Below are 72,089 nucleotides of genomic sequence, written 5' to 3'. Positions count from 1 at the left end.
GAGTGTATGTTTGGGGAGAAGACTCATGAATTAATGCTTTTCCCAATAGACAAGTTCACAGAAACTTTGAACTGTTTATTAAAGAGTTGATAATGAGGAGAAAACTTTTTGAAAATCATATTAAAAAGTACCTCCCAAACTGCTTCAATAATTTAACCTTGGAATCACAAGACTCTGCTGGAATAGAAAGAACACATTTTTCTCTCCCCCCACTGTCCCTGGTGTATCACATGCGTGCGGATAGCAATGATGGCCTCCCTCTAGGAGTTGGTGGGGAAATGATACTCTTTTTGTGACCAATTGAATAATTACTAAAGTTGCCACTTGCAGTCTTGATATCTAATATTTCATAATGACATCAATTTAAAGTTAATACTGCTCTTATCTTTTGACAAAAATAAGGTTTAATATGGCTTTTCTCCTATAGGGGGTGAAATCAGGAAAGACTTTATTATACAAGATAATTAAAATTCTTCCTGAGGTTAAAAGTGATTTAAAAAGAATCACAACATGAGATAATTAGGCTTTATTAGACACTTTATCTGCTTCACTGAAGTCACTTCTTCCAGGATGATAAAATGTGCCTTTGTCTTTTTTTAGAAAGCTGGATACCAAATTTGGGGAAAAAATGATCTTTCCTCCTTCTCTTAGACTCAGACATGATTGTGTGAATGGATTTGGGGAAATAATTTAATGACAGGGTTACAGTTTCCAAAAGCTAGACCTGTGTAGAATGTGATGGTTTCCAAGTACTTATTCATTTTTCTAGTGGAATTACATTTCACTATTTTTAGTTGGTTAATAGAAAATGATATGAATTTGTGTTTCCTGATTTGTTTTTTCTTCTGACAAGCAGAATAATAGCAGATTAGTTTTGGGATGTTTAACACAATCCTTTTGCTACTTGACAGACTTGTTTATGCTTTCTTTTGCCATAACAGGTGAGGCAAAGAATGTCAGTGTTTGTGTTTTTAATGTGTTATGAACATATAATGTAGGTTATTACAATAACCATGCAATAGTGGATGGTATTTTTTACATTAAAAATGGCTCAGACATTTAAAACACAAGATGTTTTTGTAAAGAGGAAGCAGGTACCCTGGGAGCGTGGGAGTTTTGCCAGTTCTAAACTATATCCCTACGTGAGGTCTCATATTACCTTTCTAGTCCACGTTTAGTCCCAATGACAAGGATGCTATGACTGTCAGTCACCCTTTGCCAAGAATTCTTTGGGCTTCCAGTGGATTATAACAATGTTCTATGCATGGGTCAAATAGTGCTTGTTTGTGCCCATAAATTTATATCCAACTTATTTTTATCTATTGATCAGTAGTTGAAACAAAATTGTTCTCTTTGTCTTTAAGAAAACATTTCAGTTCTATTGACAATGACTTGCCATATAGATTTATCAAATCATTCTTTCCTTCTAAGTGACCCCTTCCTCCAGGGAACAGCAAAGGTATATATAGATCAGTGTATCAAGGGCCAAATAAAATATACATATCTTTATGACTGAAAGCTAGGTAAGCAAATGTCTATTTTAAGGTAAAATATCTGGAAGGGAAGTAGTGAGCTTTGGTGGATAAATGGCTTCTTTGCAGGGTCTATTGTAAATGATGTGGAGGAAAGTTTTGCTTTAAAGAGACACTTAAACTGTAAAATAAAAATAGAATTAAGCCAAACTGGGAGCCTCGAAAGTATCCATTAAATAAAATTTTAAATGTTTTCATATAAGTGCACTGCTGCTTTTCAGGGTAAAAATGCTACGTACATTTTTTTGGTCTTTATCAAGTTGGTAAGTCCTATTAGGAGGAGAATGACACCTTTAAGGTCCTAATAACGAGTAAGGGTTAATAAAAAGGTGCACAAAGTGTGATCATACAGCTTAACCAATTAGTACAAAGCAAATTAGCAGGTAGCAGGTAAAGAAACAGAACACTGGCAGTACCGCTGATTTTTGTACATTGATTTCAAATCAGGTAAACTTGCTACACCTTTATTAATCCTAATTAGTGAATCTTTTGGATTTAGCTATACACATGTAGTCTGTGAATAATGAAAGTTTGGCTTCTTTCTAACCCTTTTGCTTTTTATTCTTCTTTTGCCTTTCTGCACTGGCTAAGACCTGCAGCCTAATGTGGAATAGAAATAACAATGACTTCCTTGTCTTTCCCCAATCCCAGAAAGAAATGTTTAATGTTTCACCATTAAATAGAATGCTTAATTTTTTTGGTCGTTTGCTAATATTTATCTTGACAGGTTGTTGAATTTTATTAGATGTCTTTTCTGCCTCTGTGTAAATCATCATAATATTCAGTAAACACATTGAATTACACTGATTTTCTAATGTTAAAATGGCTTTCAATTTCTGGGGCAAATCAAAGTTGGTCAAATTGTATTATTTCTATGTATAGCTGAATTCAGTTTGCTAATATTTTATTTAGAATATTTGAATCTCTGTTCAGAAGTGAGATTGGCCTGTAATTTTCTTTCTTGTGAGTTTTGGGACCAAGGTTATCTTGACCTCATAAAATTATTTGAAAAGCATATCTTCTTTATCTAAACTTCAGAAGATTTCTTGTAAGATTGTAGTTATTTCTTTCTTAAATATTTAGAACAATTTGCTGGTGAAGCCAGCTAGGCCTGGAGTTTCTTTATAAGAATGTTTCAAATTCTATTTATTTTTATGTCAGCTTCTTTTTCTATCTTACTAACCTGAGAGCTTAGCTCACTAAATTTCAGACTTTTCTAATATATACATCTTACCGTTTGTATTTTCTTCCAAATCCTAATTTTTCTGAGGTCCATGAGTTTGGACACATACTAGTTTTGTTATCCAACATGTCAAAAATTTTCTAATTCTCTATATGATTTTTTCTTTGACCCATTGGTTAGTTGGAAGTATATATCTTATATTAAACCACCTGGGGATTTTTAGAGACTCTTGAGCTTACCAATTTGTAGCATAATTACATTGTGATCAGAGTATATATTCTGAAATTTCAATGTTTTTAAAATTGTTAAGATGATCTTTATGGTTTAGTATATTGTTATCTCTGATGGTGTTTCACGTAGTTTTGAAAAGAAAGTGTGTTCTGCAGTTATTGAGTTTGTTTGTTCTATATTACTCATTGATTCTGGTTTGTTAATCATGTTCTTCAAATCTATTGTATCCGTACTGATTTTTGTCTGCTTCTTTCAAATACTGAGAGAAGATATTAAAATTCCCTAATATGATTATAAATTAATCAGCTTCTCTGTGCATTTCTGCTACTTTTATTTTGTGATTATGTTATGATTTAGAATTGTATTTTTTTTTTTTTTTGGTGAATTGAATGTTTTATCATTATGAAGGAGCTTCTTTATCTTTATTAGTGCCCTTTTGCTTAAGTTTTATTTTGTGTGATATTTACATGCTACAGCAGCTTTCTTTTGGTTAATGTTTGCAAGGTATAACTTGTTATACCCTTTTACCTTAAGCCTTCCTACATCCTTATGCTTTCGATGTCTCTTAAAAAGCATACATTTTATCTTTTCTTCACTAGGTTAACAGGCTTTGTCTTTCAGTTGAAGCTTTTTAATTCAGTTACATTTAATGCACTTATTTATATTTCAGTGTAAGTCTGTCATCTGCCTATCTGCTTTTTGGGTTCTACGTTCTCTGGTTGTATTCCTTTTCTTTCATTGTAACTGAGTATCTTTTAAAAACTCAAATTTTCATCTCTGACTTATTAATTTGGGAGTCTATACTTGTTCTTTATTCTTTTAATGATTACTCCTAGAAATTAACAAGCATTCTTGACTTATTAAAGTCTAATGTTAGTCAAAGTTTTACTCTTTTCCCAGATAATATAAGAATCTTAGATCAATTTTACTCTATTTACTGATGTGTAACTTTTGTCATTTTTTGGTATATTTTATTCTTTTTCAAAATATATGTTAAATTCCACATTATTATTTTACACAGTCAAAAATCAAATTTTCACATATATAATACAAGGTGTGATCACGAAATACAGTGAATGTTTAAATAAAAAAAATTATTACAGTGAGAGACACATTGCCATTAATCCTCCTCAAAATATTCCCCCTCGCTTCCGACACACGTATCCCATTGTTCTTGCCACTTTCTGAAGCAGTCCTGGAAGTCTTCTATCATGAGTGTCTTTAGATGTGCGGTCGTGACTACCTTGATGTCCTGAATCCATTCAAAACGTTTACCATTCAAAATGGTCATTTTGACTTTGGAGAGGAACCAGAAGTCTCACGGTACCAGATCTAGTGAATAAGGTGGATGAGGACACACCATAATGTTGTTGTTTGACAGAAATTGCTGTACCAGAAGCGATGTGTGACACAGAGCGTTCTCATGGTGGAGGATGAAACTGTTTGCCCATTTCATGTTAATGTGTTGTTTGTGATCCGTTATTTATGTCACACTTTAAAATACACCTTCTCTCAACCGTAGCTCCACCTGACTGATTACACCAAACAAGTTGAAAGTTGTCACACACTGTTACTAAGGTTCGACGCACTGCTACCCAGATTGAAAATCCCTGCCTTTCAGTTGGATGGCACTTGGCGGCAGCATTCACCATATTTGTTAATCACAATGGAAAGGCTCCATGTCACACATCACTTCTGGTATATGGAAATGTCTGTCAAATAAAAACATTACGGTGTGTCCTCACCCACCTTATTTACTGGATCTAGTACCATGAGACTTCTGGCTCCTCCCCAAAGTAAAAATGATTCAGGACATCGAGGTAGCCATGACAGTACAACGAAAGACACTCATAAAAGTGGACTTCCAGAACTGCTTCAGAAAATATAAAGAACTATGGAATTAGTGTGTTCAAAGTGAGGAGGAGTATTCTGAGGGGGATTAATGGTAATGTGTCTTTAACGATAACAAATTTTTAAAAATTTAAACATTAACTGTATGCTTGATCATACTTCATATATGATGAATATCTGGGCTTTAGATTTCACTTATCGAATTTGGACAGTTTTACCCACAATTTTGCATAGTAATTTTGAAAATAAAAGTATTTAAGATTTTAAAATATTAGATTGGCCTTTAACCCAGGGACAGTACCCAATTATTAACTCAGCCCCCAGGGGGCAAACTTTTTCTTAAAAGAACACGATGTAAATAGTCTTACTGCTGTACATTCTCTGTCACAAGCACTTAGATCTGCCATTGGAGCATAAAAGCAGCGTAAATAAAATAAACAAATGGGTGTGGCTATGTTCCAATAAAAATTATTTAGGACTCTGGCCTGTGGACTATAGTTTTTTTAACCCCTGAACTAAGGCATCTAAAATTAATATAAACTTCTCATTATTGAGGTTCATAAAGAAACTACATTCTAAGACCTCTTCAGCTAATGCCATCCTCCCACTTGATAATATGCTCATTGAAAATATGCTAGGGTACAGTGTGCATATGTTTTCCTATTTGTTCTCCTGGTATTGTAATGAATTAAAGCTGCTTCTGGATAAAATAGATGCATGCTATTTAGAGTAAAAAAGGTAAATATTCTTATTTATATCACTGGTATAAGTTTTCCGTCTCATGTTAGGTTACAGACAATTGATTTTGCTATCAAATTGTCTTAAAGGATGAATCTGCATTATTTAAATATTTCAAATTCCAAATGATCACTTTTGGCAGATGTCCACCAATATTTAATTGGCTTATATTCAATGACCTTTTATTAAATTATTCATTTTCACAGAGATGTAGTTTCAACCAATTTTTTAAAAGAGAGATCTAAGAAAAACATTGTTAAAAGTTAGACATTCTGTGAATGGTATATGAGAGGTTCTATGTTGTTTGAAAGGTTTCCAAAATAATGTCATTTAAGACCTGCCCTGTGATATAGAATTCTTGGGTCTTTATTAGTCTCTTGTTTTTGTATAAAGGACAGACTCAGAATTGTTTCCTTAGGAAACCACAACTTTACCCCTCAAGTGTTATCTTGGCTCATCTCCATTCAGAGATAGATAGTCTTATATTCAAGAACATATCCTGATTGAATTCTTTTCTTTTTTTGCTTCTAAAACATTATTTTTATTTTTCAGTATTTCTAATAATTTTAATTTTTCAATTACAGTTGACACACAATATTTTATTAGTTCCAGGTATACAACATAGTGATTAGATATTTATATAATTTATGAAGTGATCCCCCCAATGTGTCTAGTACCCATCTGACACCACACATAGCTATTATAATATTATTGACTATTGAATTCTTTTATTTTCTTAGGATCACAGGATAGGAGGATGAATTTCTATTCTCCACTTAATCACTAACATATGGATTCTGCCATTTCTCAATGTCAGATAATTTGAAATTGAAATTGAGCTGTGAAATTCTGAAAGTTAAAATGTGAAAAACATAACTCATGAAACATTTCTGGATTGATATCAAATATTATTTTCTCTGTATCAGTTTTAAAACTATTTTTCAGTGGTGAATGAAAGGTAGCAGAATATGATACCCTAATATATGTCTCTTTGGCATAAGGATGATTTGTGCTGATTATTTTTGAGAAACAGCAGACAATGGAGGAGCTCTGAAAATAGAGAAGAAATGATCATTTTATAAGGGACATTTTCTATTATAAAGGAAATCACCTGTAAACATGTCTCCCTCTCTGTACCAGGACAAAAAGGATGACTCTAAATCAGCAGAAATTCTTATCAATTGAGAAGACACCTATTTAAATCTGCTTAACAAAATTTACACTTGTTCTCTGTGCTTTTCCTAGTAAACTCCTAGAACTGGCCTCCACTCTCTCCCAACATCTCTTTTTGCCTTAATCTGAAGATAATATTTAAGGTGGTGACTTGGGGAATATTGGGGAGTTATTCGTTTTTCCTGGATGTCACTCTTGTATACATGAGGTATACACATTAACAAATGACTGTTTGTTTTTCTCTTGTTAACCTATCTATTATTATAGAGGATGTCAGCCAAGAACTCAGAAGGGTAGAGGGAAAATTATTTTTCTCCTGTACACAGGCCTGTTGTTCCATATGGACTGCCATGTTGGAGAGAGAGAAAATGGTGCAAAACAGATGTTGGTGAGTGGGCTGTCTGAGTCCTTCAGCCAAGAGTCAATCAGATTATCTCCGCATACAGTTTCACTTGAATGAAGTCTACTGTTAAAAAGTTGAGAACCGTTGCTCTAGAGACATTTTAATCCTTGGAATTTAGCTGTTAGAGAGCTGTGTAATAGACCACAATCCATTGGCCTTTCATAAAATTGCTCTTACAGAACTGTGTTCAGTGTCATTGACTTGGCTTTTCTGTTGAGCTTCATTAAAAGAAACAGCCAAATAAAACTTATTAGTACATTTTTGGTAAGGCTATCAGGTAGGACACTGCCTTCCATGCCTTTTAAAAATATGCATTAAAGAATTTCCCTCTTGAATCAGAAAACTGAATCTTAATCGGTACCAGAAAGATTAATGAGGCCCTCTTATACCTTTGATTTTCTTTAATTTCATAGATATTATGAATTTTACAACTATTAATTATTAGCCAGTAAGAAGGTCCTGAATTTGGACCTTTCCCCTGGAAACTAATTGCATGTAGTTTTGCATACTTGGTTTACATATGATTTTGTCTAAATTTCTATTATTTATTAATTGTGTGCCTCCATGTCTTTGTTTACATTTGGATGACTGCACGTATGTATTTCTCTGAATTTACTTAAATCCAATTTTGATGAAATTAGCTTGTCAGGCAGAATTCCCTATTACAAGGCATAAAAAAACCCTTTAAGCAAAAGGGAAGTTTATTCTATTATGTAACAACAACAACAACAAAATCCAGGGATAGAGTTGGTTTTAAATTTTGCTTGACCAAGAGTTCAAGTTAATGCCACAAGAATTTGGTTTTTCTCTCTCTATCTCTTAGTGCTGTTTTCTGCTGTGTTGGTTTTATTTTCAGAAAAATTATCACCTTGTTTGACAATAACTATATGTCTATAAATTGTCTAGCTTTGATGGTTGATGTATTAGTCAGGATTCTCCAGAGAAACAGTTCCAGTAGAAATATATATACAGAGGGTGCCCAAAACTATATATATACATTTTAAGATAACATTCCATATACTCATATGAATTAGCTGACATGATAAGAGGTAAGCGAGTCCCGAGGTCTGTAGGGTGTGTTGGTAAGCTGGAGAACCAAGAGAGCTGATGGTTTAGCTCCCATCCAAATGCCAGCAGGCTTTAGATTCAGGAAGAAGTGATATTTCAATTTGAGGCTGAAGACAGGAAAAAAAGACAATATCTCAGTTCAAAGGCAGTCAGACAGAAAAAATTCTTTCTTACTTTGGGCAGGTCAATAGTTTTGTTCTCTTCAGGTCTTCAACTGATTGGATGAGGCCCACCCACATGAGGTAGAGCAATATGCTTTACTCAGTCTACTGATTCAAATGTTCACGTCATCCAGAAATATCCTCACAGACACACTCAAATAATATATGACCAAATATCTGGGCACCTCATAGCCTGGTCAAGTTGGTATAATAAAATTAACCATCACAGTTGGATTTCCTGAAAGCATCTAGAATTAAATCTCATTTGGTCTGATTCACTTGATTTTGGTAGTGTGTCTGAAACTGCAGGCCAAATGAGTCCAGGGCTTATGCTGCCTGTGCCGCTCAGCCAATAGATCAACACAGGTGTTAGTTAGGTCATAGAATAAGTGTTTACGATCAGAGCACCGATGGTCTGAGAAGGCAGAGGGTCAACACCTCCAAACACTGCCTTAGCATTCTCAGACTAGCCTGGGATATTTAAGGGAAAATTTAGGCATTCCTCCAGAGGCCATGCGGTGGTTCCTGGGGTCTGCATGGAGCCTTCCCTTGGTGATGTGGCTTTCCAATGTGGTCATCAACCCAGGAATAGTGATGACAGTAATCTGGAAAGAATGTTAGGCCACAAAGATTGTGATCAGTAAGCAAGAGGTATTGTGAGCAGTAAGAAAGCATAAGTTTCAGGGTAATTATCTAAAGCAGTGAACTGGGACAGGAGATATTCCAAACTCAGAAACTGGGACAGAGGACATTTCTTTTTTTTTTTTTTTTTTTATTAAATTTATTGAGGTGACAATTGTTAGTAAAATTACATAGATTTCAGGTGTACAATTCTGTATTACATCATCTACAAATCCCGTTGTGTGTTCATCACCCAGAGTCAGTTCTCCTTCCATCACCATATATTCGATCCCCCTTACCCTCATCTCCCACCCCCACCCCCCACCCCCTTTAACCTCTGGCAACCACCAAACCATTGTCTGTGTCTATGAGTTTCTGATTCTCATTTGTTTGTCTTGTTCTTTTGTTGTTTTGGTTTATATACCACATATCAGTGAAATCACATGGTTCTCTGCTTTTTCTGTCTGACTTATTTCGCTCAGCATTACACTCTCAAGATCCATCCATGTTGTCACAAATGTTCCTATATCATCTTTTCTTACTGCCGAATAGTATTCCATTGTGTATATGTACCACAACTTCTTCATCCATTCATCTATCGAAGGACATTTTGGTTGTTTCCATGTCTTGGCCACTGTAAACAAAGCTGCAATGAACATTGGAGCACACGTGTCTTTATCTCTAAATGTTTTCAGATTTTTTGGGTAGATACCCAGGAGAGGGATTGCTGGTTCATATGGCAATTCTATTCATAATTTTTTGAGGAACCTCCACACCGCCTTCCATAATGGCTGTACCAGTCTGCATTCCCACCAACAGTGTATGAGGGTTCCTTTTTCTCCACAGCCTCTCCAACATTTGTTACTATTTGTCTTGTTGATGATAGCCATTCTGACTGGGGTGAGGTGATATCTCATTGTGGTTTTGATTTGCATTTCTCTGATGATTAGTGATGTTGAGCATTTTTTCATATGTCTATTTGCCATTTGTATGTCCTCTTTGGAGAAATGTCTCTTCAAGTCCACAGAGGACATTTCAAGCTCAGACTGCAGGGAGGAGGTTGATCAGTTGTTAAGCTCTAGGGCAGGGTGAGGTGAGGCCAGGGACATTGTAAGGCCTCTTCTGTGGGGGTCTCAACTGGACCCTGTTTCATGTCCATTCCTGGCCAATATTTGAGGCTGGGGAATGAAATGCACTTTTTCCTAGGCCCAGATCACATAATATATACCCTGGTCATGGGGATGGTGTCAGCAATACAAAAGGAGAAACAAAGGATGAGAATGCAGAGGGTTGGTTCTCTGAAATCCAAAGCAGAATACATCTAGCACAGGGAAATAAGTGATTGTTGGAATAAAACAAGGAAACAAATGTCCATTTATTAGGATATAACTAAAAAAATGTAATGACAATGAATTATTTTTTTAGTACTCTGATAAACAAAAGCATTCAATTATTCTGTATGGTCTCCAGAAACTCTGCTGGACAAGAGAGAATTTGCATGTTTATTGATTTACAAAAAGTTGTAAAATAGTTCAAAGAAAATGAATGGCTAGAATCTGATAACCCAGAAGGATGCACTGTATGTAGACATGCATAATTTCCATTTAAACACAATTTTTTTTTCCCATTATAGATCTGGAGTACTTAAAGTTTTGGCTAAAGCTTCCTCTCTGCTAGTTGGGGCATGTTGGGTACACTGCTCTGTTTATCACTTTAATCTATGCTTTCATGGCTGACCATCCCTCCTTTCATCTATACATTTTAAAAGTATGTTAATATTTTAAATCAGGTTTTCATTTTTTTCCAAATCAGGTTTTAATCAAGTCTTACAGGACTTATGAGCCATTTTCTCCGTTCATGTGGCTCTATAACTTTGGTCTCATCTCCTTTAGCATCCTAATATTTGGTTCTTGGCTTTGAATGGCAAGAGCTCAGATGGTGAGGTCAGATAGCTAGTCTGAACCTATTTCATTCTCAAATTCTAGATAGTGACTAGTGAGAATTTAGAGGGGAAGGGATACCAACTCGAACTCAAAAATTGTATCTCGATGTATTCAGATAGTACAAGTTTGGAAAGAGAGGGCTTAGCATGTTTACTTTACATCTTAATATCAAAGAACAACCTTATTTTCAAGTTCTTGTACCTTTCAAGTAGTATCAATAGGAGTTTCAGTTGATGGTCCATTGTTAATGGTGTGATTAAGATTTGGAATGGTTCTGAGGGTCATTGGCAGAGAAAGTTATGGAGCTTTGAGATAAAGGAGGTGGAATGACCCCAAGGGCTGGTGCAATATGGGACATGCTATCTGACTAGATGCTGAAAGGGACTGAATTGAAGCCCTCTTGGTGACTATGGCACACTAATGAGAAGACCGTGAAAACAGTGAATTGAGGATATTGGACCTGAGTCTTCAAGGACACGGGTGAAATGTAGGCATGAGTCCTACAGATCATGAGGGGAAAACATTGTTGTAATAATGAGAGGACTGCATTTCCTAGATGAGATTAGCGTTAGATGAGCCTTTGGGAAATGAAGAGAAGGGGACTGAATTGCTCTCTTGAGTTTGGGGGATTTAGAATCGTGAATTAGATCCCCCCAAACGAATGATCTTTAGTTTATGCTTTGGGAGAATTGGGTCCTTGGACTCTAGGAGTCTATTTTGAAGGAATAAGACTTTTTATATGCAAGAGCCATAGGTGGGGATCCAGCTCCTTCCATCTGCATGACATTGGTGAGGCCCAGTTTGCAGGACCCTGGGCCTGAGGGAGACTTGAGTTCCATTGGTCTTTGAAGAGCACAAGGCTTTTGTCAAGTTGAGCTTAATTTCATTGAACTTAATAACTTTGTATTGTTTCCAAAACACAATTCCATTTTCAAAGGTTCACGATTCTCAAAGTTCACTATCAAAGAGTGCATTTTGAGCATTATTACAATAAGGGCACAGCCTTAAAAGGTGATGACTTTGAAGTAGCTAAAAATCATACAGATTTGTAAAATTCAGCCACATTACTCTAATACTTTGTATTTTTTATGCATCCTTGTTTCTTTATATATGGCATACTGTGTTCTATTGATGATGGTCTGCTGTAAAAATGGATTAATACATCATTTTGTCATAAAAATCCTCTTTTGTCAAAAGGTTCTTTTTTATAAATAGCATCTATCTTATTTTAATGTAGTTTTAAAAGGTATTGTAACGAAAAGGAAACTTTCAAATCCCTCTTATCATTTTAAAACAAAGCTTGAAACATAAGCCATTGACCTGCTCTTGTAAAAATTGCCTTGGGGATTTGGGGTACCTGATTCATAGAATTGACTATAATAGCTTCTCCAATGCCATTGTATCCTGTCAGGCATATACTTCTTCAGGGACTTCTCAGAAAGCACATGACAGATTCAATTGTTTAAAAACAGGCTTAGTGAATTTCTCAGATGCCTTTGTTGGATTGGAGATTGCGCCGTACCCTGACATTAAATCCTGTGTAATATGTTATCAATTCCTACAATAATTTATCATGAAGTTGCATAGTATCCGGGGTACTCATGGTCTTGGGTGCCACAGGGTTCCCAAATCGGGGCTTTTAAGAACAATGCTTCATATAGTCTCTTGGCAGATTCATCTTATATAGTAAAATAATTTCTTTTGATATTTTTCAATTAAAATAAATATACTAAATTTACATTTTTTTTGTTCTTTCATTTTGTTTGTTTGTTTTGAGAATTATTCTATTAGAGTTTATTTGAACCAAACTAACAACATATGCCAAGAGCTCAAAGGCTCCAACATTTTTAATTCTTTAACAAAAAGTCTTGAGGTCTTGGTTTGGCAGTACAATGATGCCATCAAGATCCCAAGGTTTTTCTCTTCTTTTGATCTACTATTCTTACCCGTTGGCATAACTGTAGGCTATCACAACCTTATGTCAATATTCTAAGCAGTAAGGAAGGAACAGGGATATTTTGTCCTTATTAGGCTTTGTTATTTTATTCAGGTGTGGAAGCTTCCCTGCCAGTGACTTTCCTTTAAAGCTCATTAGCCAGAACTAGGTCAAGTGCGTACGTGTAGGCCATTGGCTGGTGTAGACCAATCATAGAGCAGAGGAGGGGATCCACGATGTGTACCATTCAGGCAACTGAGGAAGAGATGGGGCAAAACAAAGCAGAAGGAAGATTTGTTGTTAAAAAGTACAGGCGATACATATTTTAGAGAGATAATTTAGAGTTAGTGAGTAAAATTAGAGGGCAGTTAGGGAAAATTTAGGTTTATTAAAGCAAAGTAATGAATGTTTATATTAGGAAGTAATCCAGTGTTTTGAAGGAAGAAATGATAGCACCTCATGAGGAAATGAATAAAAGGATTGAGAAAAGATGACAAAGGAATGAAAGATTTCACTAAAATTCTTTCCCAGAGTACTAGACAAGTGGCGTCACTAAGATCTGTGGTAGGTGAGATGGGGAGCTGATTTGGAGGAAAGGAATAAATCCAGGCTTAAAACTCATAGAATAAGGAAGCTAGTTAATGGTATTGTAACAGTTATATAAGATGTCAGAGGGGTAGTAGCTTGGGGGAGGGTCGTTATCACTTTGTGAGGGGTGTAAGTGCCTAACTATTATGTTGCTTTGTACACCTGAAACGAATTAAAACAAAACGAAAGAAACTTATGGTGAATGTTTAAATAAAAAATTACAGTAAAAAACAAAACAAAACAATTCAACACAGCATCATTTACTGAGGACTTACCAGGTGAAAGCACCATGTCAGACAGATTCTCAGATATGAGAAAAAGAGTGAATAGATATGCTTTTCCCATTGGAGAAGAGATGAATCAATCAATGAATGACATTTAAGAAACTTTTTAGCATCTGATTGTGTACTAAGAAGGGCAGGCTTTAGGTGGGGGCAGTCTGTGACCATGTGGTCTTTTAATAGATGGGATTTTAGGGGATCTGTAAAGGACTTTTGAGGAAAGCAAAACAAAAAAATTCTAGTATTAAGGCTATATTCCTTGGTGATATATAACACCTATTTATGCCTATTTTAAAATGAAAATATACCATAGAGGGAGACTACTGAAATCTGAAGTAACTAACAACTTGGTATACCAACTTGGAGTCAGGGAAGGAGACAAAGAATTGGAAAGAGCCTGAACAGTAGGTAATAAGAACTTTCCAGCCATGCTGAGGGCAGCCCCACGTTCAGGCCCTATTATACTCTTCTGGCATCTCCCTTATGTGCTTCAACTATCTAAATTCAGCAAATTCACCAAATAGTTTGCAGATTTCCACTATCTGATTCAGATCCAGCTCAGGGAGAAGGTGCTTGGACAATTTAATAAAAAAACAAAAACAAAAACAAAAAACCTTGATGAGCACAGGTATTTCTAAAGACAGAGGAAAAAGCAAAACAAAACCCTCATGCTGTCATCATATTTAGCTAAATGAAACTGGAACCTCAGGAGAAAACTAGAGACAAGCCTGGGATAAAATAAAAAAATAGCATTTTTTTTTTTTGTGTGTGATAAATTTAGTAAACAGTCTCTCTGCATCATTGTGAGGAAAATTTACACTAAAAGAAATCTGTTTTGATTTTAGACACTTTTTAGAAGGTTATTTTAATTTAATTAATGAGAAATCATAGGTTAATTGCCTCCAGCATTAATGTGAGGGTATTATGCATGCAGGCATATTTTATTTATATCTCGACTGTTTGATGTACACAATCAATTCAAAAAGGGATAATGAAGAGGTGTTCTGTCCTGTGTGGAATAATAATTAGGGATTCTAGGACAGAATATTTTTTATTAATTGTGCAGCTCAGTAAACATGTTTGACATAAGACTAAGAAACACATTTGTCAAATTGTACCGATATTTTTCTCTGCTCATTTCTTTTGCTTTTCTCTAGCTTGTTTTCAGAATGGGTTTTATACTTACTCCATTTTCCTAAGCTAAAAGCTCCCCGTCCCCCCCCCCCCACACATACCTTCCAAACCCCTAACAGTTTGATTTAGACACTTAGACCACCTGCTAAGTTTGTTGTGTTATGAAATTCAGGAAATCATATTGGACATCTGGCTGCTGTTTCAACAAGATTCACCTATGTTGTTAGGGAAATGAGAGTCTGATTTTGCTTTCTCATAGACAAGCAGAGACCCCATCAGTCTATAATGCAAAATAAATGACATTAGTGAAATCTCTGTGGTCTTTTGATTATTGTATAATTTGCCAGGCAATTTTACATGTGAGCCCTATCACCCAAGACAATGTTATTTTTTTTAATTTATTATTTTATTCTATTTATTTATTTTTTAATGTTATTTTCTTTACTAAGGATTTGGGCTGATAGCAAAATCAGGTCCCTTTCTCCCTATGAAATACTACCCTGGATTTCTTCTTGTCCAAAGTACAAACTATGTTTTTGTTAACTAAGTTTTACTTTATAACTATTCTGCTGTGCTTGGGACATCAGCCAATTTAACAGAACATTTTGCTCAGCTTTGGGAAGTGATTTCAACTCTTGAATGTTCTCTCAACCTTCCCATGTATGTTTATTGAAAAAAGTTGTAGTTGCACTCCCCCCGCCCCCAGCAATAAACGTGCCTACAAATTTCTAGAATTGTTTTTCTTGAAAAATCTGTACCATCAGGAGCAAATTTTAAGGACTTGGGGCATGCGGCCCCAAATGTGCATGTCTCATCTCCTCTCACTGCTTTGGCACTTGCCTTTTCAGACAACGAGTTTTCACTGTTTTGCCAACCCCCAACTCCATCACCTCACTCAAAACACTTCCTGTAGCTAATTTTTCTGTTTCTCTTCTCCAAGCTTTCCATAAGGGCATCTCAGCAGGTATAATATATCTTGGTTAAGCCAATTGCTTCTAATTGGCACGTGATGCAGAATTGCTGCTGAACCGCCAATGCCCAAGGCTGATTCTTTGGCCCCACACAAGTCATACATGTGAGATTTATAGAGAACCATATTGTTCTAAAAATCAAATGTGAATTTTACAGCCTTTTCCTCCCAGTGTCCAGCTCCAATAGAGCTGAGGTGAAAGTGACTATAGTAATAACATTCAAATGTTGTCACCATCTGGTGCCTGTTTGGTGGCCTATGCTTTATGAACAGGTGGTCCTTGTGTATCTTTGAGTGGCCAGCTGTCCACGTCACAAAAGCCACTGTCACATTTCGTGTTAATTGGCATCTTGGTTGGAATGATCTGTGGAGAAGCCAAAGCTTGAATGGGCCTCAGTCTATTATTCCTCTTTGTCCTAAGAGCTCTGGGTCAAGGCTGACAAACATGTCTCTTTCTGTCCTTTTTTTCTGAATGTTCTGTATGAAAGTCTAAAAGGGTCCAGAATAAGCACTGTCTATCATTCAACTGACAGAAAATCAAATATATTAGGTTGGTGCAAAAGTAATTGCGGTTTTTGCAATGATTTTTAACCTTCTACACCACAATTACTTTTGTACCAACCTAATACATATTGTTCTGTTTAAGTTATTCCTCGCTGAGGTAAGAGATGCACAAAGCAACCTTCAAAGACACTTCATGGAATTTAGAAAAGGTCACTGGCCTATTTTGAATGCGCTGGAGATGATTTATTTACCACCAACTTTAAATATTAAGAGTTTCGAAATAAAAGTAGCCTTTCTTTTATCTGTTTAATATTTTGGGAGGAGGGGCAAGTCTGATCTATTGGTAGTGGCTACCAGGAGGACGAAGTTGGAGAAGAGTCTCGTAGTCTATGATAAATCATGTCAGATTGCTGATATTTTGACCAACACAACTGGTAGTTTCATATGATTTAACTTAATACTTCTGCTTCTCAGTCTTCAGAGTTGTCCAGAAATATCTATTTCCTTATGTGGGATATTTGTATATCATAAATTTTTGGCCACAGGACTAATCTTTAAAATAAGTGTACCCACACTCATTTGAGTGTTGACTTCTCCATTGCAATATGTCTGCTCTTAGGATACGATTAATGCATCTTAAAATAAACGGGCATGCCTCTGAGTTCAAGTTCCTTGCAGAGAATACAGAGTTTTACTTGTATGAATTTTAGTTAGAATGGTAGGCACTGTTCCCTGGCACACACTCACATAAATGTTGACATTTAGCGTCAACTTTCGAAAATAAACATTCATCTTTTTATCTAATACCCATCACACGGAAAGAAAGAAAACATACCCATGAAGTTAAATAATGTTCCAGATGCAGTGGAAAATTTGTGTTTCATAATCAATAAATTGGCTGGAAGTATTTGCATCAAAATAACCCATAGCTAAGCCTACAATCCCATCTCTGTTAACTAAGCCTCCCATGTATTCTCTAGCCTTTGTTTCTCTTTCTTTCTTCAGCTGTCTCTAAGTGACACACAGTTCTTCGGGCCATACAGTGTAGCCCTTGATTATTAACTGTTTTGAATATTTTTTGTTTCATATTCATATTTCTTGTGTCTCTATATTTTCAGATACTTGGAGTAAGGTAATAGTATTTTAATTGTTTTAATTCCTTCAAGCACCTAGCACTGTGCCTGATAAATAGATGGAAGCTATAAATACTAAACATTTAATAAATATTCACTGAGCAAAAGTAAAGAATCAGACAGGGAGTTCTGTAAACAAATTACATTTCCTAGGTCAGAGTTTTAAAAATGGAAATGAATAAAATAAGCCATCTGCACATTAAATGTCCTGAAGATATTGATCTCTGCATAAAAAGGTTAGGATTTGGCATAAATTGAACCATTCTAAGTGAAGTAAAAGTGAGACTGTCCATCTTTTATGCATTCCATTAATTCTAAGAATTTCATCGTTCTGAACCCAAACTAACTGCACTAACAAATTATGTAAGCTGAATTAGTCACATTACTCAAGTCCTGTTCTTTTTTTCTCTGCAGAATATTTGTCACACAGATATTTAAATGGAATCAAGGCTATACATAACTATGACACAATACTTTGTCAAACGGAAAAAAAAAGTTAATCAGGTTGGTGAGTAATAATGTACTTCCTTCTCTACCCCATCTTGCAGGCTCACAAGAAGTAGACCCTAGGACAGGTCATTAAGGAAATAGAATCAGAGCCTTATTTAACCTTCGTGAAATAGAGTGAAATCTTAGTCATTAGTTCATGTATGATATTTTACCTCCCTTGACAATGAGGCACTCTTTATTATAAAAAAAGAGGTTCTATTTAGTGTCTGTCATATCCTGGAAAGAAAAATAAAGTACAATATTTCAAGGTGAAACGGAATGAATCATAACTAGCATGAGTTAAATAAATTAAAATCAAGTTTTGAATTGCCTTATTTGAATCATCAGCTTAGGGAACGTCTTGAAAAGGCAGATTGCTACTCTGGAGGCATGCAAAAGAAGCGCATAGGCTGTGGAACTTTGACTTTTTCTCTTAGTCCTCTTCCTCAAGAAACCCAAGTTCTCATTAGGCTGAAGAGTGTTTTGTTGCAATTGTTGGAGACACAGTGCTTTCCCTCTAGTCACAGGACCTGCTAAGTAAGGTGGTGGGGATCCCACCCAGGACAGCCGCGAAGGGAAGTTCAGGAAGTGAATTTTGTTAACCAGCCTGGACTGAGGTACAAATTGCCACAGAAAATGGAAGGCTCTGGGAAGGAAGAGACAATGGAAAACTATGACTTGATATGACAGAGGAAAAATAAAAATATTAGGGAAAAATAATGAGGTCTTAACATTTGGCAAAAGTTAAATAAATAGCAGCAGGAAAATAAGAAACCTGTTAGGAACTCTAGAAATAATTAAAAGCTGTACAGAAAGTAAAATAAAAATCATAGAATACTATTTGGCTAGAGAGTAAACAATTTTATGATATGAGTAAACACTGCCTTAAAATTCCAATGTTGAGGATAAGCCTTTTAGGATAAAATATACACTACATATTTATGATTGAAAATAAAATGTGTTATCACTATGGCAATGTAAAATATAGATAACAATGTTTGGAGGACCAAAAGTGGAGAGAGAGGTAAAGGGAAGGGCAGAGGCAGGAATGTTCTTGTAATACAGAATGAGAGGCAAGAGATACTGATGGAATAAGAAATAAAGAAGAAAACATATTCTTTTGAGTTATGAGCACAACAAATGGAAAAACCTAAAAAAAAATAGTGATGAAACTATTTTAAGTGCATGGTGGGAGGAGGTGGGGAGTGATGTAGTGAGCTCAATCCTTGTCCATCACAGCAGGGAGTGGATGGTTAATGCATAAAATTCCTGAACCAGTAAATAGGTGTAGAAACATACTATTTGCAGTATAGACATAATCATGGGAAGAAAATATTAAAAATAGCTTCTGTGGATCCATCCTAGATGGATAGGCGGTGGGTAGGGTACCATTTCTTTTCATTATAAGTCCTTCTATATGAGGTGATTTTTAAATCATGTTTATGTATAATTGTAATAAGTATTTTGCAAAGATCTGTTGGAAAAATAGAAAACTCTCATTCACTGGTGATACAATCATTGTACACTTACTTCTGTGTGTAGACTGAAGATATTACAAACTGGTCAGGGTCAGTTCAGGTCTTTCCAGGAAAAGCTTTCTGTAGATTTAGACCTGTATAAATTCTCCTTCCTTTCCATTCAGTTTCAAGAAGTCATCAGTTTCACGGAGGGTAAACTTAAAAAAAATATTTAATAATAAATAATGTATTTATAGGACTCATTCAAAAGGCACAAAAGGAAATATAAGAGTTTATTTTTCATTTACTCAGTATTAATCTTTTTGATAATGTTTTAGAGTGCTTAACACACAATATACATGTGCATACACATATGAATACACATGTGTGAAAATCTGTTCGATTACAAATCTTTGGATACTTGGAGCTTACAATCCATTTTTTAAAGGAAAATATCACATATTCCCAGGCAATCAGAAACTTCAATTTGTTTCTCCAGTTGTTATATATTAATTCACCGAGGATGTCTGCATAACAAAACACCAAGAACCTAAATATATAACACTCAATGAACTCGTTAATGAGTGTATTTATATGCAGCATGCAGCGATAACAAAATCTGTTACTCGAAATATGGTCCACGGACCAGCAGTATTGACATCACCTGAGAACTTGTTAGTAAATGCCAGATATCCGACCCAAACCCACACCTAGTCAATCAGAATCTGCACTTTTCTAAGATCCTCGCTGATTTGTAGACACATTAAAGTTGGAGAAACACTGCTACGCAGGGTCAGTTATCAATCACATTTTCTTTTTATGAGATCACCTCTTTCAATTTGCTTTGTCACTTCAAACTTTTCTTCTTATGCATGGGCATTTCTATATCTCTCAGACTCCCCTATTTTCTCCTTTTCCACTTTTAGGAACTATTTTTACTTAAGATATGGGGACGATGATGACAGCGATGCAGAACTTGATTAGACAACATCCATAGAGACTCAGTTCTTTCTACCTGCAGAACACCTGACAAATGATCGAAGCTTACTCTGGTCTTGCCTGGAATCACGCATGTTTGTGGATTCATTGTCATGGTGTCCAAATTATATAGGGAATATTGAGTAAAAATTTTTGGCGGTCATTATAGTGACTCTTCTGAGACTGAGAGGTTAGATAGCAAAGAAAATCAGAGTTGCCCTCCCTCTGCTTTTTTTTTATTAAACAAATAGTACAATAACATACAGACTGTGCTATACTTTCATTTGCTCCCTTAGACATCATTACATAAAGAAACTACCTCAGTCTTCTTTTATGGCAGCCAAATACTCCATTGTGTGGTTAAGACATAATTTAATAAAATAGTCCCCTTTTGATGGATGTTTAGGTTATTTTCAATATTTCATTATTACAAACAATGCTGCATATATAATTTTGTATATACACCTTTTCATATACATGAAAATATGTCTGCTGAAGAGCAGAGGATGGCTAGATTAAACGACATGGTCACTTGTAATTTTGAAATTTTGATAACAATTGTTAACTTGTCCTCAATGTAATTTACACCCTACATGAGAAGAGCCTGGTTCTATACACATTGTTCAATAACAATGTGTTATCAAACTTTGGGATTTGGAGACTTTTGAACTATGAAAAGATATTTCAGTGTAGTCAATTTACTTTTTTGTTATTATAAAAAGTGTCTTTTCATATGTTTGTGAACTAGTTGCTATTCTTATCCTGCAAACTATCTATTCTAATCTTTTGCTCATTTTTCTATTGGATTGTTGGCCTTTTATTTTATTGATTGGTTGGAATCTTTTACATTAGGAAGACCAACTTTTTAAACATAATAAAAGTCAAATTTTTCCCCCCAGTTTATGTTTGACTTTACTTATCGTCTATCTATCTATCTATCTATCTATCTATCTATCTATCTATCTATCTATCTAGTTATCTCTTTAACGTCAATCATCTGTCTACCTATTTCAACAGTTTTATAAAAAGTGTTTACAATATTTTATATGGCTGAATCAATCAATCTTTTCTTTCATAGGTGCTAGCTGTTCCCACTCTGAATTGGTAAAAGAATTCTCATAGTTTCTTTCTTGTTCATTTGTGGTTTCATTTATTTATTTTTAGATTGTGATTCATTTCTCAGTTATCCCAATTTTATTTACTGAATGATCCATCTTTATATGAAGAACTTTTCAATAATACAAATTCCTAGAAGTCACAGCCAGTTATTATTATTTAGTAAATTTTGGTGGGACACCAAAAGAAAGTCCCAAGCCATTTGGATGTGCTGCCATATTTGTGAATTATAATAAAGTTCTGGCTGCGAATTCCAGTGTGTGGGTTTTTTCCCCCACATCCAAGCAATTCTGACACCAGCTGGGTGTCCTTGTCCTACAGTGCAACTCAATTCTGACACTATTTACCTGGAAAATAGCATCAGATTTCATAGGTTAAGGTCTCAGTCCCACAAGTCTCCCCCTCATCTCCTTCAGATGTTATTTCCAAGTCCAGGTTGTCACCTGGGCTTTTCACCACATGGTTATAGATCGGAGGTTCCAATGACTCCCTCCTTGAGTTTGATTAATTTGCCAGAGTGGCTCACAGATCTCACAGAAACATTTTATTTACTATATTACCAGTTTATTATAAAAGGACATAACGCAGGAATCGCCAGATGGAGTAGATGCACAGGGAAAAATATGGGGGAAAGGCATGGAGGTTTCATGCCCTTTCCAAGCACGCCACTCTCCCCAAATCTTCCTGCGTTCACCGACCCAGAGGAAGGAATATTTTTCCCCAAACACACTTTCCCATTGACCTGCTTTGGGGAAGCATACTTTTCTTTCCTTCTAGGTTCTTTGGCTGGTCTAATAAACAAATTGATATAAGACAGAGTAACAGGAGAGGAAAATAAATTAAATTTGTACATACAGGAACACCAAAGATTTGAGGCTCAAAGAAGTGACCAAAGCAGGCCACTTTTATACCTTTTAGACAAAGAAACAATACATGTATGAAGAATTGACCAGACAAATAATTTTGGGCTTGGGGTAGTAAATTAGTAAAGAAGTAATAAAGTTTGTTCATACAGTCTTCTCAGCCCTAATGCCCTGTCTCCTTTGATGAGGATATCTTCTACCCTTCCGGTACAGGGAGGGTAACTTTCACATGGGAAATTTATTTCCTGCTTTCAGGGGGACAAAGAAGGTCAGAATGTTCTTTTTGCACTGGCTGTTTTTGTTTTTTTCTAAAGTAACTTTAATTCAAAATAGTATGCCAAAGTGGCATATATTGGGGTGACATTTTCTGTTCCCCTTCACTGCCACGAAGTGCTAACATTCACCCTTGGACACCTTTCCTTGGACTGGTTAGCACCATACACTTATATTGATGGAAAGTAGGGGTTTTTGTACTTGCTTTCCAGTAGGAGTTTTAGCTGAGGGTGACCACTATCAATTAATGCCAGCTTAATTCTCCACCATAGCTGCACGTCAAAATACTTTGGAAGCTTTCAGAAATATTGATGCTTGGACCCCATCCATAGACTCACACCACTCAAATGCAGAACATCTGATTTTAAGTCTAAGCCCTCGCCTCTTGCTCTGTATCATCAGCTCCTTGAGGACAGCAGAGTGGGAAGAAAGAAACTGTAGGTATTAGGAGCTGGTCAGAGGGCACGAAGGTAGTAATACTAGAGACTTAGGGAGTTCCAAGAGATGGCAGAAGGGTGCTGAAGATAAACTTCCGACTGAAATATTCTTTCTTCTTTAGAAGGGCAAGTAGAACACTGCCACATGGAATGTGAGGGAGATAATTGCTCCTTCACCAGGGGACAAAGTGTAGACCATACATCAGACTGTTCAGAGGAAAGTGCCGATGTTCTCTGTGCGTTTTTCTTTGAAATGGTGTTCTGCCTCAAGGCCTTGACCTTTCTCCATGTGCAACCGCATAAATACTGAGAGGCGTTTTAATGCCGCAGTTGCAAGGACTTGTTTAGGTTTTCCACAGGGCCTGATGTCTCTTATTTTCTTGACAAAAAAATAATGAAATTTTGCTAATTCATAATTCACAGGCTAGACTATTTGCTAAGACTTTGGATGCTATAAACAAGGGCTTATCTTGGCTTCCCAGCTTATATTTATAAGGAAGTCTCTAAAGCATTTTGTCAACAGTACTTGGGCCTGAGAAGCAGTTTAAATCATGTCATTCATGGCAGGTCATTGCCTTGTCCTGAGGATAAACCCGATGGTGTGTGCTGAGTAAACATTTATATTACACAATTGTAAGCATTTAACAAGGCCAAAGTGCTTTCTGACTTTTAAAGATGGCTCCTCATTAGACCTATATGGCATTATAGACCCCCTCTGAGAAGCCTAATCAGACTGGAGGTTAAAACAGAGCTTCTGGACTAAGCCCTTAGCTGTGCTTCATGCAGAGCTGGGGAAGATCTCAGACAGCTCCTTATACTGTGCGCCAGTCACGGAGTGACTCACTGTGACCTGGCGAAGGCTGACGGGGTCTCTTTCTCCCAATCCTCTTCTTTATTCTGTTACAGTTGCACCCCCCTTCTCCCCAAGTCTTTCTTTCTTCTGTTCCCTCAGGTGTCCGAGTCAGTACCATGCAGCCTTGGAAATGCCTGTCTTCCACTGTGTGTGTGTCTTTTTGTTCGTGTTGTTCTATTGCCAATTACATGCCCTTGGTCTATCATAAGATTGAGGTACCCTAACAGTCCTTTGAAATGCTGGAAATGGGTGGGTCACAGTATCAGGGACCGATCACAACTGTGTGGGTCGGGCATGTTTTATTTTGCTCCAAGGTTAATGCCATTTATGGAACTGGAAAAATGCAGCCACTTAGAGAGTTGTGGATTAAATAACAGAGTAATAAACATGAGAAAAAATCCATTTAGAAACAAAAACATATTCACATTTCACATGAGACAATTGTTAGTACTCTCCTATTCATCTGATCCCTTTTTGCAGTTAGTGTATAAATTTTCCCCATTAGATAATGAAATATAAGGTCAAGGATTTCTTTCTTTCTTTCTTCCTTTTGGTATCTCCAGCCTCTAATATGCATTCCGACAGACAAAAAATTCTCAATAATTGTCTATTCAAAGAAAAAGTGAAAGACTGTCCTGGCATTTTTATTTTTTGAATGAGGAAGGCTGAATGCTAGAAGTTTCTTGATACTCCCTGTGGGATGGTTGAGAAAGTTAACAAAGTGCTGGGCTGGAGAAGCCAATCAATCCTAAAGATTCACATTATCAGCTTTTCTTGGGTACATACCACATGCAGGCATTTGGCCCAGGCACCTAATAGATGTTATTACGTCATGTCAATGGCCTTAGGAAGTGGGGCTTCTCCCTGTTTCACAGAAGGTAAAACTGAGACCTAAAGAGTGATCACCTAAAGGTCATATAATTGTTAAGGGGCAGGTCCAGGATTCCAACGTGCGAACCTAGAAGTTGCAAGAACTCATGCATAGTTTGACTTCTGCATCCTGAGTTTTCGAGAGCAGCCGAAAGCTTTTATCCCTGAAGGGCAGGGATAGGGGTGGGGAGGATGGGACGAGAGGGGTGAGGGGCTCCCAGTGACATCCACTGAATGGCAGTCCCCATGTTTAACAGTTGCGCCTCTCATTGTCTCTTCCTAGCTGGTAGTTTGTGGCTTTCAAGATATCACTTAAGGAGAACATTTGAGAAATTACTTGTGGGTGATAATCTATAGACTGTGATGTAATTATTGCTCACCGCAGGGCTGCCCTGAGGAGTGACAAGGGCCCGCATTAAAGCGGTTTGTGAAGAGGACTTACTTGAATGCTATACCAGCTGCACGTCCCTGGCGTCTTCCCAAGGGCTCCTGATGGGATATTCTCCAGGATTTCTAAGGCCACCTGGAGTTATTAGTCCCTTGAGGACCCCCATAAGACCCATTATTACCCTTTGCTTTGCTCCCCAGGTGCCTTAACTCAGATCCTTATTCATTATGAGACTGGAAAACATGCACGTGCAGCTCTTGTCTGAGGCAGCAATAAAATGCTATTACTCCTGATCTCTAAATGGAAATGACGTGGGGAAGCTCTTAGCTTAACGTCAGTAAATCTAGTGTCAGTGTAATCAAGAACCAGAAATTGGAACCCTCTACCTTTGGCTAACTTAAAGTCTTTATCGCAGTGGTAATTAGAACCTGGCTTTTCTGCTTTATCTTATTATAATAAATGCTGTTACTAGTGTAAAAGTAATGTAACTAGTTTTTCTTTTTGGGTTTGAGTTTTTGAGGCAAATTTAAAAGTTTGTCCCTGAGGACATGAGTTGGATTTAAAAGAAGAAATGAAGACTTTGAGTCACTGGCATTCTTTTCCATGTATCTTTCCCAACACTGGAGTGTTAGTAACATTTTTGAAAATGGTTTTGCCATAAAGGTCTAGTCCTTAAAAAAAAAAAAAAAAAGCACTGATGGGAAAGATTTTGAACTTATGTAGAGAGAATTTTAAAATAAATGTATGAAACTTTTCACTGAGGGAGCATAAATAATTGAGAATATGGTCATTTTTAGTAATATTATACTAACAATTTCTAACTTACTATTTCCATGTACACTTAAAATTTTTTATTAACATGAATTCAGTATAGGACAAATAACTGCACTTGAAAACCTCAAAACTGAATATGTATGTGTGTATATATACCAGTTCTCCTTCTTCTGTGGAAAATATGCTCCTGAATGTAATGAATAAACCCAGAGACGATTGTGCTTATTTTGGCTGAGTCTGTGGAGTGAGTGCCATTTTAAAGTTGCACTACTTCCTTGTAAGGGGTAAAGGCAAGAAAATCCCCTTTACATTTCTAACCCGGGGCTAGGGCAGGTACTTGGAGTGTTATGCATCTCCATCATCCCCAGAACCATCCTTTTGTGGGAGGTTTCTCACCTCTCAGATGGAAAGCTGGAATTCAGACCTGTCTGTTTGATACCAAGGCCCCTGTTTTTCCTGCTATCCCTCTATGTGTTCATGGATGCTTATCTAAAACATTTGAAGTAGAAAGGGGAGTAATAAGAATTCCAAATAAAAGGATCTATTAAGTTCAAAATAGTATAAATCAACTTGAATTTTAAAGTGGTGTTTGACAACAATTTGCATATCTATGTTTTATTAATAACTGAAAATTAAAGAAAACAGTGTGTACAAATATAATAATTGCCATCTAACACAAAATGTTGGCAAGCCCATAAAGATCAGGGTTTAAGTCTTGGCAAAAGAGAAACATTAGAAAATACCTGATTTAGGCATGACCTTGAATTCTGTCAGTGGTGTTTTGGTTTAAATGCAGGGGCTTTTAGTCCTCTTTGGGGTCTGATTTCAAATCTGATAAAAAGCCATGGAAATTTCCTCCAAAAAATATCCATTGATACATAATCATCCTTGGATAAGCATTAGTTTGTTTTTTTTTGGGGGGGGGCGGTGGTCACAGATTTCCTAACGTTCATCAATGACCACTTTCTTTCACCTTTTCCTAGAGTCCTTGGGTCAGCATGGAAGACTTCTTTAAGTGTTATCACAGATGTCATTCTTTAAAATATTGGCTGAACTTTGTTCCCTTGGAATTTTGTAAGGCCTGGAAATGGAAACCAACTTCCATTGACAGTCTAATGATAACACGGTCCACCTTTAGGGAAATGTACACCTGGGGAAATAGAAAGATATGGAAACGCGGGTTGGATCAGGGCTACGGAATTGTTCACATGTAGTGCTCAAAGATGGTTTCCATGTATTACAGGTTTTTTCTTACTAATCATCCCAACCTCACCAAGCAGGGAGGTTCTGAGGAGGTTAGTAAGCTCTCCATGACTTTACAGCTCAGGAAGGGAGGAAGCTGGGATTTGAAACCAAGGAGTCTGGCCCTAGAACCTATGTTGATTCTGACATCATAGACCTCTCTAGGATGGTTCAAAACACATTTTGATACACAAGTAATGAATGCATTTGCTAATTAATCTGCTATGCATAGTTGGAATTTGGCCCTTAGGTGCTGTTCCAGGAATGTTATAAGTGAAGAAAATGGAAAATTCAGTTATCTGAAATCTCAAACTATCTAGATGTCAGCTGCATATCTGATTAACTGACCTGATTATAAGATTTCTATGTGGGGTTGGGCTTTGAGTGGCACAGGTGACATTATGTAAAGGATATAGAATTCCCAGGCCAACCAATTTGTGGACCAGGTGGTATTCTCTTTCGTGTCTCCATATGCTCCCTTATCCTTGCATAATAAACACTAGAATGACATTATGAAATTTTAAAATGACAGATAATTTTAATAGGACATTAATACATTTTTAAAGTTAAGTTCAGAATTATGTCCTTTGGTAAAAAGTAATTATATTATAAGTATTTCTAGACTCATGGCTAGACCCTGAATGCAGTCTTCACTTTAGCCCAGGGGGGATATATGAAGCAGTTTTCCTACTGCACAACTCTCTGAGCTCATCACCAAAAATTTGTCTGCAAGGTCTTTCGAAGGGCAGGTTATTTGTAAACTCCTTTTGACTTAGCTGGCAACACATTAAAAAGTCCTTTTTCCATAGCTAAATGTCATTGGAGAAAAGAAAAAAATGTGGTGAAGCTAGATATATCTAATCGAAATAAAAATGACGTCCTTATTTCTGCATAAGCCAAATATACCACGTATAGGGGGAACAAACCAAATTTATGAATAGAAATAGAATCAGGTCACAGTGTATTTCCTTATTCCTCACTGGAAGTTGTTACTCAAGCACTGTGTTTTTCGCTCTTTTATAATACGTGTCATTCTTCCTCGTACTTTAGACAGCAGTTCATCAATGCCTGCTATATTCTTAGCTTCTTTGGGGGTGCTTATCATGTCTTTATTTATTTTTGAACATCCTTCCTGTGCCCTGCCCCTTTCCTACACCAATTTCTGCTCCACTTGGGATTTTTGCTCATAGGTGCACCATGTATATTTATGAGATTAAATTGTATGGTCCAATATCAATTCAGGAAATATTTGTACAAATTATGTAAAACATTCCCTTTCCCACGGAGGTAGCAGAGCCTCTACATTATTGCTCATGTGTTCCCTCTAAGCACATCAATTTCAGTATCAATGTCAATATCATGTTAATTTCTTCTAAACCAAAGCTGTTACCTCTTCATAATTGAGTGCCTGTCCTAGAGGACCACCATCACTGTGATCTCTCTCAACTTATTCCTGTTAACACACCCATTTTGGTGGCCTTTAATAACATCTCCTCTGTTGAGCTTCAAATTTTGCTTAAATAGGCATTAACCTAAATAAGAAAGTATTTATTCCTCTAGTGAGCACAGAAATTTGGAACTTTCTTGTCATGGCATATGATGATGAGCTGAGTCCTAAGGAGAATTTCCCAACTAGGTTGAGCTCCTTTCAAACCAACTCATCTCTCCATGCCATAGTGTTTTTGTATAGTTTGTTTTGTCTGCGTCCTTCCTTTCTCCCTTCTTTTTGCTCTTCCTCTTTTCCTTTCCTTTTCCTTCCCTCTTTCTCTCCCTTTCTTCTTTCCTTCATTTAGAAAACCATGCAGCAAATTCACCAAATAATTTGCAGTATTTTTTTCCAGAGTTTTTTTATTGACTTACATTTTGGAGAGCTAAGGGGTATATAAAATCTCTTTTTTAGTTATATTATTTTATTACTTTCATATAATTTTTATGTTAAATTAGTCCTAAATTGCTCCAAAATAGAATGAAACTTTCAAGAAATTTTCTTCTAAGGTGTCTTTGAACTACATATCCAGAAAGATTGGAGGCAGTAGATCCCCCCTCTCCTTTTTTTCCCCTATTGTTAGGGATAGTTCTGCAGCTTCTGTGAGAAACATTCAAAACCTCTCTGCTAAGACAAGCTTTTCTTTGCTATCTTACCATGTTTATCTTATGTCTTTCAGGCTCTCAGTGGAACCCCACAATTCCCTACTTAAATCCCAGCTGATCTGGGGGGGGAGATGGGGGTGAAGGAGGGTGGGCTGAGCATGTAGTACTGTGCTAGGCAGAAGTTGGGCTGTGCCGGACAGCCATTATAAGGGCTCCTGAGTCAATTTTAGCGTTTCTTTTCAACTCCTCCATTGATGCAAACAAATTGGTATCTTGAAGTTGACTATGGTGGGGTGCATTTACACCACAGAAATTGGCAACGGCTGCAAATCAGTCTTTTTTTTTTTCGTAGAACTAGTTGTTAAGTATGTACTAGCACACCCTGTATGGTTGATGCTTGGTCTAGGTGTCTTTCTTATGCTTTGTAGGTCACTGCTGCAGCGTCATCAACTATTATGCATTAATCTCTGAGGATAAGGGAAGCAATCAACCTTACCCCTGGTCTCACAAATGGCTTGGTTATTAATCAAGTGGCCGTTTGGCTTAGCTCTTTGTTCAGTCCGTGTTGGTAAGTATGGAAGGGTTAGCTCTGGACAGAACCATAGATAAGCTGTGAGTGATTAATGACTTATAAGACACAATTCTAGTTAGAAGCAACACTGGGCCAAGGATCCAGGGTTTCTGAATTCCAGGTAGGTTTTGTTGCTGTTATAAAATTCTGCCTCCCATAACTTAAAAAAAAATCCTAAATCATAAATGTTCTATTGTAATGAGCTTCAGAAAACATCGCAGGCTACAAAAAAAAAATATTAGGTCTAATAATATTAACTTTAATATTACTAATATTAATCTCCTTCTCATCTGAAGAAAAGGATACATCAAGAGAAATAGAAAATGTAAAATATTGGTAAAAATAACCCAAAGTTCTAGATAAATGAATATAAGGTAAGAGACACATACTTTTAAACAATTTAACCTCTTCATCTATCAACATTGAAAAGAATGTCTGACTCTTGCTCTTACGATTTTAAACCAAAATGACACAGTTTTCCTTGTGAGTTTACTGGTTTCTTTCGAATCACTTGTTAAAGGCAAGTGCAACATATTTAGCAAGACGAGGAAGATAGAGGGCAGTATGTGACCAGCGTGCTAGCTGCCCTTCCCTTCCAGAGACCAGGATGGCACAGCTTGCACATCAGAAGAGATAGCCAACAAGATTGAGAAAGGAGTAGGCGAAGCACCCATATCCCCTCCCCCGCCTCTCCAGAAAGAAACGTAGTGTCTCTTCCTCGTTGTTTAAGGAGAAGAGGGGAAACTTGGACACAAAGCCAATGAAGGATAAATGAGTGCTCTGCTAGTTCAAAGTCAACAAACGTGCAGATTGGACAGGGGAAGCATGCAAAGCTCTGAAGGTATTATTTTTAGAGGCTGCAAACAAGAGAACTTGCCTGGCAGAAAGCCTTTTTTTTTTTGTAGGCCCTTCCAGCTCCAGTAATTGGATAGGTTTGGCAGTCTGAAACAGGGCCTCGTGGTTCCTGATGAGTGCTCCACTTGCACGCGGGTGTGATTTAGCGTGTTGCTGAATAAACACAACACGGGGCCGGGAAGGTGAGAACCAGCAGCCTCAGCAGAAAGAGAGGGAGAGCCTGTAAATATGCCAGGGGGTCAATAGAAGTGATTTCATTCTGCCTTCACAGGACTGCTGATGAGGTCTGACTGGGCAGCTGTACTTCATTACTCCATCACAATGGTGACGAGAGCCTGAAGGGCAGAAGGAGCAGGGTGGCGGCGGCAGCAGCAGCAGCAGCAGCAGCAGCGGGCTGTCACCTAAGCTGCAGCTCCCAGGAAGCCCAGCCTAGAAGAAAGGCTACAATAGACCAAGGAGGACATCATAGTGTGTGGCTTCCTGCTTCCTCTTCCTGCACTGTTTCATTCTCTTTCTATACTTGGCCTTGTCTGTCTCTGTTCCCCCTCTTCTCCCTCCCTCTCCTTCCATCCCCTTGCTATTTCTAGAAAGACTCTTTTCTCTTGCTGACCGACCATTTATAACAAAGGAAAGATGGGAGACCTAGGTGCAGACGTGGAAAGTAGAGAGCTTTTCCCTGTAGGAGTGGTCGGATACGACCACTCACTGTTAAGATAGAAATGAGGAAATCCTAGGAGAGGAGCTATGCTGAGCTGTTCAGAGGGGGTAAAATCTTTCTAGGGGAATCACCCATAAAACAATTCAGGAGCTGAAATAAAGCTATTTTCCTGCAACTAGTTTTCTTGTTACTTCAGGAAATAACAAATGCATCTCCCCAGGCACCTCCGAGTTACCCCACTGTTTGTGGCTCTTTCCTCAGGTGCAGGCAGCTTTTCTTTCCTTTTTGCTCCCAGACATCCATCGGCCCCTTGAAATGATTTCCCCTTTTCCCAGGCTGGTGAACATAACTTGTGTGCACTCTTTTTCCCTGCTCCTTCAGTCTCTGGCCTTTTCTGGCTGAGTCAGACAAATGGAAGAGCAGCCCCACCACCCCGACTGTTCAGCCATCTTAACCCCAGGTTCTGATTGTCGCATGATTGATCTGCTTCTGTGCACCATCTAGAAAAATGAAAAGGCTGAATGACTGTGAAATAAATTTAGTACTCCTCCTTGGCACCTTTCTCTCTTTTTTTTTTTTTTTTGTACTCAGTTAGTGCAACACTACGGCTATTTATTTAGTTTTTGCAATTTTCAAGAAAGCGAGGAGGTCAAGAAGGGGTTGAAGGCAAGCTGTCCTATTTCCCCCTGGCATGGTCTGCCTTCCTAGCTACATCTATCTCAATACTATAAATCATGGTCACGTTTTTATGAACAAGTATTATAATATTTGTTAGAGACCATCATTCTTTCACAGTCATTTTATATATGGGAAAAGATAAGCAGATACACAGCTCGTATTACCTGGATTGCTTAAAGCAAGGTTTGTTTCCAGAATCAAAACCTTGGCTATAAGATATTCATTTTTCTTGGTCTGCTGCTTTATATGATTTTTTTCTAAGTTTCATAGGTTAATGTAGACATACTGAAAGTCTTTTTTTTTGTTGTTGTTTTGTGATATGCCATGCTTTTGGCGTGTCATTACAGAGTTTATATACAACAATGCCAGGTAAGGCTAAAACTTCAAAAATACCATTTGAAAATACATATACATTCGTGATTTCATGAGTCCAGGCCTGAATTCTGCCCCAGTTAATGTGGAGTTGATTTAGAGCAAGGATTTTGTAACTTGCAAATTTTTTTTTTGTACTTAAGCAATTCAGAAGAATACCCATTAACAAGGAAAGTACTGATCATTGTTTGACTTGGATTTGTTTAGCTTTGTCTTGTTTAACTGTTTTTAGGTGATGGACTTTCCGTGGGAAGAGTCAATGCCATTTGTCTTTTTAGCCTCTAATAGGCCTAGCTTGGTGTTTGGTCATAATAGGGTAGAATAATTGTTAGTTGAATAACATCTAAAGCGTATTTTAAGTATTTCATCTTCAGTAAAAACAGTATTTAGGTGTTGTAGAGCAGGAAGTAAAGACGGGAAGGGAAACTCCTAAAAGTGTGCTTAGCCCGATAATAAATTTAATTCCAAATTTTTACCAACAGCTTTTATTTATTACTTTTAGAAGAGAAAATATATGAATTCACAAAATAGACAAAATCAAGCTAGGACATTAAAAGACTCTTTAAGAAAAACAAATGAATAAGGGTCCTCATCAGGCAAATAATGACAGAAACAGCATTTTCAAGTGTATGAATGGCAAGTGCTGAAGGAGTGGCTGGAATTTCTACTTTACAAGTACAAAGAGGAGCAAAAGGAAAGATAGTCGATAAACTTCCTGGTCTTATAAGCTTTGGAAGGAACACATATCCCACTCCTTCAGCATTTAAAAAATTTTTTTAAACAAGAGAAAACCTAGTGACAAAAAGGAAGTAAAAAAAAAAATTACACACTGAAAAAAAAAATTCACACTGAACAAGACAATGATTGCAAAACTGAAAATTAAGGCCTGAGAGGCAGACTGAAGGATTTATATTTTCACGTCGCTATCTCCATATCATGAGACAGTGACATGAAAATATAAACTGTGGCCCCTGGTATGAGCTTCACGCTGAGTGTGGTTGGTAGAGCTCACTGCCCACAGAGGTCTGGTCTTGTTGACCTCAGCTTAGTGCATGTTGTATTAATATATTTTATTAAAGATTCTGTGGTAGCATCTCTGCCTGGTGCTTAGATAGTATTTTTCCTGCTTCCATCCCCTGATCTGTTCCTTGCCCATGCATGTCCGTGACATCTTTAAGATATGGATAAAGTCTGCCCATTGTGAATGGACCCACTTGAAAACTTGTTATATAATGAAGAGGAAATTCGGTAAATGCTTTGGGATTTTGGTTTTCTTATCTTCAGCAATTTGATTATGAAGTGCCTTGATGTAATTTTTTCCCCTGTTTCTTATGCTTGGGTTCCATTAAACTTCTTGAAACTATGGGTTTGTAATTTTCATGAAGTTTGGAAATATTTTGGCTAATAGTTCTTCAAATATTTTTTCTGCTCTCTTTCCTCCTGTCCCCTGCTCTCTTTCCTCTACTTTGAGAATTCCAGTTACACATATATTAGGCCACCAAAGCTCACTGGTGCTCAGTTCATATTTTTTTTCTCTCTGTGTTTTATTTTGGATTGTTTCTATTGCTATGTTTTCAAATTCGTTATTCTTTTTTCCTGCATTTTCAAATCCACTGTTAATCCCGTCCAGGATATTTTTCATCTCAGTCATAGTAGTTTTCATCTGTTAGAAGTTTGATTTGGATCTTTTTTATTTTTCCATGGCTCTATTTCTCTAGCATTTTAAACATGTGAAATATAATTATTGTAACTGATTTCATGCCCTTGTTTGTTAATTCTGTGTCAGTTCCGGGTCACTTTAGATTGTTGATTCTTCTTCTCCTTATGAGTTGTATTTTCTAGCTCTTTTGCACGCCTGGTAATTTTTGATGGGATGTGAATTTTGTCTTTTGGCCCCTGAGTAGTTTTTTATTCCTACACATCTTGAGTTTGGTGCTGAGATACCTTTAAGCTATTTAGACACAGTTTGATCCTTTCAATGTCTTAAAAACTGTTGGTTCATGTATTTTCTCCAGTATTTTTGGTATTTGGGGTGGAAGACATTTCTAGTAAATCCAGTTCTTGTTGCACCTGCTTGGTCAGAATCGCAAGTCCTTAACTTTCTTATCTTTAAAATAACACTTCAATTTTTGACTTTTCTTCAGAGTTGTTATGATAAAGTAAGATGTATTTTTAAAATGTATATACCTATCTTATTATTTATAACCCATCTCCTTTCAAAGATTTATAGAGATAAGACCACAAACATCAGAGAAGGAAATAATGTTGGAAGATAAGATGAAACCAAGGCTAAAATCCGAAGTTTATCTTAATATTTCATCCAACTAAAATTTGTTGAGTGCCAGCTTTGTGCCCAGCCTTGGGCAAGGTACTGAACAGAGCATGCCAATAACATTCTATACTGTTGACAGAAAGTATGCACAGTATGTCATGTCACCAAGATGACAGCCACCGATTGTTCAGGAGAGGCATGACTTTGCCTGATATTAAGATTGAAATCCATCCCAAGGATTCTCATAAAAGGGAACAATGTGATTCAGTGACTGGTTCTCTCTCCATCCCTTACTTCCCCATTTACACCCCTACTAGCAATTTGGCACTCCCTGAGCTGCTTTGTACTTTCCTCGGGTTCTGTACTTTCACTCTTCTGGTTTCTTCTGTCTGGGTTTTCTCCAGAAAGTCTCCCTGATCCCCTCATCAGGACTTGGTACCTGTCTTAAGAGATTCCAGGGTCCTCAGGACTTAACTCTGGCATAGCTCTTGTCACACTGGGTATAATGATTTGTTTATCTGTCTTCACTCCAAACTATAAGCTCTTTAAATCGAGGGATAATGACTTTAATTTTCTGTTTCCAGGGCCTTGGATACAATATCTGGCACATAATCATGCCAACAATGTTGAATAAATGCACGGAATCAATGAGTTAATCCTAAAAAAACAGAAGAGCCAGAGTCAAAGGCCTAGTTCTCATACGTTATCTCAATATTTGTTCACAGAATAATGTCAAAGCGCAATTCAGGTGAGGCATGTAACAGTTAAGGTACTCACTTAACTGTAGTCTGGCTAAAGATGATATATTTGAAATCTAAGACATTATTATTCTACTATTACCAATAATACTGAATTATCAGACTATTAATGATCAATAATATTAATTATTCATATGATAATTAATATTAATTAAAAATAGTAAAATACAATAATATTAAATAATAAATTGCTCAGGGCTGACTCTCTTAGTTTGTATGGTTCTTTTATTAAGTAATATTATTCGTAACTTATTTTATTAAGTAACCAATAATGCTCAGTATGGACTTAATGTTTGTCCCCCCCAAGTTCATATATTGAAGCCTAAATCCCCAATGTGATGGTATTTGAAAGTGAAGCCTTTAGGATGTAATTATATCACGAGGGTAGAGCCCTCGTGAATGGCATTAGCACACGTATAAAAAGAGACAGGAGAAATGATTTTTCTCTTTCTCCACCATCTGAGGATAAAATGAGAAGAGAACTGTCTGCAAACCAGGAAGAGAGTCCTCACCAGATACCAGGTCTGCCAGGGTCTTAATTTTGGAATTTCAGCTTTCAGAATCATGAAAAAGAAATTTCTATTGTTTAAGCCACCCAGTCTATGGTATTCTGTTATGGCAGCCCGAGCTCACTAAGACAACACTCATATATCTTCTATTAGTAATAATAATGATCTCATTAATAATAAGTTCCCTGAAATAGCTCCTCCCTCACCAGCACCCATTCTTTTTAGTATCTCACTATGATGCTGGTTATACAGAAGCCATTAAGTTGAATGAATACAAATTGTAAACCTTACAGAGACTTGTGATCTTGGCTTTGTCTTTCATTCTGCCACATATGTACGCTTATATTATCTGATATGATGATAATAAGCCTTCTGACGGGAAAATTTAGGGATTATTTTACTTGAATGACTAAGTTATTATTTTTTGGCATAGTGTTTAAAGAAAATACTTGTGGATGACAGAAAAAGACCAATTTTTCCTTAAAATAGAGATTAAAAGAATTTTGGTTTGCTACGAAGAGAGCTGGATGTTTTTCTCCTCATATAATTAGAAGTAGTGTGATGAAAGGGCAAGCACTCAGAACTGTTTTGGGATGTATAATTGTTTCCTCTCTAATTTAGAGAAAGGAACGAGGGACCTTCCCCTACACTGGGTGATGTAGGGAATTTGAGTCACTCTGGCATAGAATCCTGTGAGCTGGACCTGGCTAATATTTTGTTTCCTATTCTCTCTGAATCAAATTATGGCAATGTAGCTGACATTTGATAAACCTTGAACACAGGCCATGTGCCAAGGGCACTCAGATAATGAGACATGACCTCCAACTTTAAGGACAGGAAGGTAGAATGACTAGGTCTCTGAGATGGAGGCCTCCTTTATCTCATTTACTGTTTTGTCTCCACTGCCTCCAACAGTGCTGTATATAGGGTCCATATTTTACTAAATATTTATCAAATGAATGAATGAATGCTGTTACAACCTAGCAGTGCTATACTAGAAGCTTGACCAAATGAAGAAATTACAGAGCAACACTGATTAGTTTTGCCTGGGTTGAAATGTGCGCTGAGGACATTTCTGAGCAAGACTCCATGGAGGAGGGATATTTGAGTTGGGGCTTGAAGGCTGAGTAGAATTTTTTTCAGATTAAAAAAAAAAAAGTAGAAGAGGGCACTCAGTGGTTGTTGAGATTGCTGGTAAACGGATCTGCTAAGGGGCTAATCTAGTAACCAAGGCAAGAGAGTGTAAAGATCTGGCCGAGGAAAGTATCAGTGGGGTTGGACAGGAGAGGCGAGTGAGGACTTCTACGAGGAAATCAAAGCAATGGCAGTTTGATGCTGCCGGAGACTCACAGTGGAATTGTGGGGAAGCCAGGGAAGGCTTCAAGGAGGCTGTATGAAGAACCGAGGGCACTGCATCACCTCCCCACTCCCTTCTATTCCACCTGTGTTTCTTTCCCAGCTAGAACATAAGCTCCCAGAGAGGGACTTGTTTTTCTGTTTGTTTGTTTGCAGCTGTGTCTTCAGTGCCTAGGACAGTTCATGGCACATTCAATCTTTGTTGAATGAATGATTCAGATTTTGCAAATGTCATCTTCATAGATGACAGCATTCTCTGGACTCTACCTGCTTTGGTGAAATCTCACTGCTTTGTGTGTGGTCTATATCCCAGCAGAAATACTTCTATGTTCAAACTTGAATCGGTTCTCTCTACTTGTCCATTTTTGTGCTGGTGTTTTGCAGCAGTGTAGAGGCCAGGAAGATATTATAAGCCAGAGTGAGAGGTTGAAGAGGTGAGAGGTCTGATTAGACTTTCCCAGTGGGGCTTCCATATTGCATTGGAACAGTCGTATAATGTCAGGATGGAAGGGGCCTTTATAATAATGATTCCAAAAACTAATATTGAAAACCTAGTACATGTTAGGGACTCTGTTTAGCACATTGCATGGATTATTCATTTAATCTTCACAATAAATCTTTTTTTAAATCTTTACAACAACCAATTATTATTTTTATTTCTAATTTACAGATGAGAAAACTGATGCTCAGAGCTGTCATGCAACTTAAAAAGGTTGCACAGCTAGGAAATCACCTGCTGTTTTCTAATTACAACCAAGGATCTAGAACTAAGGCTGGACATGGCTGTAAAGACTTGATAGTCCAGCAGTCAGTCCAGAGATAATGACCTAAGGAAATCTTTTCATTTTCCGGCTCCTGGTTATACCTGCCTAGTTGCTTGCTGGACACACAGATAATAGCAGACCTCAATGCCTATTCACGTAATGAAATTCCTTGCCTGAGATGCTCTAAATTCATCAACGAAAAGGGAATTGTTTCAATAATTACTCTAAGTTAGGGGTAGGTGCTGCCTGATCAATCAGCCTGCTCATGTCCTTTGGCATGAAAAAGGCAACACCCAGTGACACTTTGGATTCTCAGGCATGAGCCCAAAATATTGGTGCCAGATAGCTGTGCTCCCAGCGGAGACCAAACTTGTGTTTCCAGAGATCAAAAGGTCAGAGCACTAAAATGAATGTATTAGAATTAAGCTGACTTCCTTCATAAAGCTTCATATAAATATTACACCCAGCTCTATAAGACACTCAATGTTTGGTTTCTGAACCTATTAATATATAATGAGGCGACGATGTAATTAATATCGTTTGTTTTGATTTTCCATTAAATCTGCGTTAGTAATAAGAATGCAAGGTAATTATTCAGAAAGCCTTTTCAACAAATGTCAGTTTTCATTGATTAAAAATCAAGTCAGTGCTTCATTTGAAATGATATTTACAAGCAAGCTTTAAGCTGAAATGAATAATTATCTGGTTATTGAACTGCAAGTTATCTGCAAAGAATTGTCTATTTTTTTTTCTTTTTTCACTGAGACTTGGTCTCAAATAATAATAGAGGACAAACCAAAGTATTTTGAGAAGAAATGTTATGATTTTGCTTTGAGAGATGTAATTTTCTTCAGGTAGTGTTGAAACCACAGTTTCCCTCCTCTATTGGTTGTGGAATCTCGAAACACTGAAGTTTTGGGGGGACAGAGCCAGACATTGCTTGGGAGGGACTTTTTGTTACACAAAGCTGTTTGTTACACAGTGATCTAAACTTCTATTTTTCTGGGGTCCTGCTGCAGTGAACAGTGGTTGTGCTGAGCTAACTCAGGCATTTCTTTTCACTCTAAAAGGGCTTTTTCTCTTGCATATTTCTCTTTCATTTTTTCATATAAAACAATGGGAAAGTAGTCTGTCATCTGATATTCAGAGTCATGCCGAAGGTAATGGGAATTCAGAGCCATTTGTTTTTTCAGGGACTAAAGAATGTGCACGAAAATAGCCCCAACAATTTAGACTCCAGTGTATTCATATTTACAAACAGACATGCACATATAAATCAAGTCACCCAAATTTTTCACTGCATGGATTTGAAAATAATGTTCTTTGTATGACTAACTTTTATTTGAAGTATTCCAACAAAATGACAAAATACATTAATATATGCTCTTTTCATTCGCTAACTCATTATCCTTTGTACCAGACACTCTCGTAGGCACTTGAGACATGACAACAAGAAAGCCGCCTAAAATCCCTCCATTATGGACCTCATGTTTGAGCCGGGGAGACTGACAATAATGGACAGACATGTGAAGCGTGGAGTGTGTGAAATGGTGATAGATGCCATGCAAGAAGGTCGAACAGGAGAGTGGATGTGGGAGCTGAGCAGGGAAAGTTTCAGTTTACAACTGGGTCGTCAGGAAAGGCTTACTGAAAAGCGAGAGTTGAGCAAAGTCTTAAAGAATGCGAGGGAGTGAACTGTGTAGGAATGTGGGGGAAGAACATTTTAAACGCATGGAACAGAATGCGCAGAGGCCTTACGGTGGGAGGTGGCTGGCTGTGGAAGCAGGAAAAGGAGACCAGTGTAGCTGGCACAGGCTGCAAGAGGAAGACAATAGGAGAGACAGCAGACCTAATCGGAGAGTTATATAATGAAATACCTAGTTCCTGACAACTCACATCTGCCATGAAAGAGAAGTGTTATAATATCGTGAGGCTAGGAGGCTGTCGATCTGATGCTGGGAAACTCATGTCCTTCTTTCTGAGTCTTCCTCTGTGATCACTAAGAACAAAGCCACTTAATCAATAGCCACTGCAATCTCAATGGGACCACTTGTGTATCTTTGGGTTCTGGGATCTGGTCAGAATTTATCCTCAGCCATATCAACTAAGCCCCCATGGATTGATGACTTTTTTTAAAAAGAGAAGTTAGTAGAGAGAAAGAATATCAGAGATGAGAAAAATGACCGTTTAGTTGTAATTGAGAGCAGTCTTGACATAGGTGTGTGAGTTGAAGTTGGCAAGATTTTCAGAGGCAATTCGAAGTTTACTTCTAAGTTAAAATATTTTGGTAATTTTTTTCATATGGGAAATGTACTAAATTTTTAAATGCCATAGTCTTGATTCTTGACACTGAGAATGTTCTATCTCTCTGTTTGGTTTTCTTGGGTTTTACTTCAGTGGCAGGAGAAAGCTATGTAACATATTTAGTTGAATGACTAGATTAGGGTGGTGGCGGGTGAGCGGAGAAAGAAAGGGAACTAGAATTTATTTGGTATTTACTTTGGGTAGGCACTGTACTAGGGCTTTGCATATTACCTTCTTTGGTCCTCAAGACTTTCTGAGGTAGGTAGAGAAACTGCTTAGCATTCTAAGTAGTCCTCTCTGTGTTTCTGATTCCATCACACATCCGTGGAAGGGGGATCCCATTAAGTGAGTGTGAAGGTAGAGAAAGTGGAGGGTGTGAAGGTGACAAAGTCAGGATCCACGTATATTAATGGTGGCTAAGGAGAAATGGCAATTCAAAATATTTCCCCATCTCATCTGAGACAACACTGTCTCCGAGTTCCTCTAGGGTCTGTAACCATCTTCTCTCTCCAGTTTCAGGGAGTAAGTACTGCTTTTTCAGGTGACACACTGTAGTTTGCCAGAAATACAAATCTTAGAAATATCCAAGGGCCCAACCAGTAGATGATCAAAAAGTTTGCAATTAGGGTAAATGAAAACCTAGGAAATGTGAACACCCCTAGTAATTCTATGACATCAGAAAATTAAATTTCTGTAATAACAAATTAGGATATAATGACGTCACATTAGTAGAATAAGAGGCCCAGATGCCTCAGTGATTTAATCTCTCTCTTCACATAAGCTTGCATCGAATTTTAATGAGTATTTTGATTGATAACATATTTAGTTCAAAATAGGTCTTTGAAGACAGCTGTAAGAGTATTAATATTTCAAAGATGTTATGATAGAAATTCATTTCATTAAGTAGCTGATAAGAAAAAAAATTACAGTATAAAACCTACTAGTGTCAGACATACTATTATGACCCATATACTCCTGTTATGGAAAGGGACAGTAAACTATCTTTATTGGACTATTCTTTGAACACTGTAGGAGCTCATTTTCCTTATGTAAGAAGCCAAGTGACTCCACTGAAACAGGTACAGTAAATGCATTAAATTCAAGAACAGAGAAGTTCAAGTAAAAGCTTCCTAAATATAAAATGGTTTTGGTGCCTTAGCTCTTGGGAAAATTGCAATGGCTTTGAGGGCTTAAGGATTGTCTCCATGGGGCTGAAACCTTAGATCAATGCTGTCCAATAGTAATATAATGTGTGCCACAAATAAGCTACTTCCATACTTTGAAAAGTTTTAGTGGTCAAGTTAAAACCCTAAAAAGAAACAGGTGAAATTAATGCATGTTATTTAACCCCAACTATCAAAAATATTATCATTTGAACATGTAATTATAAGTATTATTAATGAGATATGTGACATATTTTTTACACTAAGTCTTCAAACCACTTTCTGGTCCTTCTTCTGCCTCAATGAATGGAGAGCAAGTCTCATTCCTCACCCATACGACAACCCCTTTTACATTTTGGCAAAGGTCTTATTTCCTCCCTAAGTCATCTCTTTGACATGCTAAATACCCAAATTCTAATAACTATTCTTCTTTTGAGTCTTCACACCTTCCTGGTCACTGTGCTTTGGACATCTTCCAATTTTAACAAATAACCTTCTAAAGCTTGATTCTTAGAATTGGTCTTAGAGTATAATGGGGTTGTCACCCCTCCTTGTTCTGAATTTATGTCTCTTTTAGTGCAATAAGCTATTAGATAAAGCTGGCAGTTTACTAGTTGGGACAGTAGACTCAATTAGAGGATTCAGGATGAATCTGCCTACTTTTTTTTCTTTCCTACCTGGAAATGCCTTGAAGCCAGGGGAGTATTTACTGTGAAGCTAATAAGCCTTAGTGTCAAGGCCATCTTTTGTGTGGTTCCTTTAAGGCCATGGGAGGACCCGAGACGTACATTCATGTATGATAATACAATTTTTTAAATTTCACAAAAGTAAGATATTTTACTGTCTCTTACCACCCTGACTTAACCTTTGCTTTGGAATGGCTATGGACATTTTTTGAATTGAGCTAAGGAGGAGCCGAGGTGGGAAAATGTTTAATTTTGATTCAGCGGGCTAAATATGTGGTTTGCAGTCATTTCATGTATAGTTATTGCAACTGGACACATTTACGTATAGTTATTTCAAGTTGATCCAGTGTAGGAATGTGTTTTAGAAATTCTTCTCCTTTCCTCTGGGTCTACTCACCAGTATTAAAACACAATGGTAGGGTCAGAGGTTGTACATCAGTATAACTAATGTCCTGTAGATCCTAGTCCCAGAAGCTAGTATGTGGAAAGTTTTTTCAATCATCCATGATCAACTATAGTAAATGATTTTGTTCTTACTGACACAGTTAAAACAGAAGCTCTCTCTTGGCAGATATATACTTGATAGTATGGTATAAAATCAACACAACAAATATGCATTTTTGCTTTTTTGATGGACTTACACAAAATTGAATTTATTAGACTTCCTGTGTTTTTAGGATAAAAACTTGTAGCAGTACTGTAGTGAGTAGGTCTTTGATAAGAAAATAACTTGACAAATATTTCTCCAAATTGACAATAACACTAAAACATTTGTGACATTAAATGCAATGAGTCATGAAATCAAAGAAACCTTGTACACTATAAATAATGAAAAACAAATTTTGATCAACCAAGTCAATAAAAGATTGAAATATCCTTCTATTTTCTCTAGAAAAATATTACAAAATTAGTGTCATATGAAGAAGTGATTAGAGTATGTAGCCAAAAGAATCTGTAGAAAAATTGTATGAAACAGGTATGTCAGGTAGTAAATTAATATAAATTTTATATTATTTTTCTGATGTGATATTTATCAGTTTTTTAAAGTTTATCTACTGTGATTTCTTTTTCCATTCTTATTAAATGATTAGTTAATGAATAATCATTATTTTTTAATGGATAGCAAATAATTTTGTGTTGTAACTTTGCATTCTGTTAAGAGTCCCTCCCTCTCTCATTTCTATAGGTATCTGCCCCACAAAATCTGGATCCATCCTTGCCTGAAACAAAACTGTTGGTAAAAACTATCAGTCAAAATCAAGATCTGAATCCCTAATCAGGTAAGAACTAATTAGAATTGTACATTGCTTTCGTTTTACTCCTCAAAACCATTATCAAACGTGCCTGGTTCTCTTTCTCTCCGAGTATCCTGTATTATTTGTGTTAATTCCTGTCTTCCTTATTGGAAAAATGAAAGTCATCTTAGAAGAAAAGGTCTTAGATGGAGGGCACTGGGACCTGAACGCTAACGCACCTAACTGGGTTCCCAGGGACATACCTGAGCATAGTTTCAGGTAGGCAATGATCTAAACGCTGCCTGTGTCAAAGAGGTCTAGAAGGTGTCCCAATGGGTAGGTGGGTCACAGGGACACTGACTCTCTGAACTGACAATGAGCAGTAAGCCAAGCAGATGGTCATTGTCAAGGTGATTTTTTAAACACTGCTCAAGAAGGCTCTAGGAGAAGAGTTAAAATTTAGAGATAGGAGTCAATCTCCCAAAAGACAAAAGCATGCAAGGCTAGACATCAGTCTTAAAATGCGTAACATGCAATTAATCATTATACCTAAATGGAACCTAATTCCAACCAGGTGGGCTAACTTGATCTTGGGTGCCTTGGGTTCCGCCTACTACACTAGGAGAGGAAAAGAGCGGAGCCCGGGAGAGGCTGAGCCTGCAAGTGGGGGTTGAGTGGGAAGAATCCTGAGGGGGGCAGTGTGGTTCCTTGAAGACAGGGACTATGTGTTCACTTGAATCTTCCTGGAAAAATGTTGACCATGTGATCAATACTTAGTATTTGGGGGTGGAGGTGGGAATGGGGGAGGGAGGAGAATGGGCTCTAGATGTCTCCTATCCTGTGGATATTCCAATGTTTTTCATTGCCTTTCTTAAAATGTGGCTCCCAGAAATCAACAGCTCTGGTGTGTGAAAGTGGAAATTTTAGCTTCTGTAGGTGTAGCTGCTCTACTTTATAAATGCTGTCTAAGACTCTATCGTCTCATTTTCTGACAGCTATGGATATTGTTTGTTTGACCATTAGCACCATTAGTTTGTAGTCAATTAAGATTTCTTTGTTTTCCATAAGGTTTAGTTTTAAGCTTGTTTTCCCTATGTTAAACATGCAACTGACTTCTTTGACTGAAATACAAGATTTTATATTTATCAATGTTAAATTTCATCTTAAAGCATTTTGTTTGAGGATTACAGAATATTAGGATAATAATGAACGAGTCTTTCATTTGTCATATTATATATATCCCTTCCAGTTTTCTGCCATACGAAAACTTTTAAAAAGTTTTATTTATTTTTAACTATATATTACTTGAATGAACTTATATAGATTTTCTATATATGCCAACCATTTGTGTGTGTGTGTGTGTGTGTGTGTGTGAAAATCTGTATTCTATACTTTTTTTTATACAAATAACTTTGATCAGTGTTCTGTTACTTATTTAACCAAGACATTAAATAAAATTTTGAGAAGAAAAGAGCCAAGGATAAATTTTTCTAAGCCTGTTAAATCATTTGGGCAATGTTGTAAGGATTAAATAAAAGAATATTTAAAGAATTTTTGGAACATAGAGGCCCTCAATTAATGTTAGTTATCTCTACAACTGTTATTGATTTATTTTGATTTTGATTTTTTGAAACTTTATTTGGAAATAATTTGAAGCTCATAGAAAAGTTATAACAATATAAATTGTACATAGAATATCATTATGTCCTTTAGCCAGATTTACCTATTTTTACTGTTTTACCCCATTTGCTTTATCATGTATCATCAGTCTCTCTCTCTCTGTCTCTCTGTCTTTCTGATGTTACTATCAATTTTAGGAAAATTAACATTGGTACCATTAGTTTATCTAATCTACTGTCCGTATTTTAATTTCATTAATTTTGTTAAGTGTTTAATGTCCTTTACTGAATTTTTTTTTTCCATTAAAAGATCCAACGTAGGATCAGGTATTGCAATTAGTTGTTATGTTTCTTTAATTTACTTTAATTTGGGCAATTTCCCACAGCTTTTATTTATTTACTCTTTATAATATTGGCATTTTTGAACAATTCAGCATCGCTTCCTCTCTTTTAATACAGCTTTCCTCATTTTGGGATTGCTTGATGTTTCTTCATGATTAAAAGCTGGTTATACATGCCAGACTGGAATAGGAGAGATGCTGTATCTGAGAGTATCACTTTTGGAGGTATACAATGTCTATTTGAACCTCATTAGTATATTAATTTTGAACACTGAGTAAAGGTGTTATCCACTTTGTCACAGTATAGTTACTATTTTTATTTCCTCTTATAAGTGCTAGAAATCTGTAAGGAGACACTATAAGGTTGTGCGAATATTGTGGTTGGCCCTTATCAAAATTATCCCCTATATTTAGCATCCATTGATAATTCTTGCTTGAAACAATCTTTACTTCAATGGTGCTAAATGGTGATTTTCTAATTCCACCTTATCCATCACCTTTACATGTTGGTTATTTTAAGAAATTTTATTAAAATTAAACAAATTTTGTTTCAAATATAGACCTGTTGGCTCTTGAAATTGGACTGTAAGCAAGAACTCTCTTTTCTCATCTATCTATCTATCTATCTGTCTGTCTATCTATCATCATCACCTTCATCTATCTATCATCCATCTATTAGCTGCTTAGTTATCTGTTTATTATCAATATGGACTCATGAATTCCTGTTTTTGCAATGGTCTATAATTAATTACTTAATTATTTTGATGTTTAAATTGTCCCAGATTTGGCCTGTGGGAGCTCTTTCATGTCCTTTGTATTTTTCATCAGATTTGGAAAGTTTAAGGCCATTGTTTCTTCAAATATTTTTTCTGTTCTTTCTTCCTCTCTTCTCTCCTTCTGTGACTCTCATTAGGCATATATTGGTATGGTTAATGGTACATCTGAGACTGTTTATTTTCTTTTTACTTTCTGTTCCTCAGACTGGGTAATCTTAATTGAACTATCTTCAAGTTCACTGATTTTTCCTTTTGCCTGCTCAAATCTATTGTTGAGCCCCTCTTGTGAATTTTTCATTTTGTTTATTGTATTGTTCAACTCCAGAATTTCTATTTGGTTATAAAATATATATATTTCTAGCTCTTTATTGATACTTTCCATTTGGAGATATATCATTCTTATACTTTCCTTTTGTTGTTTAGACAGGGTTTCCATTAGTTCTTTGATAATATTTAAAACAGATGATTTAAAGTTTTTCTCTAATGAGTCCAGCATCCAGTCTTTTCAGAGAAAGTTTCTATTGAGTACTTTTTCCTATATGTGGACCAATTTTTTGTTTGTTTCTATGCATATCTTATAATTATTTCTGTAAAACAGGATATTTAAAATATATAGTGTGGCAACTCTGGAAATCATATTCTTTCTCCTCTCTAGTGTTCATTGTTGTGACTGTTTGCTGTTCTTGTTACTATTGTTAGTATTTGTTATTAAATGACTTATTTGCACTGGTACACTGTAAAGTTTGTGTTCTTTGTTGTGTGTGGCCACTGAAGTTTCTGCTAAATTAGTCTAGTGGTCAGCTAATGGTTGGACAGAGATTTAGAGATTTCCTTAATTTCCTGGAACAAGTATGTCTCCCAGTCTTTGCCAAAGGGCTGTGTGTGTGTGTGTGTGTGTGTGTTGAGCTATGCCTTCAACACAGCCAGGAAGTTTGCAACTTTTCCTTAGCCTTCTTGCTTATTCAAAGGCACACAGTTAGCCAGAGGTAATAGCTTAGGACTCTGTCAGGTCTTTCTTGAGTATGCATGCAGTTCTGAGCAAGGGCATAGCTCTGTGCATTCATACAACCTTCTAGATTACCAGGGATATGTTGGACTTTATCAGAGTTCCTCATGAACATCTCATGTTTGAGATTTCCCTTTTAACCTTTTGGTTAGGCAGTTTAAATCAGGTAAAATAAAGATGACTTTTAAGTGGAGTCTTCCAGCAAACTACGAAAGATGTTAAATAATGACAATTATCTGGGCATGGAATTTTATAGGACTTCCAAACTTCTGCTTCCTCTAGGGGCTGCCAGGCTACTAGTGTTTACCATGGTTGTGAGCTATAGATTTTCAAGATTATCACAGAGCAGAGCAGGGAGTATGGAGACAGGAAAGTTAAAATACAACAAAACCACTTTTTTTTATTCTAATCACCATAGTCCTGAAAAAGTTGGTTCTAATATTTTCCCATTGTAGATTATGGTATCAAATTTATGCTGGCCTTGTAAAATGTAATTGATAGTGTTTCCTCGTTTTTTATTTTCTGGATCAGTGTACGATTGCTTCTTTTTTCCCCCTTAATGTTGAAGAGTGCACCAGTTAATCCATCTAGGCTTGGAGTTTTCTTTGTAGAAAGGTTTTAAATTACAGATTTAATTTTTAAAATAACAACAGTTTCTATTCAGATTTCCCCATCCCCTATGCTGACAATTTTAGTAAGTTGTTTTCAGGGAATTTGTCTGTTTTTTTTGTTTGTTTGTTTTTTGTTTGTTTTTTTGGACTCATGATTATCGAAAAGTGTTTCAATTTTTGAAAATTTTTGACAATTTTCTAGTTATATTTTGTTACCAATTTCTAGTATAATTCTTCTGTTGTTAGAGGAAACATACTCTACTTTAATTCTTTAAAGTGATGCTTCTTAAATCTGTTTCTCAAACCCTTTAGTTACTTTTCACACTTTATCACACGCACACACACACACACTCACACACACACTTTTAGATAAGATTATAGATGGATAGAGAATAGAGTGAGAAACCTACTTGTTCAAGGTTGCAATCCTAGGAACACCAATGTTTAGGAAGAAGAAGAGGATCCCACTCAGGATACAATGAAAGATTAGAAAAAAGCACTTCTCATTTCTGGAAAGCTAAGCAAGTAGGGCTTTAAAAACAGCATAGACCTTTGCCCGAATAGTTACTTGTTAGCTGTCTATAATACCACACTTTCTCATGATAATAGGTTTAAAAAAAATGTGGCCGAGTCAGCAATTTCTACCCTAACAGAAGCCTTTACAAAATCATATATTATAGTTCCCCAAACCATTAAATTTCTAATTGGTAGAGTGTTAGAGTATAAGGAATTAAAGTGACTGTGATGATCAGTTCTTTCTCTTTCAAAGACAAAGGTGAAAAACCAAAACAAACAAACAAAAAAACACAGCAAGGAAGCTATTATAAAACTTGGCTTGCAGGAGAAAATAAGAGGAAGGGCCTAGTTTACATGAGAGACCAAAATGAACTTTTTTTATTTTTCATGTTAAAGGCTTAATAAGCTTTTCCCAAAGTCTAGAAACCCACACATTTCCCAGTTAGAAGTCATTAGCTCGTCACAGGATGTCCCTTTTCTAGTATGTTAAATTGTGATAACATTTCAATAGAACAAGCGCAAACCTGACCTGCTGTTTTTCACTTCTTGCCTCATTTTCAGACTGGAGGCAAATTTATTCAGAAAATAAATTTAAGAAGCACATGGCCTTTTAATGTCCCTTTCTAGATTTCCAACACTTTCTGGTAGCTTAGGTATACTTTCCTGGAGAAATTGCATTGCAGTGTTTAAATAAGACACAGGTAGGGAATATGTCTAATACTTTTTATTCAGACTAACTTCTTTTTTGCTAGATTTTTACTCTGGGGTTTGGCACATTTTAGGGGGCAGAATTTGACCTGGAGTGAGCTGAGTGACTGCAGAACTCTGGTGTATTGTGATGGTGAAAGGCTACATGGGAGGAACATGTAACTGCTTTCTAGAGAGGCAAGTGGACCTTCTCGTATAATCTCTGGAGATTGTCATGAACTGGGGGACAATCATCAGACTTTCAACAGCTGAAAAGTGGGATCGGCCCAGACCAAGTAAACCTTGGTCTCCAAGGGGCAAGGGACTCTTGGCATGTCTATTACATTTATGTGCCGTCCCCTTTTCCTTCCCCATTTCTCCTATCTCTTCACCTTCCCTGCCAGTCTTCAAAATGTAGGAACAAACAAACAAACTCCAGGCTTTTAAAGTTTGTAAAGAACAAGTTAGGTTGAGAAAAATTCAAAGAAGTCAGAGAAATTAAACTTGAAATTTTGGGAAAATTTGGAAAAAATGGATTATAGACAAATGGAGGGAGGGAATGTCTGCAGCGTCCTCTGTATTACACGGGACATGATACGATAATCTGTCAACAGAGTCAATAACAGCAGTTAACTGATCCTAAACCACTTTTTTTCTTATATGTACTATGCATTGATCAATATATAGTAAAATAATTATTTTTAGGAGCCATAGGTAGATATCCCAGTAAATCCTTCTATATAGTATAGACCATGAGGGCAATAGCTATGATAACTATTGATGTGAAAATGATATATTTCCCAAATATTTTTCTTCCTTGTTTATGCTTATCTAATTATTTCCCATAGTTACACATTTATGTTTGGTAGCTATGTGTATGCCTCATGCCTTTATGTATGTATGTATGTATGTATTTTTGAACTTACTGTTTACTTTGACCTTATAAACTATCTTTTAATTTATTAGTAATTCTATTTAACATGGAGTCATCTACATATAATGAACATATTCCAAATTTTATTTAGTCCAATAATACCAGTTGTAGGAGTCTTAGAGGACATTTTATACCTATGTAGATGACCAATGGCCTTCTAATTACCAAGTTCAGTAATTTCTTTTCTAGTTGATCTATCACATTTGATAGTAATTAACTTCTTGAAACACTATTTTTCCCTTGAATTTCCAGATTTCACTGTTTTCTGGTCCTAGTCTAATTTCTCTCATTGCCTTTCTCTATTACCATCTTCCCTCCATCATTACGTCTCTACTCTGCCATAGTTGGCATTTTAACTTTGTTCTTTCGTTTCTCTACATACTTTATCTGGGCCATCGTACACATTCATATAGTTTTAACAACTATTTTAAGCTGATTATTTTCAAATGTTTATTTTCAGGTGCATTTTGTAGTCCTGAACTCCAAGTTCAGATTTTTAGCTACCTAGTGGAGATCCACGATCTGGTGGGCTGCAGGCATCGCAAGCTCACAAATTCAATAGTAAATTCATTCTTTCCATAACTCTCAGATTCCAACTCCTTCCATATATAGTATACCATTTTGTTTAGTGGTATCATGGCCAACCCATGATATATTGGGTGTGGTGGAAGTAGAGGACTCCACATCCTCTGGCTTCCGGTTGGATTTGACCAATGAAAGATAGGCAGGAGCTAAAAGGATAGGAGGAGGGAGAGGGTGGTTACCCTGCTACTACTTCTGGATTTTGGAATTGCTCTCCTGGTGGTGGCTTCCTCCAAAACCATGTCTCTTACAAGAGTGCTGTCTTCCATAGCTCCAGCACTCCACTGGTTTTGGTAAAAACATCTGTTCTTTTTGCTGCCTCAGGCCTAGGTAATGCTTTCCTTCTGTTACTTGTACTTGGGTATCTAAGAGTCTCCTGTTATTTCCTTTAATTTTGTCCCCACCACCGTGAATAGTCACTTCGTTAATTTTTTTTTAATTCCCTTCTGAGTTTGCTTTCTGTTCTTAGCCAGACCTTGAGTCTCCCACATTGAAAGCTAGCAGGGCTTTCTGGCTCCTTGTAGCTTACATTTGCTTCAGTAAAAATTTGCCAGTGGACTTTGCCAGTCCTTCCACCACAAGGTAGTGTCTATTTCCCCTCATCTGTACGTGGGCTAGCCCTCTGACTTGCTTTGACTAATAAAACTTCGTGAAAATGATGCTGTGTGACCTCCGAGAAAAGGCTTTAAGAGACCATGCAGATTTGCCCTGAGACAGCACGGAAGGAAGCCTGTCTGGCCAACTGGAGGATGAGAAACCACATGGAGGAGGGCCAAGGAAGCCCAGCTGACAGTCAGCACCTCCTGCCAGACCTGTGCGTGAAGCCATGAAACTTCTAGATGGGCCAGCCTTTCTTGGTAAATGCAACCACACGTGTGAGCTCAGGTGAAGTCATGAGAGGAACCACCCAGGCCACCTGCAGAATCATGTGAGATAACAAGCTGTTGCTTTTTTAGGCATATGGCTTAAAGGATATCATAATTTTAAAGATGGACAAGTCAGTGTCTTTTCCTTTCATGTGTTTGTAATCTACTGGAAAAGACAAGTCATTTGAGTCTCCTTTGAGTCGATTATGGATACAACTGTAAAATCTTTCTCCTGGACTTGTGAATAATTCTTGGCAGCTAGGAGAAGAACAGCTAACAAAAATTAAAAACAAATGAAGATAGAGACCCTGAAAACAAATCACATTTGGCCTAATATATGTGAAATATTGGAAACATGGAAAGACATGCCTGTATAAAGCTGGGAAATTGGAGCCATGTATTTTATGCATTATTTGGGAAGAAGGTATGAATTTAGTGCTGTCCTAACCATTTTCGGCTTTTCTCCATGCAGAAAGAATATATTTTCACTGGGTACTATGCAGATATTACATATTTTTTACATATAGGCTCTGACAGACTCAATTCAGAGCAAAGAGTAATCTTTCAGTTACTTTTCATTGCATTTATATTATAAACTCCATTTGGTGGGCGAATATCACTGTAAGCCTTGGCATTCATATGCTAATGTTATAAGTTGGAGTTGTCAAGAGAATTATGCACAGGCTTGCGTACATGTGTGTGTGAGTGAGTGATATTTGTGTTTGCCAAAGCGGCATGTGCTTCTGAAGGGAGAGTGTGTCTTATCTTCCTAGCTGTCTGGTCTCAGTTTCTCTCTTAAATGTGCCAGGAAGAAAATGTCTTTATCACTGAATATGTTGGTGATGCACAGATTCCAGGATGCCCTCCAGTGGTACGAGACGTGTGTGTGTGTGTGTGTGTGTGTGTGTGTGTGTGTGTAAGGGGGGCATATACGTGTGTGTACATGTCTTTATTAGGGGTGCAAGATTAGGCTGCTTTTTCTTCTGTGTTCTTATCATTTCACGAGGTATGTTCTAACATTCTCTCAGAATTTTGAAATGTTTTGATTTAACTATATTTACGGGACAATTTACCATTCCACAGACAAAAGGAAAGTGCTCTGGTATTTTGCTCTGAACACTTAAATTGATCTTACGCGTCTGTAAGAACAATAACATTATTTAATTGGATATCCTCAATAGAAAGCTGTTTTTCTATGTTTAAATTTTAATAACTTTGTAACACTTGTAAGCAGCGGCCAAAGGCATGGAGTTTAATATAATTGTAAGGTACAGTTTGAGCAGTGAGAGCAGAGGCAAGGCCAGGGAGGAAGGGCAATTCATGTGAGGCCAGGGATGCTCCCTAAAGTCTTGGGCATTCTTCTCTGGGTATTGAGACATCGCTGAAAGGTTATAAACTGAGCGGTAACATGACTAGGTTCATAATTTGGAGGGTTCACTCACAGGGTTGTGGACCTTTCACATGAGTGTGACTTTTCTCTCCCACCACTCCAAATGAGATATTTTGCCCACTATCAAGTGTTTCTGAGCAAGTCTCTCAAGAACTAAGATGTGGAGATATGTTTATCAGAGTATGGTTCTGGGTCCACCTGCTTCTGAATTATCTAGGGGATGCTTGTTAAGGAGGCTAATCTATAGACCCTACCTCATACTTACTGAATTAGTATCTTTGCAGATTATTAATGTTTCATCCTGATTTTGCTCACATGCTTCCTTCGTCCAGAACATTCTCCCTTCTCTTTCTTCACCTTACTTTTTCTTTATTCCCCAAAACCCAGTTGAATCATTGCTTCCTTAAGGATTTTAATCCTCAGTCAGGGTGATTGACCACCCTCCCTGCTGTGTTCCTACTATTCCCTTTAATTATTTCTACACAGAATGTGGTGGCACATTCACGCAATTTTTTGTTCATATTTGTATTCTTCCCACTAGATTTTTACAGGACAGTGATTATGGCGTAGGTGTCTTGGTTTCCCCTATGCTAACCACAGGAGTTTAGGTGCCTCATAAACATTGTTGGATAAACACTCGAATAAATGAAAGTTTCTTAAGGGTGTCCACATTTCTAACTTTTCTCTGGCCACTTGTGTCTATCTGACAAATGTTTACTTTGTGCTTAATTCTGTGGTTACTCGTAGTGAAAGGTCTTAGGTTTCTATATGGGACAATGTAACTCATCTGGTTAAAACTAGTATGTTATGGTTCATACCATGATGCTGTGGATGTTTCCCAAGCGAAGATGTCAGCCTCGGTTAGTAATACCTCAGACAACTAGGTGAAGGATTTGGGATTTGAAATGGACCTTGAGGGTCCAATAAAATTTGGGAAGGTGAGGAGAGACTGTGCTACTCGTAACCAGTGTTCAATTAGGAGTGTTTATGAAAGAGTCCAAGTTCACAATACGTGAAGATCAGTAAATCGAAAAGAGTGGCAATGTACAAGTCTGGAAGAGTAAATAGACAATTCTTGGAGGAAAATAAATGAAACCCCTGATGACATCTGAGAAAATAACTTGACTGTACAAAATGGAAAAAATCAGATATAAACAGTGGGGAACAGAAAGAGTAAATGAAAATATTCAAAATCTGAATTTGTCTAAATGGGTCCAGAGCATCTTGTGTAAAGAAAGAAGCAATGTATGACGCAACGCGTGTGCACAGTAGACGAGGCCACTGTGCCCATTTTTCCATGCTTTGTGACTTAACACTGCATCTGCAACCCACGACCCCACCCCACGTAGGACCTGTGGGGCCTGTCCTTCCAGTTACACCAGCGCTTCCAGCCTCTGGGGCTAAGGAAGCATGTCTCTGTGATGGGGAGCTGGTGGACTCTGTCTTGTAATGTGAAGGGACTCACTGGTGACATCAGGGGTTGTTCAAACAGTAGAGAATGATGCCTAAGGTAGGTCCTGATCACAGGTCATCAGGCATGGCTGAACTATTCTGCCTATAAATTTCCTGACAAGTATACTGTGTTTATTACTTGTGCATAAATTTCCGTATCTGTGAGCATCATTTGGTTAATAGTCTTCTGTTTGGCCATTGCTGATGAGAATTTGGACTCCAAGAATGAGGTACATTATTTTTTCCTAGGCAGATCATTGGTGGTTTTGGTCTTCCCAGGCTCATAATGACAGAGTTATCCTATACATGAAGCAGTCTGGGCCTTAGTGAAGCAGTACTTAGCAAAGTACTTCCAAAAAGGAGACATGAAGTCAGTAGATACCAAAGGGCCAGAAGGATTATTTTATGCAGGGAAGAAAACATGGAGGCAGGTGTGCCTGGCTAGTAAATGCCTAAAATTCAAAGGAAGCTGAAATATGTATGACTAAGATATCACAACAATAATGACATCTATAAACTTTGAGAAGGAAGCATTGAACAAACAGGGTTTACGATGTGTGAATTATGGGACTAGATAAATGAGAACTAAATTTTCAAGACAACTTGGAAGATTTCTGCCTCATAAAAGTTCCCAAAGACTCATTCATATTTCATTCCTTTGTGATGTATGGCGCCATACATTTTGGGCAAAGGCAGGAGTAGAAAAACTCCACCTGCAGTCCAGGAGTTCCTGCCCACTGTGAAGGGTGCTGATTCTGCCAGTTACAAGTTATAAGCTGTCGTACAGTTTTGGATTAGGAAGGCGATTCTGGCAAAAGGGCCACATCCAGATTTGGGAAGGTCGGGGTTCAACCCAACGCTGTACCGTTTGCAGTGAGAACTCCCTCAGATGACCTTAGTTAATATTCATTCTTTTCTAAAACTGGGATTTGGCTGACAAACTGTGTGAGTTACTGCATCTTTTTATTTGTGCAAAGTGGAGACTGGAAATTTATGGAACAGGAAGTGATAAATCAAAGAGATGAAATGACTAAGAAATCGCTCCCTTAAACTTTTGTATTTGTTGATGCACCGGCAAAAAATAAAACAGCCTGGCAAAGTGAAGACAGTAAAATACTTTTGAGTTCCTCCTAGACGTGATATAAATGCAATGCCTTATATTCATTTATGCTCCTAGAAGGCACATTTTTTTTTTTTTTTTTGAGTGCTCTAAAGAAAGGATGATTTGATACATGGGGAAAAAGCGCTAAAAGAAACTTTTAAAATACTTGCCACTGGAATATCATTTCAAACCTGTCAGAAATGTGAGCAGGAAATAGAAAAATTTCTGCCTTGACAATGTTTGGGGGAAAATGGGCCAACTAAACAAATATCATTTGAAGGCAGCCAGTAAGGAGTAAAATGCTCAGAAACACAATTTTGTTTCCTTTTACAAATTCTTTCTCTACAGTTTTTAGTCACACACGAAATAGATGTCATTTTGGAAAATGCAGAATTGCAAAACACACAAAAAAATCAGCAACCTTTAAGAATACTCTTGTGCTTTCTTCTTATTTGCTGGGAGGAAACATGTGTGTCTTGAATATCAATTATCTTTTCAGTTCAGTATTTTCTTTGGAGAACAAAAACTTTCTGGTACAGCTGTGGGACACAAACAAAATGGTATCACAGAAGAGCAACTAGCACCTTGGAGCCAGCTGTTTATGCTATTTTGTCATCTTCTCTTTAACCCTCTGAGTCCTGAATGAGAGTGGGGAACGCTGTGGAATATGATTAGGTCTGTGAATATGTGTATGCGCTTAAGGTTTTCTCGGCTTTTAGTGGAGGGTGGTGTGAAACAGATGAACACAGGGCAATTCTAGACCCAGCTCTGCCACTTAGTAGTTGTGTTACTTTGGGAAATCTGTCTAACTTTCCCTAAGCCTCATTTTCCTCACCTGCAAAATAGCTATAATATTTGTCTCATAGGGTTGTTATGAGAAGTAAGACATTGTATTTCAAAATACTTAGCATGGCATGAGGCACATAATAGATGCTTGATAGATGGTAGCTATTACGAGGTTGCAGCCAATTTGATGTCAACGTTTTGTTTTTGAGCCCTGCTCTACTGACCTATTATGATGATAGGCACAAAAAATAAGTGATATTTAATTGTTCCTCTGCGGCATTGTATAAACGGCCGAGCACCTACTGTGTGTCAGCACTTTCTGTGCTGCGCTGTGCTAGTTCTTCCACAAACCTGTATAATTGTGTCATTATTACCATTTTCTAGATAGGAAACTGACATGAAGAGAGACTCAGAAAATTGCTCAAGTTCAAGGCAATTAGAGGTAGAACTGGGGTTCAAATGCAAGCCTTCAAATTTTAAGTCCATCATTCTTTCCAGGGAAACTTCCTAAGACAAAACAAAACAAAAAAACCCAACAACAACACAAAATTAAATCAATAGGGGTGAGAATATGGTGGTGTCTAACACCGTGTGCTGAGTGGGAAAGTCAGTCTGCAGAAGCAGGTCAAGGAGGAGCCTCTTGGGCCCTGAGTCAATCAAGAAGCCTCAGAGGTGCGAATGTTCAAACCGGAGATTTACTATGATCTGGGGGTATGGAGCCAGAGGCTGCTTCCATTGAAATTATAATTTCATCTTTCCAATCCACAGCAAATGCATTAGCTGTAATTTATGTTATTTTGAGCCAGGCTCATCAACACTTTTTGGTGATTTGCTGGTTCCCACTGACTTTCAGGAAAGGACATTTAAAGGAATCTGCACCTTTACTGACACACTGCCAGGAACGACCAAATTTCCTAGGAAAAGATTTGATTCATGCACATGAGCTTCATGTAAACTAAGTTTGGAAAAAAAAAAAAGTGAAAAAGTAAAGTAAAAAGTAAGATATTGTGGTTTCTTTAATGTGAATGGAATTTATTCAATAAATATCCTTTTTCTCACAAGCTCCTTCAGAACAAAATCAAAGGGGAAGAAAGGGCAAAGGAAGAAAAACCTGTCTGTTTCCCCAGAGGAGGAGGGTTTTCATATCAGATGGTGAGTCCAGAGCCAAGGACAGCATGCTACGCCCTTCACTGTCTCTTTTCTCAGTAAGCATTTCTTTTTTACTAAGTCAGGGCACCTTAATCTGAAATTTAAATCCCTGACTCCCTCCACATGAGGGTTGGAAGTGGATGCTCAGATCTTTGGGGTTGCCTGTGATGTGACTCTCAGGGCTGGTCTCTGATAGACGCAGTGACTTTGAGGAAGAGGAGGCTGGCTTGCCAGGGTATATGCCCGCTAGCATGACTCATGAGGACCGGCAGGGTGAGACCCAAGCTGAGCGCCCAGGAGGACCTTTGCGTAGAAATCACAGTCCTTTGCTTGAGGGCCTCTTGCTGCTGGGTGACACAAGCCTTCTCTCCTAGATATTGTCTGTGTGTTTTTCCTCAAAGAAAGCAAAATGACCTTGCAGTTTAGTTTCCATTTTACTCCAACTAGAATGCTCAAGAGGGCTTACTTTTTTGCTTCCCGATGACTTTGGAGGGAAGTAGATAGATTAACTTCTCTAAAGTTTGTGTGACTGTTTGCTTGATGCTCTTAGGCCAATGCACATTTTTCTGGAGTAAGAATGGGAAGCAAAATTGGCTGGTATTGAACCCCACTCTGTCTACTTTTGGAATATTTATCCGGAGTATAACTCCAGTATTGAGAAAAGGAGACCCTCTGCAAATTTTATTAGTGATCTAGTAACCCTAAAATGATTGGGGGTGTGTGGGGGCTTAACAGCATAATCTGGGACTAATGGCAGGTATCCTAGTCACAAGTGCAATTGGAAAAATGAAGAGTTTCTTACTCCTCCCTTCTCTGATGGCACAACTCTTTAATGTTAAGGCTGCTCTTTATTGAGGGGTTGTTTTGGCCAACCTATTTCTTGGTGAATTTTTGCCATGATGAGCCACGAAAACTACTCTTTTGAAGATTATGGGAATATGAATAATAATTCATATCTCTGTTAGGGTGAGCAATGATCCTGGTTTGCCTGGGACTGAGGAGTTTCCTGGGATATGAGATTTTCAACTTTAAAACCAGCATCATCCCAGACAAAGAGGGACTTTTGATCATCCTGTCATAGGAGGACAGCAGGGCATAGAGCACTGAACTGAGAATTAGAAACCCTGGTATTAAGCATTGGCTCTTCAACTGACCAGCTGTGTGGCCCTGGGTAACCTTTCCCAAATGCAGTTCTCTCAGCTGCAAAATGAAAGTTCTGGCTGAACGGTCCATGGGGTTCCTTCCCGCTTCAATAGGCCATGATTCCAGGACTATTTACAGTGACTGAAATGGGAGAAAAATGATAAAGAATTCATCTGATGTCTTCAAAAAGTTGCATTTCCCGCTTGAGCAGAGACTCTGCCCACCCTGGAAATCCGGAAATGCCTCCCTCGCTGTTCCAAACAGCCTGTGCTTCCAGGTCTCCCTGCAGTCGCCCCCTAGAGTCCCAAGCGAGGAAACGCACGAGGCACACTGCACGGTTTGTTAAAACTCTTCCCTCTCACTGCCATGATCTTCGTTCAGTCTGTGATCACCTCAGACTTGCTTGGCTTCTGCTGTCCCGTTTTTAAAAACAACACGAGTGCATTATTTATATGTTCTATCGTTTAAACTTCTCATTAATTACATTAGCCTTTGTCCACGACTCCCCATGAATTTGACCCACTGAGGCTTTCCTATGCCTAACTGTACATCAAAAGGTGTAGTTATTCACTGACTTGGGGCAAACATTCTCATCGTGGTCGGAAGTTAGCGTACTTTTATTTAAAAATTAAATTTGTTGGGGTGACAATGGTTAGTAAAATTAACGTATTTCTTAATCACGGTCTGACTCGTACTTTCATCATCACCTCTAATTTGTAAGTTTAAAATAAACCCCTCTGCCATTATTAGGAACACAATTGCCATGTTGACTTTCTCCTTGTTTTCAAAATTTTAATTTGAACTTACAGTTTGCCCATTTTGAGGTGGCTCATACAATGAAATAATACAAAACAAGATGATTTAGTGTGAAATGAGAACAGAGACCACCTTATAGCAACAGATGAAGGGAAGGTCACCTGGCACTTAAAATAAAATTATAATTATTAATAATTGCCAATAATAGGAACTAAATGTAATGGAGTGCTTCAAATGCCCAGCACTGGCACTTTTCATGAATTATGTCACTGTTTCCTAACGCTGAAGGTGCATAGGGAAACACTTGAGGCACACAGCTCTCATTGTCTGATCAAAGAAGATATTTACATTGATTTATAGAGGTCGACTCTTTTTGAACTAAATTAAAGGGGCTGTTTTGTGTGTGTACTTTTCTGAAGCACTTTGGACCACATGCAGAACACTTTTTTCAATTATGATTTTGCAAAAGCCACAAACATTTTTCAAAACAGTGCTTCTTGTTTTGACCTCTAAAAGCGTAGGTGGCAACGTAAAATGTAACTTAGCAGAACACTGAACTCATCACCAAGTGCTGAGGAATTTTCTTTTTTCTTTTGGGTAATCTATGTTGACATAGGGATAGAATTTAGGGAATGTCAAGCAGAGAGCTGGTAATGTCCACCTGAACATTCTCTTTAATACCAGATGACTTGGGTAAGCCATTGTGAGGTCTAATGTACAGTTAGATCATTTTCAATTTCTTTAAATATAAAGCAAGTGTTCTGTGCTTCTGTGGTGAACCTAGGACCATATATTTTATGTACTAAATGCATAGGCAGCAAAGTGGATATTCTCATTTGGTTCCTTACGCACCTAATTCTTATTTTCACTTGAACATGGGCAGGGACTGCAGGGGTACCTGCAATAAAGGTAGTGGTTTTCCCAAAGAAGAGCTTTACATCTTCTCAAGCCCTTGCACAACACTTGGCAAAGATCCTAGAATTCTGTACCATACAGCATGAAGGAATTCATTTTAGCATGAAACAATTTTAAAGGCATTTGTTACCAACAGACCATCTTATCTAAGAAGGAACTACATCCCGATGAGCAAGCCAGAATAAAATTAACTGTAAAACACATTTCCTTATAATTGAAAGAATTGATGCATTGTGTGGAGTTATTTAAATTGATGGAGTTAATTGAAACGTAATTAATGTTGGGAAATGCCTTTTAATTCAATGAGTTTGCATTTATGCTACATGTTTCATAGTGATTTGCATTTCCTGAAAATAACTAGGAAGTGAATTGATTTTATATGATAATTAAAACATATCACCAAAATTAAAAAAAAAGAAGTATATCCTCCTGTAGCGTGTGTGTATGTGTGTGTGTGGAGGTGGGGGGGTGGGGGGGTTGTAAGTCATGTATTCTCTGTATCTGTTGGCTCTACCAAGTTGTTTGATTTAAATTAAGAAGACAGGGAAGGAATTAGGACCTAACCATGGTTAACCTCATTTACATTGACATTGACTATATTATGAAAATATTTTTGTTGCTTCTGATTGTCACTGTAAATATCAAGATATAGTAACCTTTAATATCATGACTGTCCCCTATTTTGTATTCATTGACATTATTGTTTCCAATGATAATAACAATTAACTCTGAATAATACCTATAATTTGCCAGGCACTGAGTTAAGAGTTTACGCATATCAACTCATTTGACCTATATACCCTAAAGCTAGAAGGTATATGTCTTTATTATTATTCTCATTTTAGAGATGGGAAACTGAAGAACAGAGATACTAACATAGCTAGTAACTGGCGAATCCTGGATTCAAACCGGGGCACTCTGACTCCTGAGTCTTTGCTCATACCACTAGATAATACAGCTGCTGTCATAGATTGGTGAATTTCATAAATGGCCTGAAATTGCTTTGATATGATATTTCATGGAGATAAAGCACCCTATAAAACTGATCACAGTGAGAAAATTATGCCTAAAATCCTCTTATTCCCCATAAAGTTACTTCTTTGGGATACAAATTGTGGTCCTACAATTTGTTTAGAATTAATCTGCCATGTTATTTGAAACAAAAATCTCTAGTAGTCTAATAGGCCTATTGTTTTGAATAGATAAAGCATTTTTCTTTTGGAAGACAAGGAAAACTATCTCATATTCTTCCTAAGGGGATTATTAGAGCTAACTAGAATACACAAGTTTAAAAAATTGGGTTTACTTAAGATAAATTCTTAAGAGACTCCTTGGTAAGAGACCTTCTCCTGGGGTCATTCTTTTCTAACAGTAAGTGATTGATCAGAGATTTTAGAGTGCATAGAGTTCTAGGCTCCCAGTTGGGCCAGTTCCTGGAACCTGAGACCATGATGGCTAAGTGAAGTGACTTGTCCAGTCATCAATAGAGACGGGCGTTTCCACATCCCTTTCACAAAAGTCATGCAATGTCTCAGAACCTGCAGTTAATTGCTCCTTACAGCTGAGCCCAAAACCTCCCACTGGGGTCTATTGTAATTATTGCGCTGTAGGATGTTTTTTAACTAGAAGAAATTGTTGGTTATAGGATCTTTTGGTGATATCAAAAAAATCTACATTTGCTAGATTGTAGACAACCCGTGTTTGTTAAAGCAAGATATATGTTGGCAAATTCTTTTTCCCCAGTTCCAGGTAAAGGTATGATAAAGCCGATTTAAGCCTATCTATGATCAAGATTATATATAAAGAAGAAACTTTCCCCAAAAGACAGGATGAGTTAAGTACTATCAAATCAAGTAGAGTAGATTAATTAAAGAGTTGGAAAATTCTCACTTGACTTAGCTTTCATATTTTGGTAATAAATAATAAGATAATTTAAAATGAAAATTATTAGAAATGTATTATGTCATCAATATTTTCATTACCAAAAGCACTTTCTCTCCTATCTGCTTTCAACTCTCAGATAATCAAACATGTTTGCAAGTTGTTGGAGGCAGGTAAAGGCATTCTGATAGTCCAAAGGGTTCAGAGTGATAATTTTGAAACGGAAAGAAAGGCTGTCTCAAGGGTTGGGAACCAGAGACTATGGTACGGTACCATAAAGAAGCTGGCAGCCTCCTTCCTTTATTTTCTTGGAACAAGAGTATTTCAACAATATATATTGAGTTCCTATTGTGTGTGCTAGGCACTTCATATAAGATTGTTTCAAAAGTGCCATGGGTAGAAGCAATTAATACATAACAATGATAAGATAATTAAAAAATGTAAATTATTAGATAGTCCTTCTGACATCAATAATTGATTTACATAATGCACTTTCTTTCCTGCCTATGTTCAATCACAGACACACAAACACACACACACAAACGAGAGAGAATAAAACATATTTGGCTACTTAGTTGTTTTTTCATTCTTCTCAGCATGTTTACAAATGGAAAAATCCAAGACATTAAAACTTTGTGACTCAGTTTTTAAAATTTATCACTGAAGACAATAAAGTAGCATACCTGCAAAGTTCATAGATGTTATTATATTCTCGATTGTGGAACTACCCAGATAAATATACAAATCTGGCTTTTCTTTTCCTACTTTAGTTTTTCGTGTCAAGGTGATCTTTTCATTGGTCTCCAAAGGTTTCTCAGGCCTCATGGAAAGATCCTGGTATAGAAAATAACTTGTTTTTGCACTCATTCAATAAAAATGTATTGTGTGTTCGTTTTATATCAGCATCGTCTTAGGCATACAGCATAAAATAATGAAGTACCTTTTGGTTTTGAAGGTATTCACAATTCATCTGGGTACAATCCAGTTGAGAGGCAGACATGAAAATGAACAACCATGATATGTAGTGATGAAGTTCTATAAAAATAGGATAGTGACATGTTACAAAATCATAGAGGAAGAAAGCATCTACATTTGAAATTATTGATATGTTACAGGAAAAAAAAAAAAACCCTCACATTTCCAATTAAGTAGCCCAAACATTTGGGATAAATTATTTGTGCCGTAATACAAGGCAGTTTTTTTTTTTTATTTATTTATTTAAATTCTGGACTTTAAAATTTATAATCATAAAGTTTTACTTAGGGTAAGTAAGAAAAAAACAATGAAGTAACCTGCGTTTGGCTTCTCTATTTTGGTCTCTGACATCAAGGGCTCTGTGGGGAGAGTGTGTGAATCTGTAATGCAGTATCCATGTCTCATGCTTTTCAATTTTTGAAATCAAAGTACTCAATCAGCATTAATTAGGAGATATTGTGCTGTAATTTCCAAGTGCATATACAATGGGCAGTCTCCTAAATTGTGTGCAATTTTCCTTTTCTTTCGAATTTCCACATGGAGCTTTTCCTATTATATATTAAATTGACAGGCAGTGATTTTCACATTGTGGGCATCCAAACATGAGGTTTTGATATTTCTGTGTGTCACGTGCAAAGTATGTGTACTTTTGGAAAACCTGACACCGTCGTTCTCCCCACCGCACACACTTTACAGGGCTTCTGGTAACAAACTTGGAACTGTTCCTTTTGGTTTTATAAATCATGTCTAAGGGATTCTAAACCACATTTAATTACACATGACAGAAAAGCTTCATGTGCTAATGTTCTTCTGGTTGAGCCCCCATGAATGCCTGCTAAAATTTTCATAAGCCTTGGAGACAATTCTCCAGAGTATCCCCCAGAGCATTTCCTGGACACCGATAATGCAAGAGTTTCCCATCCCATTGATGGTTGTCCCAGAGCACCCCAGGATGAATTCTCCCATCCTCTGAAAGCTGCTCGTGGGCCACGAGGCTGCTATAAATGGCTGAAATGTGATGCAGCTTCCCCTGCAACTTCCTCCAATTCAGCCTAATGGAGATTAAGATCCATTAAGAGCTCTTTGCTGCATGTGCAATTTCTATTGATCAGATTGACTCATTTCATTTTAGCCAATGATCCTATTACAAAAGCTGCCTCCTTCCAATGTTTTCCTGGCACAGGGAAACCTACAAATGCCTTGTGCTGTCGTAGGCGAGATAGAGAAGGGGGCTGGCGTGAGTCGTGTTTTCCAACTCCTGCTAAGCATTACTTGCAGCGTCTGATTCTTACACGTTTTGGGAGAGTCATTATTTATCATTTGTGCTCTTACGTAGTACTGGTTTGGAGGTTAGAAGTCTATGGGATTCATTTTAAAAATAAACCTTCGGTTATAAAATTATGTTAACCACAATATAGAAGTAGATAAAGTTCAGTACGAGCAATACTGTGGCTTGGAAATGGGGTTTCCCTGAACTGGAAACCTGTGAGGGAAGCAGCTGGAGAAAGGAAATGTGTGCTTCTAATGACAGACTGGATTAAATTAATAGTCATCTTCTTTTGTAAAAGGAGGCGTTAAACTAGTGGTAGGCGTTATTGTTTTAGTGGTCAACACTAAGTAGAATCATGGCTTTTTAAAAGATGTAAGAAGTGGACGCTTTGCAAAGAGTTTATAAGAAAGGATAAGAGTTAAGAGTAGCAGTACGTGTAGCAGTGCCGTTATCCTGAGTGAAATCTTTCTTTGCCTAATTACATGAGTATATTGCATGGTATTAATGATTTGCATATGCAAATCCCTTCATATTCCCCAAACATTTTCACATAGATGAATAATCAATTGAGCACCTATTATGTACTATATCTTTAATATAGATTGTGACATTTAATCCCTTTAAAAACCCTGTAAGGTTTAAATTACTATCAGCTCCATATTTTAGATGAGGAGATAAAGACACAGGGAGGTCAAATGATTGGCCCAAGGTCTTGACCTGAAAGTGGCACAGCCTGGTTTCCAATGCAACCTGACTGGTTTCATGGGCAGATTTTATTTTCTTTTGTTTTTAAGTCACCCCTCACTGTATTAACTGGCTGGATTCTTTCAAGAGCTTTGCTCAGTAGGTAAGGTATTATTCATTCTAAAGCTCAGCAGAGATAAACCACGATCCTAGGTGTCACAGTGCATGATAGCAGTGTCAGGATTAGACCCAAGTTGCCTGACATATCACCTTCTCATACAATGTTACAATCAAAATTTAGATAGAGCTGTGGAATATTTATACAATAATTATGGAAGTAAATTTCTGGAGGCGAAATTCATTATCAGTAACTAGAATTCTAGTTTTACTTCTATAACTTTTATCTCTATTCTGCAATCCTTGCTCTAGTTCTTTGTAACGTAAGAGGCTGTCATATTTATTAGGCTTCAAAAATGAAGTTGACGTAGAATGTTATATTAGGCACAAATTAAAGAGAGAGGATGAGGATGGATCACCCCTTTAAAGAAATAGTTCTTACTTATTTTAAGGCAGTAGGAATTTCTTGAATTTTTTCATGGACAGATGTGTCCTGATATAGAGTTGGGATGGGCCCTATAAGATGATAAGGTATTTCTTAAATCTATTTGCCAAAGTAACACATTGAGTTTGGGAATCACTGTTTGTTTGTTTGTCAATGTCATCTGACTTTTGGAAATCCAATGAACTGCTTTTCATTGGAAAAGCAGTCATTTCAATTACAAAGCGAGACAAACATGTTTTGTACAAACGTGTCTTAGTTTGGAGGTGAATTAGAGCTACCATGAATTCTCTTTGTTAAAAACAACAAGTATCATTTGATTTTTAATCAAAGTTGTAGGAGAAAGTAATGAAACAATGCAATTCAGAATATTCTCAAGTAGGAAATAATGTGGGAGTGATTGGGTCCCAAGACCAGGTTCCTGGCAAAACGTTCAGAGTATGCCCGAGTGTCAGCTGAAGCCTTCATGACACACCTACAGTAGTCACACACGGCCATGAAAAGTGATTTAGAAGCATGAGGGGAATATAAATCTTGCTCCATATGTTGAAAAGTTCAGATGTTTTCTGGTAGATATGCATCTTTTAGGATTGAGAATAAAAACAAGTAATGATTTGAGTTAGGAAACAAGCCAATAGCAACCAAGCATTTTTCTTGAAAACAGTAGTTGATTGATCTGGACTCTGCTGAGTTTCTTAGAGCTTTTTCAAAAGGTGCCTTTTATATTTATTAACTATAAAAAGAACATATTTTGCTTATTTCCTCATGTCTGCATAATATTTCAAATAGCCACAGAAGAATATCTATTTTTAAGATGCTATATTTGGGCTTCTGAGAGCTGCTCCAAATGATCATATCTCGTTCCCTTGTAAGTGGCATTAAAATAAAGATATTCCCTCAGCTGGTATATGTTGAGAGGAAGCAAAAATCTCAGAACAAAGAAATCTGCTTGGGTGATGTGGGATGTACAGGTGAACGCATCTACATGGTACATTGAAAGACCAAAATTTTAGGGGCAGCTTGATTTTCACCACCATTGCCCAATCAAACATGCTCTGTGAACTACTTTTTTGTGTGTGTGTGTCCCCTGATCCTGGCTAAAATTCAGTGGAGGTGCATTAGTGTTCTGCATTCTGAATAATAATAACAAGTCTTCTGGTGCTTCTAATTATAAAAGAGGTCTTATTTTAATAGCAAAATTACCCAGTGTATTGTAATAATGACAATTCATAACTTTATTGGAGTTTGAAGCTGTTTCCTCCTCCAGTTCGAGGTGCTGAAAATGGGAAGCTGCAGTGAAGGTGTGGGAGTCAGGCTGGGCTGGCGTCTTCTCCAATTCTCAGTCTGGCACTCCTGTTCTCCATGGTAACCAGCCCCTCCTGGAACTGACTGGTTCTTCCAGGGTTGGAGCCAGAGGAGGCAGGCAACATAAGGCCCCCAACAGGCCTTCCTTGACTTGCACTGCTGTGGTCTGGAGTTGATGCCCTCTCAGCTTGGTCAACACGGAACCAGGGAATGTGTGGGTACGCTGTGCCTTCTTGCATTGACTGCTTTGTGGACTCCTCAGAAACACCCCCACAGCCAGAGGTCACTTCTCGGTCTTTCAGTTCGAGGCTTTTAACACCCTTAAGGGGGTTGTTGTTTAGAATCACCCTAGAAGGAGTGCTTGGTCATCTCTTTTACAAGTTTCAAGTAGCTTATCTAGCACCCCACTTTGTAAAGAAGGGGGGCATCCTTGGCCTCTATCATTCTGTTCTCAGTATTTGAGGCTTCAATCAAAGCTGAGAGAGAAAGAACATCCTATCAATAGTGTTAGGCACAAAAACTGAAGTCAGCAGCTTGGTGCGCTGGGGAGAGCACTGAAATGACTGGAAGTGGCCATGCCAGGCCCTACGCTCTTCTGTCCTCCCAGGACACTGTTAGGTACAACTCTCTTCATCCTCATTTCCCAGACAAGGAAACAAGACCGAAAGAAGTGACGTAACTTTCCCAGGGCCAACAGCTGGTACATGGGGGTGGATTAGGAACCATGACACCAGTGGAGTATGGGAACTTTTAAAACGTAACATTTGAGGTTGCATCCCAGACCTCTTGTCCCAGAACCTCTGGGGAGGGACCCTGCAAAGTGAGTTTAACACTCTCCCCCGAGGGAAACTGCCAACACATTTGAGAACCAGTCCAGTCCAGTGTAGTCAGGGAATAGTGACTTCTCATCTATGCTTTGACATAGATTAAATTCAGAAAGGCACAGAAGTTGCTTGGAGCCTGGTTTTGGGGTAGCTGCCTATCGTGGGAAGTCCCTTAACTTTCCCAGTGAGGAAAACTCATACTTGATGGGGTGTTGCTCTGCGGCAGATACTGTTGTAAGAGTTTTACATACAGTGAATCATTTAGCTTTTATTTGCTGGGGTCCTCATTTTACAGTTGAGGAACTAGCGCAATGGATCAGTGAGGGTATCTGCTGTAGGTTACAGTTGTAGTAGGAAGCAGATCAGAGATTTGTACTCAGGGAGCTGACACAGCACCTGATCTTACCACTAAGAGAAACTGTCTCTTAGGATAAGTCACCCCAGCTCTGCTGACCTGACTGTATTTGGGTCGACATGGAAATAGCAACACAGACCATAGGTTCTTTTTGGGAAGTAGAACTTTAAAGCTCCTCTCTCTCAAGACTTCTAAAAGGTTGGATGAGAAAAACATTTATGGAGGTTTTTCACAAAGAAAGCCATTTACCCATTCTTTCAGATACTCTAAAATCTATTCTGGGAATAAGCCAAACATGTGAATTTGCATCTTTGTAGATATACTTTTACTAAGATGCATTTTAGCATTATGCCATTGACCTACATTGGAGAACGTTACAAAAAACAGTGCTATGAAATGAGCTGTGTTTCCTCTAAGGATATTGTTAAAGAAATTTCTCATCCGGTTACTTAGTGACCTCTTTCTGAGAACCTGAGGTGCTTTTTCAGGCAGGAATAGCAGGCTTTTCCTGAGCAGTTGATTTATTTTTGTCTTGTGGATCTAGAGGACCATATAATTAATCAGGGTTTTGCCTTTGTGTTTTGGGTTCAGCTGTGTCCTCTCCACCTCCCAACCCCCGGTTCATATGTTGGAATCTTAACCCCCAGTACCTCAGAATGTGACTGTATTTGGAGATAGGGTCATTAAAGAGATTATTAAATTGAGTTCATCAGCATGGTCCCTAATCCAATATGACTGGTGTCCTTGTAAGAAAAGGAAATTAGGACACAGATGTGGACAGAGGGAAAACACTGAGATAGCCACCTACCAGCCAGACAAAGAGGCCTCAGAAGAAACCAGTCCTGCTGACAGCTTGATCTTGGACTCTTAGCCTCCAGAATGATGAGAAAATAAATTTCTGTTGTTTCAGCCACCCAGTCTATGGTACTTTGTTAGGGCAGCCCTAGTAAACTAATACATTTTGTATTGGTGGTTGCAAGCTACATTCATGAACCACATCGAACAAATGTGGAGGATCTCACATTCCTTTTATATGTAACCTTCCTTCTGACTTCATACACTTTTTCCTTTTCTTCTTTGCTTTTTCCTTCTTTCCATCTCTCATCCTTGTTGGGTTCCATACTGTGCTTGCCATTCCCTGTTGGCTGCCTGCTGTCATTGTTGTACAGCTCGCCTGGAATGATGGGCTGGATGGAGCCCTTGCACGCTTCCCAGGGCCCAGGGAGAGGCATGAGCTGTGCCTCCAGGCCTGTGATCTAGTCATGTGTCCCCCTGTTTTTCCCCTATGTGGCCAGGCCACCCAGACTCTGTCCTGACTTTTGAACCCAGGCTACAACACACACAGTTTCTGCTTCCAGGCCTGTTGTGGTATCTGTCCTGAAGTCGATTCACGTGACTGCTTTCTCTAGAGTAATCCAACCAATCCCCCATGTGCTACCCTTCCCGCTTTGAGCTTCTACCTCTCCTGAGTGCAGAATACCCTTGGGGTTGCTCCTGTGCCTTTTGCAGTGGATTATTTTTTTCTATGTCCTGGATGGCAACTTTTCTAGAGACACAGTTGTATCTTTTCTTTATAGCTCTCTATCTTCTTCCTGTTTTTCAGGAATTTTTCCGTTTCTGACTAATTGCAAGGTCCCATTTTTTTTTCACACATACACATATTTAGCTTATATATAACTTAGACATATAAATGAATATATATTTAAATTTTGTTTTACATAATTAACATTATATATATATATATATATATATATATATATATATATATATAAAATGTATTTCTATTTTCAAGTTTTGTTGTAAAAGTGTTTTCTACCACTTTTAAGGGTCTGTCTGGGGAGGGGGAGATTGTAGGGCATCTTAATTCACCACGATAAATGGAAATTTACTTGTATTTTATGTTGTGACTTACATATTATTTTGTGAGTTACCTTACTTTCCTTTTGAAATGAGGTTGTTTAGATACACATTCACATCTAAGTAATAAGGCAGAGCATATGTGTGACTTGGACTAATATTTTTCACCTATCCACACCTATTTCCTTAAATGTAGAACATGAGAGATTCCTCAGGTCCTTCCAGCTACAAGTGAGGTTCAGGGAAACTGGATTCTTGCACCTGTCTTAAGTCTCATCTTACTGTGGTGACACATACAAAGGACACACACCTCACCCTCAAAATATTGAAGAATATGGTCAATTTTTCCTTGAGAGGGTTGTAAGATGAGTTAACACTTCTCAACACAATAGCAGTGTTTTCTTATTAAGTCCTCTTTAGATGTCTCTAAAATCACCCTCAGTGTGGTAGTTGTTCTCCCCAAATCTCTCTTCTCCACCCCCCTCTCAGAACTCTGCTTACTTGCTATACATCCCTCCTCCTGCCTCCCTTACCTCTTCCGTCATGCCCGTTCTTGTTTAGTCAGTCAAGTTCCTCTCAGTTTTCGTTCTCCCTTTTTCCAACCCATTCCACTCACCAGCACAGCAGCACAGACAGAATCTTCAGAAAGCTTTGATCCTGTCAGACAAGATGCTCTAGTTCTATGTAGATGTATGAGCTCTGACAATTAAGTTTGCAAAGTTGTTGCAATGATGTTGATAACATTTTTTGATAGCAGAGGGATTATTCATTATGAATTTGTACCAACTGGACAAACAGTTCACTAAGTTTACTATTTGGAAATGTTGAAAAGGCTGCGTGAAAAAGTTAGACGACCTGAACTTTTCACCAACAATTCATGGCTCTTGCATCACTACAATGCACCAGCTCACACGGCACTGTCTGTGAGGGAGTTTTTAGCCAGTAAACAAATAACTGTATTGGAACACGTTCCCTACTCACCTGATCTGGCCCCCAATGACTTCTTTCTTTACCCAAAGATAAAGGAAATATTGAAAGGAAGACATTTTGATGACATTCAGGACATCAAGGGTAATACGACAATAGCTCTGATGGCTATTCCAGAAAAAGAGTTCCAAAATTGCTTAGAAGGATGGACTAGGCACTGGCATCAGTGCATAGCTTCCCAAGGGGAGCACTTTGAAGGTGACCATAGTGATATTCAGCAATGAGGTATGTAGCACTTTTTCTAGGATGAGTTCGCAAACTTAATTGTCTGACCTCATATAATGCAACCTCTGGGCTTTTTCAGAGGTGCCGTTTTCAATAGGAAATGTACAAGGAGAGGAACAAATTGAGATTCCTCTGCTGCCCTGGACCAATTTATCCAAAGAGGCATTTAGAATCTGTGTAATGACCTTAATCTCAGACTCCAGTTGGAAACAATAGTGCAACTAAGACTTAGTGATTTATAACTGGAGCCATTAATTCTGACTCTTGGTGGAATCCATGTAGATGAGGTCCCTGTTGACATGTGAGGAGAGTTAACTCATCTGCTTGCCGTCATGATGCGAATTAAAATTCTTAGAGTAGAAGTATGAAGTAATAATTAAGGGCATAGACTTGGTGTCTCACAGAGCTGCATTCCACTCTTGACTCCATTTACTTGAAAAGAGACCTTGGGCAAGTTACTAAATTTTGATAAGATTCAGCTTCCCTATCCATAACAAAGAGATAATAATGCTACCTCCCTTAAGGCATTAAATAAGGTAATGTATATCAGAAACAGTTGAGATGACCTTCTTTGAGTCCACAAATGCCTCAGCAGAGCTTGTAGGGTCCTGTAGGGTCCTGACTTCCGGTGGAGTCCAACCACCTACACTTTTACCCACAACTCCCAGGATGGGCTCCACATACTAGTTACATTTAATAAGGTGCTGTGTAGTACAGGCTCTGTGCTATTCTCTGGGGATAAAGGGAGGAAGGGACATGGCTCCTGGCCTGTAGGCATTCACATTTTATTATGGAGCAAGAGATTCATGAACAAACTACCAATCCTGGTTGTTAAGCATTAAACCAGTGGTTAAACTGTTAGGAAAAGAGAAGGGAGCTAGCTATTAATTTTGCTTGCATAGAAGGTGGGTGGGAAGAAATACAGTCAATCTGTCAACTCACTGTTTGTCACAAAGTCATTAACACAATTTCAAAAGTCTCTGCAAAGTGGGATTTATTTTACAGAAAACGGTGCAAGATGATTGAAGAGAAACAGAATGACAGCCAAGCTGGAGGGCCCAATGCAGAACTGCT

The sequence above is a fragment of the Rhinolophus sinicus genome, linkage group LG14 (assembly GCF_036562045.2).
Source record: "Rhinolophus sinicus isolate RSC01 linkage group LG14, ASM3656204v1, whole genome shotgun sequence".
NCBI lineage: Eukaryota > Metazoa > Chordata > Mammalia > Chiroptera > Rhinolophidae > Rhinolophus > Rhinolophus sinicus.
The sequence above is the reverse complement of the archived record's forward strand: the minus strand, read 5'-3'. Positions refer to the sequence as shown.